Below are 68,530 nucleotides of genomic sequence, written 5' to 3' on the forward strand. Positions count from 1 at the left end.
ACACACACACACACACACTCTCTCTCTCTCTCTGCTGTCTCTTCTCTATCAGTGCATAGACATGGGTTCTATTAAATGCATTAGTTCAGGGATCAAGAGACTGGAAATTATGCAATGACATTTTCTGTTTCTAAGATCTAGCGGGACATGATATGTATTCCTGTGAAACTGCCAGGACTGAACACTGCCACCTGCAGATTGTCATCTTGTCCATTATAAGGCCTGTTGCATCCATAATAGGAAATAGCATGGGGACTCTATGTTAAAGTCCTATATCTACATTGTTTTATTAGAAATGCATCTTGAATTTTGATAAAAAGGTCATTTTTTTTGTTGTGCCATAATGTTCATGTCATTTGTGGTTGTATTATAATGCACGTGCCACTTTATGGCTATCAACTTATCATACACTGCAAATTTATCATAATGACTGTTTTTGCTAATACTACTCAAGTCTCGACAAATACTTGCACATATAGGTGACACATGGAAATTGTTGCTTGTAACAGGTTCTTTCTCGATTAGCTCCATTTGAGAGAGGTATATACGAGGATTATGTTGCAAACTTTTGGTGCACGACTTCAGTTGCCGTGAAATGGAAGAGATTGTTTACAACACAATCACTGAAACTTCTCAGTCTTGTTGCAACTGTTTCCACATGTCTTCCTTCCATGATCCAGCTTGTTTGGTCACCAACCAAACGTGGTTTTCTGCACAGTTTGCTAAACTGCTCATTCTCATTTTACCTATTCTCATTCCAAGGTATGTCTAACAGGCAGCTCATGCTTAGTCCATGACCGGTTCCTGCATTGAATCTAATCTAATCTGTAATTGACGGTTCAATATTACAGTACATGAGAAATCCATCCTGCTTCCACTTCTGCCTGCAAGCTTCTTGGTTGTGGAAGAACCTTTTGTCTTCCAGTGGTTCATACACTCTGCCTTGCTCTCCATGTTCCCTCTTTTGAAGCGTGACAATTTGGTAGTTCCATATGCTGCTATGTATGGTCTTTTTGTCCTACTCTACCATGCGCCCGGTGTCAGGAAAGATGCAGGAGTGTCCAGCTCCATTCCAGTTATTCTGAAATTGTTTGCATCTGCTTGCTCTCTTGTCATTCATATCGTCTACATAACAGTTACCCCTCCAGAAAAATATCCTTTTCTCTTTGAAGCTGTGATTATGAGCTTATGTTTCTCTCAGTTTGTATTGATTTTGATATATATAAATCTAAAACAGTGGGCACCATCTAAGATTTCAAGTGAGGCGGATACCAAAAAGAAGAGGCTCTGATTTTCTTTAGGAAGATGTATTAGACTGCAAGCACATTTTGAGCTCAGATATTCGAAACCTTTTCTGCTTGAGGCCATATACTAGTTTAGCTGTATCTGTACCATTAATGATGATTTAACAGCTTAGGCTAACATACCACACACACATCAGATCACATTGTATCGAATAGATATTGATCAGAAGCTAAAAACACTCTTTTCTTGAGTCTGTCTGATTTAGTTTTTCCTCATACACTTTGCCTATCTCATGCATTCGGCATTGTTATTTTATCTCATGCTTCTTAGTAGTTCACTTACGCCTGCTCAGCTGGCCGAGTGTGAAAGTAATTATCCTTGCTTTTGAACATGAAACGCGAGACATCATTTCCATATGGGCTTGATTAATTGTTTGTTTGGAATTTTTGTGACATGTGATAGAATCTTAAATAGAATTGGATTTTTGATATATACATTAACTTGATATAAGACACATTTTTTTCTAGGGGATGTTTTCCTAAATTAGCTATTAATATCATGGGACGCTTTCCTAAACTATCATCATTCAATTAGCCATAATATATTCTCTAAATTAGTCATTAAGTTTGACTAAATGTATGTTTCTATACTAATAACGAAAAAGGAGAATATATTAACATAATTATAGTATATGTATGCGTATTTGATTGTAGTTGAAAGGATTAATATTTGATTCCTTTGATTATTAAGGGGAAAAAATGGACGCATATATATATATATATATATATATATATTTATCGTTTCATATATTATGGACTACGAAAATCAAATTAAATTGTTATCATGAATTATTTAATTTGGTTTTGGTATTATTTTGTAAAAAGGAAACGTCCTAGTTAAATAGTCACTTTGATGGAAAGCGCATTAATGGTTTATTGTTAGGATTTGTGCTGGTAAAAAAGAAACATCCTAATTAAATAGCGATTTTGATGGTAAGAACATTAATGGTTTATTATTAGGGTATGTCTTCTCTCTGCCTATAAATACAAGTGTGGTGATCCCATCAAATCACACACATTACAGAGAATTGTCTCCCTCTCCCCAATCACTTCCGCTATGGATTGTCAAGGTAAGTTTTTGATTCATTATGTTAATGGTTAATACGTGAAATACATATTGTTCAAAGATCTTGTTTTATTTATATCCAATTATGTATTCTTGAATATATCATGATAAATAATTTTCAATAGAAAAAAGTTACATTACTTAATCGCATAAATCAGGTACTAGCACCATTCGCGGAGAGTGGTTATAAATGTTCAACTTTTAAGTCTTAACGCATATGGATTGTTGGAATGTTGGTTACTGAAATATGCACATTAGTCATTAGTACATTAATATTTTACGTAAAAATATGCATATTATATTTTTATGGGCCTAGGCAGAACAGGATTTTATGAGGTGGTTGTGCCAACTCGGCCCAAGTCATTCGCCTTTATATCTGTTTCTCCAAAAACAGAAAGAGAAAAGAAATCTACCCTTTTGGCATTTTATCTTCTCCTTCTGTGATTCAAAAATCAAAATTCGTTCGACTAATTATGAAAAGTAAGAAATACACGATTTTAACGTTCAAAACAAGCAGCCAAAATTGATAAGAAATCCCCTCCCTTTTTACTCTTAATTTTCATAATCTGTCTCCCAACTTTTTGACCAACAAAATGTGAAATATCATTACCATATGATCGAGAAAAACTAATACCCTTTCCGCAATTAATGACATATTTGGTTTTTGGGCCTTTGCATGTAGTAGTAATTTGCGTGTCCTTTCTACTTTTTCCCTTTACGACTTAGGTAAAATAAAGTATTCCGACCATATCAATTGAATACTAGATCCTCCCTTTAACTGATTTTAACTTCCACCATTATCAAAAATGTTTTTTTTTATTCAAATAATTATGGAACTTTTACACGTTTATTTGAATAAAGTGAGGAGTGGTTTAGCATGTTGGGCTTTTGGGATCGTTCTAATCAAAGATTCTGTAATCCTTAGATTGTGCACGCTGATGTTTTCTTATTTCTAGAATTCTTTGGATTTTGTCTTTTGATCCAAAATTGAAGGGGCTTCGTTTGTAAGGGCCATCAATTGCGCTTAATTATTTTCAATCTTCATTTTTCCCTTTTTTTTCTCATTATTGTCATTGTGAGATATCTATATGGATAGTGATAAAAAAAAAAAGTAGTAACTAAATTGTAATGTACTCTAGAGACTCTCAATCATTAGATCAAAAATAGAAAGATTAGATCGAAAACGCGGAGGTCATTTTTAGATACCTATTATGTCTTTTTAAGATCGTTTTAGTTCTTACGAGAATTATGGACTAAAATGATCTAAAAACAACTTAATTGATACCTAAAATGACTTCTATGTTATGTTTGTTATTTGGTTTATGTATAAAGATTCAGTTATTTTTTAACACTACCCTTTCTTTGTTATACACAATGTTAATGTGTAAACTAATTATTTTTTTTAATATACTACTAGTATTTTAATTGTTTATGAACATATAGATAAATAATCACCCCACCCTCCCACCCAAAGAGAAAAGAAAAAAAGTAATAGGACTAGATACACATTTGAGGTTATGCCGTCAAAGTCCAAGTCAAAAGATTAGAATAGAATTTGTTCGACAAGGGTCTCGTAATCAAACCACGTTTTCCTCTTATATTTCTAAAAGCGTGGTCAATTATCATTGAAGATTTGGGAGAATGATTCTAGCTTGGGTTTTGATCAACAAGGGACTTGTGCTTTTCTATAATTGGTTCTCATTACTTTAAAATATTCACATTGAATCCTTCTCATTATGTGTATACCACCTTTTGCTTTCTTTATATATTTCAACTTCAGGCTATAGAGTCCAACTAAATCTAGGAAATTTTGAGGTCACATTTCCTATTGAATTTAAGATTTGTTAGTGGATAATGGGAATTTTCAGTTTTTATTATAAAGCACAAATTTAACACTCTTCTCCATTCTTAAATTATACTAGTCTCCCTTTTTATTTTGGTCATGTCTTAGAAAATTAGTCCACTTTTATTTTTAATAAGTTTTTTTTATCTCATGGGCCACATTTTCCACTAATAAATGGAGTACTTAATTACTTTTCTTATATTTTTATCAATTTCATTTTAAAACTAATACGATCCCTAAAGTCCTTATTTTTAAAGAATGGATGGAATCTTTATTGAATTTTCTCTTTGATTTAACTATTGTGCCATATAAAAGTTATTGTCGCATCAGCATGTCTACTTGAAATACACGTATGTTGATTTAATATAAAAATTAGAGTAAAGGGATGATTTTGTCCTACACGGCGTTTATCTATTGTTTAGGTAATTACTACCACTAGGTATTCATTGTTTTCTTCTTGGAATAATTATTCTTCAAAAAAATTCATCGATCGAATATTAATGCCTACATTGCTTACCTAAAATTTCACATCGATCACTATATCGAAGTGTAATTTTGGCTGCCACATCACTATTTTGATTAACATAATTTCATTTAAGATATTTTATTTTAAAAAATGATACGACGGATATTAAACGTTAAATGGTAGGACATATTCGGATAAACACTTCAAACGATAGGACAAATTAACCATTTATCCTAAAAATTAAAGAGTATTTGTGATATGTTCTTACATGTAAAATGTCAAACATGTGTAACATTTGTGATGCTTAATTTCAGTTGTAAAGATAAGCATGCACTACTGTATATGCAATTTTGTCGTTTTTCCATTTTAGTCTGTCCGTGAATATGAGTCCCGGTTCACTTACCATAAATGTTAATAGAGTCTCATCTTCCACTAACTCATTCCACTCACATTTCATTTAAAACTAATATGTACAAGTGGGACCCCTATTCCACTAACTTTTTTCCACCAACTTTTCTTAACATTTCATAAAACCCGTGCCGCTAAAAAATGAGACTCCTAATGGTGGACGGAGGGAGTATAACATAAAGCCAAATTAGGCTAGGTTAAGTCTTAGATTAGTATTTGCACAGTTGCATCCACAATGTCTACACACTAACAAATTAACAACACAAGTAACGCAATCACATTCGTAACTAATGTAATTGGGCTACTATAGCAATTTATTAAGTAAAGATTCCATATCTTAATTAAGTCGATTACGCACTTTAGGTTATACTGTTTCTTGTGAATGATAGAGTTATAATGCAAAATTAGTTAAGCATAAGCGAAAGATAGAATAAATATTTGTAATAATGTTAGTAGACAATGAATTTTGTCTCATTAGAGAGATAAACTTATTAAAAATTGAATATTACAATGTGAATTTTGTTGTGATATACTAAAGGCACATGACAAAAACATTTTTTAAGGAAAAGTGGTACACAGCTTCATTTTGGGATTATATGTCATATTTTGTTAATTGATGTAGTATTCGTTATTTTTTGTAATTTGGTTATTTTCTACTAAATTAATTATCTAATTTTACTTTTATTCTAGTATATAAAAACTAGATCTCGCTTTTTATTAACTTATTCTATTTATATTATTTAAAACTCGAAATGTAGATCTCACATTTTATTAACTTATTCTATTTATATTTTTTAAAATCCGAATTGCTAACAAATACTATCTACTTAATATATTTGCAGACGAATGGAGTATTTTGTCCTACTAAGTATTGAGAATGGGGTCATCCTTGCCCAATTAGTTATAACCCTTTCCCTAACACTAAAGGGCACGTCTCTTCCAAGTGTTTAATTAATTATAATCCTACTATATGTTCCTTGATTACAAGATTGAATTTTAAATCACAGGCACCTGTTTCATCTATATATATTTATACAAAACTGATTTTAGATTTACAGATTAACCCTGCCTTTCTAGATTTTTATAATTAAAAAAAGATTAATTCATGTAACCATACATACAGCAATAGCGTACGTTCCTCTTATTTAATACGCCATTGGTATTAAAGTATTCCCCCATAAAACCACTTACTCTATCAATTTCATTTTATTTAGTACAACCATCCTAGCTTTAATTAATTTAATTGACTAAACAATAAGTACTACTATATCTTATTCTCTATGGAGTACTTTTTAATAACAGGAGATTATATGCAACTTGAGAAAAAAAAATTCTCTTGAACTATAAATATTTGTGGGATGTTACATTAAAAATCATATCAAATTTTGTTCATCAAATTAAATAATCCTAATCCTATATATACATATCTTGTTGAAATAGAGGGTCCGACTAATTGTGTAACGCTCCCTCCTATATTACTTGTACAGTTTTGTTCATTTTATTTCGTGTAAAGGGAAAAGTAGCATCTCCATCATATTTCCAAATCTTATGGTAATACATTTTCATCATTTCATGCAGTTGGTGAAATCAGATTATAAATATTGGAGTACTTCCCGCAGCCCTCTCTTAGTCTGTTAAATATCTCTATACATTTGCATTTTGTTTAAGAGAGAGATGGAATTGGTGGTGTGGATGGTGGTGTTGATACTAATTGTGTGCGTGATGAAAGTTATGCATTCTAGCATTATATGCTACTGGGTGAGCCCTCGCCGCATTCGGAAAATAATGGCGAAACAAGGCGTCCGTGGCCCTAAACCGCGCTTTCTCATCGGAAACATCTTGGACATGGCCTCTCTCCTCTCCAAATCCACCGCCCACGACTGCCATTCCGTCCATCATGACATCGTCCCCCGCCTCCTCCCGCATTACCTCCTCTGGTCCAAAACTTACGGTACGGTACATATTCATTCGTATGGCCTTGAAGCTCTGAACTATTGGTTGCACATTTGTTTCATTTCTATATATGTACAGTGTACATGATGTGCAGGAAAACGGTTTTATATGTACTAGTACATATTTATTACTAATACATATAACTTGAACCTCTGAACTATTGGTTGCACATTTGTTTCATACTATCGGCAGGGAAACGGTTTATATTTTGGAATGGGGTGGAGCCGCGAATGTGCCTGACGGAACCGGAGCTGATCAAAGAGCTGCTGTTGAAATACAGCAGCCTCTCCGGGAAGTCGTGGCAGCAGCAGCAGGGGTCAAAGCATTTCATCGGACGCGGCCTCTTGATGGCTAACGGCCTCGACTGGTCCCACCAGCGCCATATTGTCGCTCCTGCTTTCATCGGCGACAAGCTCAAGGTTTCATTCATTTCCTTCTTCTTCTTCTTCCTCCTCTGCATAAATAAATATATGATTGAGAATCTTTACTATTTTTTGTATAGAGCTATGCAGGATACATGGTTGACTGCACGAAGCAGATGATCGCATCATTGGAAAACGCCCACGGAAATGGGCAGAGGGAATTTGAAATCGGAGAATACATGGCTAAGCTCACCGCTGATATAATTTCGAGAACTGAATTCGGCACCAATTATGAAAAGGGAAAGCAAATATTTCATCTCTTAACTGTTCTTCAAAATCTCTGCGCCAGATCAACCCGCAACTTGTGGTTTCCCGGTAGCAGGTATCGTTATTAATAGTCTCATTTTTCTATTTTGGTCCTTGCCACAAAATTAGTCTGTTTTCATTTTTGACAGTTTTTCTCTCTTATGAAGTGAGTCACATTCTCCGCTAACAATACTTCAATCGTTTTATAAACAGATTCTTCCCAAGCAAGTACAACAGAGAGATAAAATCGGTGAAGGGTGAGGTGGAGAGGCTGCTGATGGAGATCATAGAGAGCCGGAAAGACTGCGTGGAGATGGGCCGGAGCAGCTCGTACGGTAACGATCTGCTGGGATTGCTGCTGAACGAGATGCAGACAAAGAATTCAGGCTTGAATCTGCAGGTGATCATGGACGAATGCAAGACCTTTTTCTTCGCTGGCCACGACACCACCGCGCTGCTGCTGACGTGGACGATGATGCTGCTCGCCACCAATCCGTCGTGGCAGCAGAGGATCAGAGCTCAGGTTAAGCAGGTCTGCAATGGCGCCCCGCTTTCCATCGAGCACCTCTCCAAGCTCACTGAGGTAAATCATATACTCACTCTGTTCTAGGCTAATTGAGACGTATTTCTTTTTAGGACGTCCAATACTAAAAGAGACATTTCTTTCTTTTCTTTGCAATAATTTACTACTCCTATTTTACTCTTTTAACATATTCTATTCTCTTTTAGTTTATTTTACTTTATTCTATGTCTCTTTTTCTTACTTTATTCGTCATTCTACTTTATTATAAAATGCAGTTAAAAATGGTGATCAATGAGAGTCTTCGGCTATACCCACCGGCTTCAATGCTTCCCCGAATGGCGTTCGAAGACATAAAACTAGGCGATCTAGTGATTCCGAAAGGGCTGTCGATATGGATTCCGGTGTTGGCGATCCATCACAGCCCGGAAATATGGGGAAAAGATGCCAACGAGTTCAACCCTGAGCGATTCGCCTCAAAATCGGGGGCGGGGAGGCAGCATTTTATCCCTTTCGCGGCGGGCCCTAGGAATTGTGTGGGTCAAGGATTTGCTCTAATGGAGGCCAACATCATATTAGCAATGCTAATATCAAAATTTAGCTTCACAATTTCCCCTAACTATCGCCACGCACCCATTGTTGTGCTCACCATGAAACCTAAGTATGGCGTTCAGATCCTATTGGAACCCTTGAATCACCTATGAAACTTTTTTCTCCCATTTTTTCCCCAAAATATAGAGTTTATTATATGGCTGAGGATATATGATACTAATATTTTACATAGTATGTTATTTCCTTTGTCCTGGATTAAATATCCTAACTTTACTTGTCACAGTTTTTAAGAAATTTGAAAGTGAACGAAAAATTTAGTGGAATATTATCCGTACTTTTATATATCAATTTTATACACTTTCTGTCCCATAAAAATGAAAATATCTTTCATTTGGGATGCCCATAAATGCCCATAAAATTATCTCTTGAAACTTCCTTCTCTCTAATAAGATGGACCTTATTATCCACTAAGAATGTTGATAATTACTTTTTTTTCTTTTTATCTCTTTCTTACTTTATCAATAGTGCATTAATTCTCGTGTGGTCTCAAATGTTCATAAATCATAATTTTATAGGATAGAGTGAGTAATATACTAAAAATATAATGAAATTTAGTGGAGTGGAAATGAGATACATGTAACAAAATGCGGCACTGAGAAATTGAAAACCTCTAATTTCTTTATAAACAAAAACCTCTAATTTCTATATAAACAGACACAAGCACTAAACCCCGTAATTTAAACTCCCTATATGTAAACAAATTAATGCTGACACCCGCTGCCATTAATTTGTCATAGATTGTTTGTTTAATTTTAATATACTACTATGCAAGTGTTCATGGACTGAATTTGATAAGTAAAAACAAATTTAGTGTACGAACAAAACCTGAGACAAAAAGAATTGCAGGGACTAATAAGTGCAGTTTAATTAGTTATTTGTGATTAATGAAAGAAATAAAGGAATATGCACAAAATAGGTGACCTGGTCACAATGTAATTACGTACAACCAACTTATTTAAATGAGTTAACAAAATTATCTCGCGACAAAAGGCATCTTTCATGTCATGACTCTTCATATCGGGGTTTGAGCATACATGTAAGGAAGGTGTTAATTAATTCGAGAGGAAAAAGAAAATGTGAAGCAAACTGACACAGCATTGCAATTTGTAGTTTTGTATGTTATGCTCATTGATCAGGGAAGATACGAGTCACGTCGGCGGCTGGTTTTCATCTATCTGTCATGAATATAAAAAAATCAATTGCTATTATTATTATAGTAGTACTATTTTACAAGAGTAATTTTTCTAGTAGTACTATTCGATGTCTTATGAGTCATCTCGTTGGGTGGGATTTCCATTTTTTTTTTGGTATGAATAGAGAAGGCTCAAATCACTTGTGAGAAGTAAGCAGAATAAACAACTAAATTAAATAAGAAAATGACACATTAAAGCATTTGTTCATAAAAAAGGCCAAAAGCAACGCCCGATCAAGCACAATCAAAATCAACCCCGCAACAAGACGGAATCACCAAATCAGAGCACTTACGACAATCATAAAAATAAAACCATCGACAGATGCGTAACTGAAAGATCAAGAGAAACATACTAGACCAAACCGATCGAAACCATACATCATGTATCATATGTTATAAGGCTACGCATTAATCTAATTTGAGTATATCTTCCAACATATGCTCAATAAACAAATACTAGGATGTGCTTTGATAATTAAAGGTGATTAAAATGGGAATAGACATGGTATTGAATCGTGTATGATGCTAGTCTATTTAAGAGGCATTATACCTATGTTTTCAAATACTACTGTAACAAATTGGTGATGGATGACTCATTAATTTGGGAGTTACTTTTATTCCTTTCCATCCCTCCTACAAAGTAATCACAAAATGTATATTACTACTACTATATTTCAACATAAAAAAGCTCCGATTCTTAAATTATATGGTTTTTAACTTCTTTTTACATTATTCTTGCTGTTACTTATTATTCACTTTAATTATTTATGGCGATTTTTTTAAAACGAAGTGGAAAACGAAAAGCTATTCAATTTTCTTGGGACAAAGGAAGTACTAAACACTAATTCCTCCACATGCGAGTTATAAATCCATTGCATCAAGTCTTGGTTGGATCTTAAATGATTAGAGGACCAGAACCCTAGCCTCAACTCCCAACCGTCGATATGGCACATTTGACTACTAAAAAACTGTCGATAGCAAAATTTAGGGGTATAGTTTAATTATTGTTTATGTTGGATGTATAATGGCCATTTACTTCTATTTTTTTTTTGTCCTATTGCTTTTCTTCTCAAGTGAATTTCTAAAGAGCGTTAACTTTGTGTATACATTGATTTTATACATTTCTTGTTGTTTGGTCATTCTTTTTTTTAGTAAAAATCAATTAGCATGAAAGGAGGAATATTACCTATGTTCACACCCCAAAATTGTTGTGCTACTTAAAATTTTTCTGCTGCGAAATTAGCATATCATGAACTCATCTTTGAGTTGCTTAGAGCATCCCCATCCGTGCTCTTACATAAGAGCACGGAGGTAGGCCCGGACCCACTTTTACTCCTTGTCCTTGGGCAAGAGCACAACACCCACATCCGTGCTCTTCCACAAGGACAAGCTCAAAGGTCCCACCATCCTAGTATTATTCAATTTGAATACTTCAATTATTAAAAACATTTCTACAATATAAAAATACATTAAAAAATAAAAGTTACATAACTAAAATCCTAAAAAATAAAAATACATAATTAAAATCTTAAAAAATAAAAATTATATAATTAAAATCCTACAAATTAAAAATTACATAATTTTTAATGTTGAAGTGGGAGTATTTATAGATGAAAATGTGAATTTTGGGGGGGAAAATTGAAAAATAAATTAAAAGTGTGTAGAAAATGGATATAATTTATTGGGAAGTGGGAAAATATTTGTTTTTATTTAAAAATGTTTTTTAAATTAAATTCGAATTTTTAAAAAAAGAATTAAAAAAAAAGAATTTCCAATGGCTAAGCCGTTGGCCAATCACAACCCGCCACGTCAAGCTGCTCAGCGGCACAGACGTGCTCTTAGCTAAGAGCACCGCCCTGCCGCTGGCAAGGATGGACAAGCTGCATTGGCGGACGAGTGGTGTCCCCGCTGCTGGCACGGACGGACAGGGCACCAATGTGGATGCTCTTAGTTTTCTATTTACCTTTGGTTTTTATTACTACTAAATTCATATTCAAGTCGGTCGATGCAATAATACAAATACTCTCTCCGTCATATTCAAGAACATTCAAGATGTTCACATGCTTGAATAGCACATGATTTTGAACATCTTGAATAGCACATGATTTTGAAGTAGAGTAAAAAAGGTGATTATATATTTGTGAGGAGAGATGAGAGAATAATTTATTTCCAAATATGGGAGGTGAACAATTTGAACAAGACAAACTAAAAATGAAAGATGGACTGTGGACATCTTGAGTGGGACGAATGAAGTACTACTACTTAGGTATATACTCCATCCATCCTACAAGAATATGCACAATTGATAAAATAAGATAAAGGTGCAAAGAAAAAGTAATTAAAGTATTATTAGTGGAGAATTGATGTTAGATGTGAAAAGAGTTTAAAGAATTAGAATATACAGTACATATTTTTTTGGAACGGACGAAAAAAAAAATTCATATTCTTATAGAATAGAGTGAGTGGACGGAGCGAGTATCTAGTAAATAAAACACTGATGTTTTTTTCTTTGCTTGGGCACACATTAAATCAATCAGTCATGTCATACAAAAGACATATAACTGCCGGAGATAACCTTTGGCACGCACAGCTTAGGTTTAAACCCACAGCTGAACCCTAAACCCACATCTTATAAACGAATTGGCACAAAAATATGTTTTAAAAAAGTATTTTAGGGAGGTCGGTTTCCACTATTTTTCCTCACAAGTTATATTAACCGTAGGTGCAGTTGATTCAATTCTAAAAAAAAAATACTCCTACATATATGGAGTACTATTCAATATCGGGGAGTGATCAATTGCTAACTAATTATCAATCTTAAATTAAGATTAAATCTTAGTCATTAAATTAGAAGATCTAATGGTTGAAATAATGCCACATGAATTATATTTTTAATTAAGAAAATTAATAAATAAAATTAGAGGGTATTAATGTCTATTATCTCTCGTTAAAATCATCTTAAAACTTTAAATTTACGTAACTCTTTCGATTTAAATTATTTTTTCGCAAAAAATATATCAAATTAAAGATAATTTTATAAGTATTCCAACGAGATTTCAAATGCATATGTTCCAACGACATTTGGATGATGAAATTTGATATTTTTTTGTTTTAGTTTTCGTAAATGTTGATAACCAGATTTTTATCAACAAATACATAAAAAAATCTCAATAAAATCATGTAAAAATCTAATAAAACCATGTAAAAATCTCAATAAATATGTGTTGATATTTTCTTATACTAGTGTTGATATTCTTATGTCATATTGTTGATATTTGTAATACACTATGTTGATATAAAAAAACATTCACGAAAATTATCATATGATAACATAATGACGATATTACCCTTTTGTTGATATTTTGTCTACTATTTATTGAGATTCGTAAGATTTAATCTCATCCACTTATTTTAAAATCTAAAAGTAGAGATTTAGTCTTGATTTTGAATTAGGGTGTTATAAGCATTAGAATAACCCCTTCAATGCCATAGCCCATAGACAATCCGACCTAGAATTTAATTTGATTAAACAAGTGATAAAGAAATAGCCCATAGACAATCCGACCTAGAATTTAATTTGATTAAACAAGTGATAAAGAATTAGACTTCATTTTTAATATTCTTAGGTTAGACATAGCATTCTTGCAAATTTGGGCCTAAAACGCAGACAATAGTTTAAGAGGGCCTAAAACCCAAAAACAATCCAGCGACGAGGGCTGCTAATGCTCCTCCAGCACCTACTGAATATGCTATTTAGTATCAAAACATGTTTGCTTGGGCAAATTATTTATGTATGCATAATATACATGGATAAAGTAAGGAAAAATATACTATCTGCATCCAAAAAAATTAGTCTTCACTCTTGACAGTGGATGACACGAGATTCAACGCAAAATTAATTGAAGTATGAGAGAGATAGAGAGAAAAAGTGATCAGAGTATTGCTTACCATTAAATAGAGATTAATTTTGGTGAACGAATTAATGAAAAATGCGACAAAAAAAACGTGCATGAATGAGCAAGATGAGAAAGAGAAACCCGACAAAATGTACTAGTGATATTGGTAGCTATCACATATGATTGTGGCAGCACAGTGACAAGCATGAGAAGCCACTTTAGCATACCAACAGCCATGTGTAGAGAGCACTGCCATTGGGTTTTGGCCCATAGTCAACCAAGTCTCTTATTTCCACCCACAAAAAAAATTCTTCTTTTTTTCCATTCCATTACATTTCTAACTCAATAATATCTTTATTTCCAAAAATAGATTACCCTAACTCATCTTGGCAGCCCTAGAGTTAAAGGACGAATTGGGTACCTGGTTTTTGTCGTCTGTGCTCGACCCATTTGCACTCAATAATGATACAAGACAAAGACGGAAGATATAATGCGCGAAGAAAATGCAAATTTGCTGAAATGACATGCAGAAAGATGGTGGAAGAGAGATCCTGCAAGATATATAGATAGATCTTGAAAAGATTGGTGATATACACATGTTTGGCATTGCTTACGGGCTAGGATCGATCACCATCATATTTATCCTCATGCCAAAAGGTGGCCAACTTGCACTACCACTACAAAATTATATCTGCAATAGCAAAAAATTTTCTAGCTTGCATCATGAGATTCAAGATGTTTGTTCACTTGTCACTTCATGGATCGCCAGCTACTGTACTCCGATGTGTATAAAAATATATAAATACGGTAAATGTACTTCACCGACCTCAATCAGCATACTTTCCCTTGTTCCTCAAATTCCATATATAGAAAATGAACATATAAGTGGAAATTTAATTTAACAGTTAGCTATGGAAATTTACAGGAAAAAAAGAACTTTACTCATGAGGAGCTCTAGAGATTTAACTTGTGAATAGTTTAGTTTGGATTTGTTAAAATGAACTAATTGGCATCTGTAGGTGATAGCAGAGCCTTCTGCTGCTGCTTAGATGGTTGGATCAAAGCCAATTTATGACTTGAAAACTTCGTTACACTAAATCTCAAACTTGACTAGACTTCTATAGCCAAATTTATTAAGCGGCTCCCAACTGCCTAACACAAATATGGCCGCACTCGTCATTAAGTATTCTGTTTACATTGATGATGCAGTGCTTAGGCCTAAAACAACCCATCCTTGATCATTCCTGGAGTATATATCCAAAAACATTGTCTACCAGAGTTCACATCCTATTTTCTTTTCCAAATATTGACATGTCATATATGCATCAGACCCAGTCAGTCATCTATCTAAAGAAAACATGGATGAAAAGGGGCACACAATTTTTCTTAAAAAACTCAATGATCATAAGTATATTGGTAGGCAGCTTCCTATTATATTTTCATAGCACTTCTTATGGTGAACACTAATACTAAACTAAAACTTGAACAATGAAGAATTGCACAAGAGGAAGATGACACAGAAAAATATAACCAACAATGTAAACAATGTAAGAAGCGAGTATTCTTCTTGATAACACGACTGAAGGAGGCATTGGTACAAAATATACTCATATCCTGAACCAAATCATACAGAGGACTGCATGAGTTACAGTTCTCATATTTGATTTACAAATCTCATGCAAACAACATTCTCACTACATCGTTGGCCACTCTAGGTTCACTGAGCATCAAACAGGCAAAGGCTAATAAACTAAATAGCAGAGCAGATACATTATTATCAAAAAGAACATACAAAGACAAATCCTAACATCAAATAGGCTTCATTGGGCTGAACCCACTCAAACCCAGTCCGGCCAGTTAGAATGGGTGGGTCAAATGGGCCAGGCCGAGCTAAATCACATGAAATAGGCACCAATTTAAGCATTTTTTGAAACACGAATTAATAATATATATTTGTTACTTATTTTTTTATATTATGCAGTCAAGTTAATACCCCTATTGAGATAAAAATTTGTAATTTGTGTTCAAAAAGATTTTAACTAGGGCCAAGTTAATATCTAGTACAATGATTTGTTGAAACATGATTCATCAAAACACAACACAAATTTGTTGATATGCTATAGTTAATCACGAGACAATTACAGTTGCACACATTTTGTTATATATTTTCGCATCTCTCCAATTACTTATATATTTCTTGATAATCAAATATGTAGAGAAACAGAAAATAACAATATTAGCAAAACACCAGCTGCGCTGGACAGGTCAAAAGCTGTAACTTATCGAAATTAAGTTAGAACTTGAAGTCGCAAACTCGCACATTCCATTACTAAGAGAGCTCCTGTATATACACTAGGGTACTACTCAGATGGCATCATTGCTGAAACAAGATTAGATGTATGAAATCTAAATGCTTCAAATTGAGAGAAATCATTCACTTTGATTATTCAAAAAATGAATTCTAACAATGCAACAGCCATTTCAAAAATCAGCAGTGCTCAACAGATTTTATGGTGTAGGCGTTGCTGCATACCAGGAGCATCGTCAACAGTGAGAGAAAGCCTTGCTTCTATGCCATCAAGCATCTCCCGAAAAACCTTCCTTCAAACTGCAAAAATCACAACTGTGTATGCACCAGAAAGTTACATTTTGTTCTATCAATTTGTCATTACCGTTGCAACACTCATTTCTGGAGCTTCTAAGCAGGCTCGTACAGACCTAACACATGCCCATCAGCACACTTCATCGCTGCCACCTGTTGAAAGTCAATGCATAAATTAATTTAAGGAGGAGATGCCTGACTAATGAAGTTAGCTTAAGGTGTAAACCAATATTGGAGGTTACCTTTCCATGGATTTCATGCTTGATTGGGCCATCCAGTTCGGCACCTAAGGTCATCAACTTCGTCACAGTACTATTGATGTCCGTTACTGTGAAGGATAGGAGCGACGAATAACCCTTCTGTTCAGCACGGTTGCTGCAAAAATAGAAGCATGGCATATTAACAAGCTGGCTAAAGAGAATTTTTCATCATGCCTTTCAAGCACCTGATCAACGCAAAGAAGAGGCACTGTTCATATGGATTACAAGCCAACCGCTGTAACACGAGAAGAAGCTCAAAAAGAACTTCATAGAATACAATGCTTCAACCTAAGTAGCAACCAAAAGTTGATACAGTACTCGATAGCATGATCTTCATCCATAAACCAAACCCTTTAAAACAATTATGAGATTGCTTCAAACAGTGGTTGTGCCAACCATTAAACCTATATTCAATCACATTTTCTTGCATCATAAAAAAATTACCAATACTAATTTGATAGAACTAATTCCAATTTCAAGCAACAAAACGTTTTTTTCCCTACGCCTCAAAACCCAATCTTTCAATCGCCATTCTGAAAAATACTACCCGAATTCATCGACATTAACATAATTAAGCGATCTAATAGTAGAATTAAGAAACAAAGAATAGGAAACGCACCTGGGAGAATGGAGGAGGGAGAGCTTGAGCGGGCCGGAATGGAGCTCGGCCCATCGGAGAGTGCAGACATCAATGGTGAAGCCAAGACCCTCCGAATAAAATCTCGCCGCTTTGGGAACGTCTCTGTGTAGCTGCACCAAATATCTGAAAGTGGCTGCCGCCATCACCAACTCTCTCCACCTCCGCCGACTAATTTCGATTTCAGTAAATTCGATGTTGAAATTGAAAAATCAAATTACTAATTACTACTAGTAATTACTTAAAAGTTAGTACTCGTAGTTATTCCATTTTATATTTTTATTAGCTAGTTTACATTTTCTTAGTCTATAGAAAAGCTAAGGTAAGAGTGAAAAAAATAGTAGAGAGCGTCACGTCTCTGGTCTAAGAAATGTGTCATTTACAATGAGACATTAAAAAATGAAAATGTGTCACTTTGACATGTGTATTATGGCTGAATGCCACATCAACCCAATTAAAAGAAATATTGAAAGTGGAGGCCGTTCTCTCTCCTCCAAGCCAACCTCCAATCGTTTGGTCTCTCACTCTTTTCAATTTCATTTTCCAAACATTGGTTATATATTTTTTTAAATTTATATATCTTTAAAATATCATACTTTATTAAAAAATTATAAAATTTCATAATTTTTTATCCTCTATAAATATAAACCTCCTTTACTATAGTTTGACATACAAAAAATATTATTTTTGCTCCTCCTGTGACCATTCTTCTTTGATACAATTTTATAGTACTATTTTTAAGTTCACATTGTTGCTAACTACTTATGAAAAAAAAAGGAGGATGAGAATAATATATTCATGATTCTCTAAATTTTTATCCTTCTTAAAACTTTAATTTATATTTTTTTATTTGTTTATTTTTATAAAATTTTAGTTTGTGTTTTTTTCTAAATTTTATTATGCAATAATAAATATTTTATACAATAATATTATTATTACAAAAAATAATACAGAAAATAAATATATAATGATATGGTTGGGTTGTTATTGATGAACCATAAAAAATGGTTTTGCTTGGAAGAGAAAATAATTAAGTATTGATGACGTGGCTTGTTCGATTGGATTAGATTAGGTGGTTGCTGATAAACATGATCTACGAAGATAAGTTTTTCGATTCTTTTTCTCTAGTTTCTTCTTCGTATCTGTGGATTTTCACGTCTCATCTTTAATATGCAATCTCTTTTTCTAAACTATCTAGCTTAATTAAACGACTCTGTCGTTTGTGGACCGCAGAGTAGCTTCGAACTCCAAGGATGGATAGTTGGTAGAGGTGCTACGATTGTATTGATATTCATTATATTCATGTAACTTTATCCTTTTTACGGAAAAAATAGTAGTACACTTTATTCACTTTTTTATAAGCAAATAAGGACATGACTTTAAATATTAGTATCATTTCCTTCATATTATAAGTGAAATCATAACTCCAATAACTTACCATATTTAATTTAAATATAGTACGTACTACTGTTTTTTGGGGCTGCACATAAAAGCGACTGTTCCAGGCTCACTACATTCTTTGACTCAGATTGGGCTTTCAATATTGATGACAAGAGATCAACAACTTATTATTACGCTTACTTTGGAGCAAATTGGGTATCATAGTGTGCTAAAAAAAGGTTGTATCTAAATCCAGTCGCTCATGTGGTTTCAGAAATTGTATGACTGCAATCTTTACTTCTACAACTTGGTATGAAAGTTTTTGCACCTTCTAATTTCAACTCAATATCCTTGGCCTCCAACATAGTTCTTCACTCAAGAGCCAAGCACACCGAACTTGACATTCATTTTGTTATGGCCAAGGAAATAGATTCGAGGCATTTGCCTTTTTTTGATCACATTGTCGATATTCTAACCAAACCCTTAAGTAGCCAATTATGCGAGGCTTCGCTACAAGCTAGGCATTTGTTCTTTAGCCTCCCTCGAATTGATCGAAATGAATTATAGCAGCAAGCAATATGAAGAAAAAAGGTTAGATTTTTAACAATATGAATGATGAGATTAATTTGAAAATGCTATATATATTTACTAATATATGCTCTTTACAGAAGTTGGAAACAATAAGGAAAATACATTTCTCAAGAAATTAGCTTAATTTCTCAGTTTGACTTCTTGAGGTTGTTTCAAGAGATCAAAATTATTTTGCTATGTATGGAGAATGAAGCGGCAGTCAAAAACCTTGCAATCTGGATCTATTAGCTGCTTGTTTCTTCCCCAAATTTGTGAATTGCTCACAAGATGAATCAAATGTCAGCTTTTCAACCCAGAAATCTGCATCGTGAACCACAGGATTTTGCGTTCTGCTTGGAGGCGATCCAAACGAGAATGGAAGCGATTCATTGTAGTCCTGCAACAAAACATAGATCGTCAGAATCGATGAATAACAACATGCATTGCAAATTTGCAATTGCAATACAAAGGGAAAAGGAAATTGACGAATCAAATCGCATCAATAGAAATCAACCTGCCGAAGGATTAGCCCTAGGAGATCAGCACCGTGATTCGATTCGGAATCATTACTGTTTCATTAACAATGCAATGCATCAAATCAAAACACGTGCGTGATTCAAATCAGAGAGAGAGAAGAAGGAAATTAAATATGGCAATCACCGCATGTGAAATCTGGAAATAGTGTTGAGATTGAGCGGGGCAACCCGGCGGGGCTTGGGGCAAACGACCTCACAACAATCGGCCATCTTCTCACCAGCAAAATCGCAGCAGAGGAATTATAGCAAAATTGGGATGATTTCCCAAGAAACAAGCTACCCAATTTTTGGAAATGTATAAACTGAATTGGAAGGCCGATAGTTGATGTTTTATACATCAACTAATTATCAAAAAAAATTCTTCAAACAAAAATTATCAAATTTTTATCTATATGATTCCAATAAAAATGAAATTAACCTTTTAAGTGTCAAGAAATTCTTTGACTACATAGATAAACACCGTCAAAATACGGTCGGTCTACATTGCGTCAATTTTTTTTGTTAAATTGATATTTTTATGGATCATTTATTTAATAATTTAATTTGTTTAGAACAACTGAACAATGGTACAATGCTCAAATAATATTAATCTCAAACCCTCACCAATGGTAGCGGGGAGTTGTGGTGATCTTGACGTCACGGGTGAAAACTCCACCACACCCGCTGGGAGACTTTCAGCCTTAATCTGTAAGCCCGGCCGAGTATGATTAATCTGATTCCACCGAACACCTGCGTCAAACAAAAAAAAAACGTTTTTCTTTTTGGATTGTCTCGTTAAAAATGAAATGTTTCCTAAAATAGAAACAACATCATATCTACTTTTTTCATCTCACTTAATTTATTCCCTCTTCATTAACTCATAAAACAACACTACATAAAATTTCATGTTGAAAAGCAAATATTTCATTTTTAATGGAATCAGAGTATAAATTTGATAGAGATTTTAGAAATTTGATAGAGATTTTAGAAAAGATAGAAAAAAAACTATGTTTATTTGAAGAATAATAATAGGATGGAGGATGACAAAGGTAGGAAATAATAAAATTATCATATATCCTTTGATTATTTCTTCTACGGTGTGAAAGTCTATAAACTAGTAATTTGTATATACGCAATTTATCTTCCCATAAAAAAATCAGTCAAGAACATTTTAAAATTTTTACACAATGAGTATAAAAAAGGAAAAATTCATTGAAGACGAGTATTTAACTGGCGTTGAAATGATTGTTTAAGCAACGCCCTAGGTGAGTTCCGACCAAGCAAAATCATTAAAGAAGAATATTTAATTAATATATATACACAATTTATCTTATCCTCTCTAATTGATTTGCTCTTTTCACTTAAACAATTATTCTCTCTCCTAAAAGCAAGATTATGAATTGTTAACGTTCCACTCTCACATATCCACATGGCATTGAGAGCTACAGAGATTTCTGAGCTGCATCATTTCTATGGTATTCAATTACGCGAATCCCAACTTGTCATCACCTTTGCTTTATTCCCTTTCCCTCTTCTTGGAATTTTCACTCTCTTAACATTTCTTCTGGGTCTGCTTCTCTCTATGAAATTGAAGTAAAGCCCACGATTTCTCCCACTAGGAGGAAGACTCAGAGAGCACTGCAGGCGATGGGGAAGCCGGTGAAGTTCGAGGGTATCACTGAGGAGCTCCAGAAGATTCTGGATGCTGACATGGACCAAGTGGGTCCCAGGCGTCGTGCTCGTGAGGCCTTCAAGCACATGCAGCTCTCCATTGATCATATCTTGTTTAAGGTCTTTGCTTTTTTTGAATTAATAATTGAAAGTTAAAAATTGAATCTTTTGAAATTTCGGCCGTTTGAAAATTAAATCTGTTAAGTTAAAAATTCAATATGTTTTGAATTTTGTTTGGTAGGATTTCTGATGAGAAATTACTCTGTTTAACTGCATAAATTTGATATATTGAACTGTGTGGTGGGAATGAGTTTTGATATGCAGTAATTTAGGCTCCATGTTTGTTTAAGATGTTTCAAAGTTAAAATGCCAAAAATGCAAGAAGATGCTTTTAATAGATAGGATGAAGTGAAAGTTTGTGGTAGAAATACTGAAATAAATTAAACATTAGTTACATCAGTTAGAAGGGATCAATTTGTCTTTGCCTAAAACCGGTGATGATGTCTTTGCATAGGAATGTCATAAGCTTATCAGCTCCTTCGACTGCCGGCTGCCAAAATGTCAATCTACATATGCCTTTCAAACAAATTGTCTTGTAATTTCCTTGGTTTTCGCTTGATTTACATCATTCATTGGGTCATCTTCATTCACAGTCCTGAAAGATTTCTAATTTTTTCTACTCTATGATATTGGCAATGAATTGTAATCTATTTATCCTTGCAAGTTATAAAGTGTGAGCTTTATCTTATATTCTGTCCTTTGTTTTTGCTCGTTTGCATGCATAAATCTATCTCGTAGAGTTCTCAAGGCTATTTCCCTCGTTTTCGCAGATGCCATGCGACAGGTTGAAGATGACAGAGGTAAAGTTTCTCTTTTTTTTGCTGGCTAATATGTTGTTGAAGATGTAGGGATCCCTGCAAGCTTTAAGCCACATTCTTCTATTATTCCCTACTTTAACCTCTGTTATTGTTTCACATGATGGCATTTCTACCCATGCATTATCACTCCGCTGTCTCTTCATGAGATCCCAACAATCTAACTTGTGCTAAGATTCCTGTAAAAAGAAGCTTATTCAACATAAAGGAACTAGTTTTTGGTTCACATAAATGTTGACTTTTCCTCTTTCAAAAAATTTCTTGTCTACAAGGAGTTTTCTTCCTATAGTTTCTTGATGAATTTAGTTGAATGTGCCAAGGGGATGTACAACGCAACTATCATTTGCTTAGCATTCTTGCCTTCGGTAGAATCTAGCATTGCTCCTCTCTGTCATAAGCAGCATGGACTTGCAGCGTTTGGTATTTATAGTTCATTCAAAAGCTCTTGATGTTGTTGCTGATGGTAACTTGTCCTATATCTTCTTACAGTCGTATGATGTGAATTCCAGAGGGTTGGAAATTTTCTCGAAAAGTTGGGTTCCAGATAGCAGGTCCCCAAAGGCAGTGGTCTGTTATTGTCATGGTTATGGCGATACATGCACTTTTTTCTTTGAAGGTATGTAACTCATAAGATATACTTGGATATATATTTTTTGTTGTTTTTAAGGAGGATCTTGGAACTAAACTATTACTTAATTTTTGTAGGAATTGCTAGAAAGTTAGCATCTTCTGGCTATGCCGTTTTTGCTATGGATTACCCAGGATTTGGTCTGTCAGAAGGTCTACATGGCTACATTCCGAAATTTGACCTAATCGTTGATGATGTCATTGAGCAATACTCTAAGGTGAAAGGTATGATACCCATGCACTCAGTTGCTAGATACGACGACTTCTACAATCTCTATAGTGAAAGGTGTTACATACGATGATTTCTACAATCTCAATTCGTGTTTATAACATACAATCTCTATCTTGTGGTGTGTGAGTCAATACTTTTTGCTGTAAAAGGCATTCATTTTCATGAATCAGAGGAGGCAGCGTTCGAGGCTTATGAAATTATAAGAAAATATCCCGTATAGAATTCACGTACAAATGATGATAAATTGGTTATATGAAGTATTTGTGTAGGTTTACGTCTAGAGTATTCTAGATTTGTGGAATCGTTATGGTATAATAGCTACAAGATATGCAGCCCCTGGAGTTGAGGATGTTCGACGTGAATTTGGCACTTATTGGTAATTGTTATTAGTCGTTTCTTAGATGATTTGTATGTGTCCGTGGATGCCAAAACTAGATGCTTGTGCATAGTAAGGCCTAATCTTAGTAAGTTAGGTTGGAACATTTGGTTTAACTGTGTAGTGCAATGCTTTCCTTTTGTTTTCCCTTTGCTTAGCTGTTTCGTAGCTAAAAAAGTATCCGATGCAGAGAATCCAGAGTTTCGTCTTTTGCCAAGTTTTCTGTTTGGGCAATCTATGGGGGGAGCAGTAGCCCTCAAGGTGCACCTAAAACAACCCGATGCTTGGAATGGTGCAGTTCTTGCTGCACCTATGTGCAAGGTACCTTAGTTTTCCTCTTCTACGAGTTAAGCATCCTTCGATAGTTTCCCCGTGCTTCGAGTTGATGAAATATCTATATCTAGTTAGCAGATGAAATGGTTCCCCCGTGGCCATTGGATCAAATTCTAATTGGACTCGCGAACCTATTTCCAAAGCAAAAGCTTGTCCCACAAAAGGACTTAGCCGAGTTGGCGTTCAAAGATGTGAAGAAGCGACAACAGGTTGTGATTCTGACCATGTTAATGATATTGTGACAAGTAGGTTTATCTAACTTTTGCCTTGGCTCAGACTGCCTACAACGTCGTTGCTTACAAGCATAAGCCTCGGTTAAGAACAGCCGTGGAGTTGCTGAGGACAACGCAAGAAATCGAGCAACAATTGGATAAGGTATGTCCCTCTCAATTGCTTCATTACAACCATTTATTGTTCTAGTTTGTTGTTGATATTTAGGAACAATTGTCATTTAAATCATTGACTTCTGATAAATCTCATAAGGTTTGGAATTTGAATTTAAAATCACAACTTTTCAACCCTTCGCAATTATCTCGCGGATCCTAATTTCAGTCAACTCGATGGTGATATGACAGGCGAGAAACCTTATATGGACAAAATGTTTGCTGATCGAAACGATGTCGTTAGCTGATGCCTAATGCTCAAAACAACGTCGTTTCATTAAATAAGGTTTTTTTTTCTTTCGCTGAAAGCCGCAAACTTGTTCCAACTGCAGGTGTCTCTGCCACTACTGATCCTGCACGGGAAGGACGACAAAGTGACGGATCCATCAGTGAGCAACGCATTATACGAGAGAGCCAAGAGCCAAGACAAGACGCTCAACCTGTACGACCACTCCTTCCACTCCCTGCTCGAGGGAGAGGCCGATGACATCATACTCAAAGTCTTCAACGATATTATAGATTGGCTCGACAAGCACTGCTAAGCAAGGCCTCCCTGTCTTGTGCTTCGGCTAAAACAGCATTCCGGTATTCGTTTAAGGTACTCGTAGAGTTGCAAGAAAGAATTTTTAGACTCTCAGACTGCAGAAAACCAAATGAATTTGCAAGATATTTTCATTCTTGAATGCATTTTACACACGAAAAACACGTGATTTATTGTTGCTATGTTAGGTGCATTTCCATCTCTCTATCGAGTGTTGGTATACAGATTTTTACAGGCTATTGATTGTGGTTCGATGCCAGCTTGATTTCAAACATATAATGGCATTTTGCTGTTGCACCAATCACAACTCCACAGAGTTTATTGTGTTTTTTTTTTAACTTTGAAAAGTTTGCTTTAAAAAGCCATGATTAGAGAAAGATTTCATTTTTTTTGTTTTAGCTGCGTGTAATCTTGTCAGAACGACAACATACCAGACCTGTTCCAGATTTTTTTGGTGGGTCTGAAATCTGAATCATTAATTTCTTCTTCATGTGACAAATATGCTATTCTAATGAGAGTGCTTTTAGGTTAGGTTGCATTGTATATAGGCGAACAATATCCCCTTAGAATAGTGCTGGTCATGTCACTCATGTGGGATCTAACATTTTATTTTGAAAAGTTAAGATCTTTTTGTTGTTTCGATTTTGGATCATACCAACAAAAATCTTAAATGCTTCATTCTAGTTTCAAGAGGTCAAGAACTCAATTTGGATTCAATTTAAATTGGATTTCAATTTAGCAATTTTCCCAAGGAAACTACTCATGTAACAACTCAATTATTAATCAATATGAAATTGAACAGTTAAAAATTTCAGGTGCGGCAAAACGTAATTGGTATCAACTATCAAATAATAATAATAAAAAAAAAATTATAAAATAATAATACCACGCATCAGCCCTAATTAAAAATTCACTTGAAAATACATCCATTTAATCAACAATCAATTAATGCTAATCAATAATTAAATAATGATTGCGGCGATGCATCAAGGTTTTGGCGTATTTGAATATATAAAATTGATACACTGATATACAACATGATGGGTCAATCCATTTTTCTAAATTAAGACTTCTTTTTTTGTCATAGGGATTGAGGAATTGCAAATACCCAAATCACACCCTCAAATGAAATTATCGACTATTTCATCAACAAATACATCACAAACCTATACTACTCACTGTTCTGAATAACGTTAATTAAAATTAGACAGAAAAAAGAAAAATAATCTGTGATTAATCCAATCGCAAATTACACGTGGCAGGAGCGCATAGGAGGAGGCATATGGATAAATTAGTCAGCGGAGGGACAAGGCCCTTCTCTAGTTCTATCCAATAACGTTGTCTCTTTGGATTTGGGTTTGAACTTTGAAATGCCTTAACTATTTACAGACGAGAAACTGTAAGTGGGCATCTCCAGTTCAGCATCCAGCCACATGGCGTCTTCGCCTCCCAATTACTTTTTCTCTCATTCTTCATAAATTAACACCCCATCTCTGCAAATGACCCAAGATTCCCTTCTTTCTTAAACCATTTTTCTTTCTTTCTTTTTTTTTCTATACAAGAAATGTCATTCTCTTCTTGTTTTCTCCGAGCTCCACCCTGCGTTTCTCCTCTCCGGGTATGCTTCCACTCTTGTCTAATCATGCCTCTTTTGTGTGTGTGTTTGTGTTGTCAATTTTCTTATTTGGAGTACTTTTTTTTTGTAAATGAATGAGCATGTTTTGTTGATCCCTCTGAAATTTGCTGCATGCCCAATGCTGGATTTCAATTGTCTTTGGCCTTTTCCCGATTTTTACATTTTGCATTTGACTATCTTTAAACATGATTTTGGAGCAAATATATTGCATTTGCAGTTCAAGATTTGATTAGTTGGCACTAGTAACTCATAGGGACTTGTTTATTTGTTTTGATGCAAGAATTCAACAGGGAATTTGCTTTCCATATTTAGTTGGGTTTTCTACACTATGTCCATTGATGTGAGATTCTCATAAGTTGGGTTTCTGCATCATCTTGTAGGCTGATCTTCACACAAGATCGTCCACTACTAACCAATGTAACACCCGAGCGACTAATAATTATCTTGAAAGCACGAAAATCGGGCTTCTTGGTGTGAGGCAACGGTCAAGCTCTAATTTTCTTGGAGGCTCAAGAACTATTAGTATACCAATTCCTGGAACAAGGGCTGTACACAGAAAAAGCTCAGTCGTATCTGCTTCGTGTAATGATCTTTACTTGCTTCGTCTCTTATAGCATCAATATACTCATGTTGCTCGTAAGTTTTTACATCGAATGGTGAATTTGGCAGGGCTTGCGAATTCTCAGATTGCTGCTAGTGCTTTTACATGGGGTACAGTTGCTGTGCTTCCATGTTACACCTTTATGGTTGTCGCGCCTCAAGCTAACTTTGTAAATACCCATTTTCTTAAACACACTTCTTGTTCATGTACCCTTCTCCTGTGATCAAACTTGACTGAGCTTTGGTTTGTATCTGTGGTTTTGCAGACTAAGAAAATAGTGGCAAGCAGCATACCTTATATTGCTCTTGCCACCTTGTATGCTTATCTTCTCTATCTTTCGTGGACGCCCGACACAATCCGCTACATGTTTGCAAGTAAATACTTGCTGCCGGAGGTGTGTTTTTTTTAACCATAGTATAGAGTTCTGTAGCATTTTTTCAGAGAACAGTACATTCAAAACGCTCATGGATCTATTTGTGATTCAGCTACCGGGCATTGCAAAGATGTTCTCGAGCGAGATGACACTCGCTTCTGCTTGGATTCATTTGTTAGCTGTCGATCTCTTTGCTGCAAGGTCTCTCTCTCCACTTCCTCTCCCTCTCTCTAACACAACGAAAAACACTGATCTAACAGTCGATTTATATTGAAACAGGCAGGTTTATTTTGATGGACTGCAAGACAATGTGGAAACCCGGCATTCGGTTTCTCTTTGCCTGCTGTTTTGCCCCATTGGAATTCTTACACATTTTATAACTAAAGCAGTGAGCGGGAAAACAGAGCATGGAACTCGTTAAGCAACCAACCAGTTTTCATCAATCCATTCAGTGATAGGAGTAGTCCTTATTCCATTAAATTACTACATATATCAGTGAAACAATGGCATTCTGCTCTCTGTTTACATCATTAGATAGTCAAGGTGTGTTTTATTCATATGTAAGTCCAAATCTATTCTAGTTTTATAATGATTAATAGTACAAGCCTGCCCAGCTATACCTGCTTAATAAATCATACAAGCTGCAATAACAATCCACACAAAGAGACAACCATCAATTACTCAGCAAAATCGGCAATCAATTGGTGACTTGCGCCGATATCAAATAAGTATCAAATATCAATAAGAGCATCCTCAACAACATTAACAAACTGTTTCCACTTTTATCTGTATCACCCAAAAAACTGATGGTTCAGGAGGCAAATTCTAATATTCACGATCAAGCTGGTTTACAACGCAGGCCTGGGACTGTAACCATTAGCTGTTTTCTGTAAATATTTAACTGAATATCAACTCAGAGCAGGTAGTTAAGAGTAAGAATGAGGGAAATATAGAAGCAGCTGATCTCTAGCAACAGGAGTCTATTACTTCACAAGTCTAGAACAAAAAAAAAATGAAGAACAACAATACCAAGATAGCGCAATTGGGAACTATGGAACTGTTCGATCTGGAAGATTTGCAGTGCAGCATTGGTCTTTACAGATCCTTTTCAGAAATAAAAAATAGCCTCTAAGACTGAAAAGACCAAAGATTGCAGTGGCTACATATGTACCATAATCAATATCTTGAACTACAAAACTAGCATGCTTCCTAGCATATTTGTAGTCCCATCTTACTCAATCAGCAGAAAGATCCTTGCAGTCACAAATGTTCTTTGCAAATTTTGAGCAAGATACTGCCAACTTTGAGCTAGATACTGCAAATTTTGGAGTCAGATAAAATATGTGCCACTCTTAATCACCCCGAGCCTTGCCTCAGCAGTTGTCCACATCTGGTGTGTTCCATAAGAGTTCAGAAAAGTAATATCAGATGAGCTCAACATGCGAAGAAAACACAAGAACCTCAATTCATTAATGTTCTTTGGACACCAAGGCCTAGGATGATCAGTTTATTTAAGAAAATATACAATTTTCTTCATGACACGAAGCTACCTTTCACAGTGAAGAAATCCTACTCAAACAAGTTTACTAGAACTTCACTTTGAATGTCATACTTAGCATGATATTCGCTATTGGTAGAAATTCATAAGTGCAGCTACATCTAGTGCCGATTCTCATTTTCAGAAACTGCTATAAGAAAAAGATCACTCATCGCAATCAAAATAAGAAAATTAAACATGTATAGAATAGATGCACGATATGATGTCACAAACAGTCCTTACGTTAAGTTGGAAGTGGTGACATATGAATTTGGTCCTCATAAGCTTCATCTGATATAACTGAACTTTGCAATGAATCTTTCCTCATACGATCCAAAGAAGTTGCTTCATGTATCCCTACAAATTAGAATGCTTCATTAAGAACCCATTTACAGGTGCACATGGACATGAAAAATATCCATGAGCCAATAAACACTACCACATTAACACGAAAAGGGGCAACAAGAATTTAACAAAGAGCTGAAAAATAAATGGAAGTGGACTCACTGACAGTCCACGAACAATTTACAACAAATAAACTGATTTTGGTAAACTTTTCCTTGCTAAAGCAAACAACTAAACATGCTACGTATAAGGTGAATGGTTTGAAGTTTGAAAAGTGAATACCTGACAAATGACTTATGACAGCATAATCAGAACTGACATGGAGTGCACTATTCCAACAATAAATTAGGAACTAGGCCTAGTTCTATCCATGGAAATCATAGCCCATGAAGTGTAAACATTGTAATCAAAACAATAAAGCAAAAAAAATCCCCATTCGTACCAAAGCCCAAAATGGCTGCACAAAGTAAAAAGCCAGGCAAAGAGAAATCCATTTTGTACACAATATCCATCACAATGATGCATCCACCAGCAACCAGCAAATGTCTTGGAGATGAGAACACCATATTCAATCTGCAAGTTGTCACACCCAATCAATATACCATGCATCACTATTCACTACGAATTGACTACAATATCTCATGACAAAGAAATAATGAATCACTTCAGATTTTACACTGCACCAGGGATGTAGTGCACAAGTACAACACATACTGATTGTAAGTTCATCAGCATGTTACTATTGTGATTTAGTAAGCACTGCTCTATTGAGAAGTATGCCAAGACTCGTAAAATTTCTGGTGGTACACTGGTACTGGCCCCAAGAAACTGATTACCAAAACTTTGAGCCAGATTTTATGCAGAGTAGATAATAAGGAACTAGGTTAATGTGTTACTCCCGATAAAACCAGAACACGGAAACAAATTAATAGGAATAAATCCATATGAAGCACAGAAGCCTACTTAGATTGCACACAAAGACAAGAAAGTACCTCTCTTCTGCAATACTGTCCACATAAAATATCAAAATAATTCCAAAAACGACAAAGCTTGAAAAAGCCCACATAGAAAATGGCAATTCCACATTTGTAGACCCCTGACAAGTTCACAACACAATTGAGAAACCATGTATCAGTATATATCAGGAAATGTCTACACCTTAGGGATTAACAGGGAAAAAGTTACAATATAAAGAGTGACAAGAAAAAGAAGACCAGGATATGTAATAAGCTGAAAAGACAAAAGAGTGAGACTTACAATGATCATGTCCCACATGGCAACAGGGAAGAGAAAACAGGTAGCAGAAGCAATGGTTACAGCATTCAACCGTCTTTTAAGTTGATTCTGTAATGACAAAGTGCAAACATATTTTGATGTCATGTTCAGTTCATGTTTGTTTCTTCGGATGTGTGTACGTTTGGCAGAGGTATTATAAACTGATATACAAAACGTAAACAGCCAAAGGAAGTTGATACCTTAAGTGAGACACGTCTTGCGATCACTCTCCTTAATGCTGATAAAATTCCAGCAAATATGGGAATTAGCATCTGTTTAACACCTAAAACTTCTTCAGGCTGGACGTCTGCATCTTCATTATCACTAAATGGTAGTTCTGAGTTAAGTTGACCAAAACCCAAAGTAATCATGAATGGAATGTGTTTAAAGGGGAGATATAATCACCACCTTCTTCAGTAGCATGGGATACATTAATAAATAATTAACCATAGTTCAATCTTTAAAGGATATAAAGAGGAGATTGTGAAGCTGAGGCCCATCCTTGAGACAAAAAGTAAAAAGATGCTAACATTGCAAGGAGGCCCCCGACCTGATAAAGAAATAAGAAAGACTACTTAGAATAGCATGTCAAGAGAAAACGAATTGTGACATGTTTTTTAAGAGAAAAAGGTGTGTTCATCTAAGCATCCAGGTTGATGTTAGACTATTTGAGCCTGCATGTGCAATTCACTAGACATTCGACCACACTAATGAAGTTAACTAATCAAGTTCTTTGAAACTTAAATATTGATTCACGAGGATATCTTACTACCTCACACCTTCACTTAGAGGGAAAAAATGAACAGTAATAAGCTACCGAAATCCTGATAGGTACACATAAAATCAAGACAGGATTAAGCTTTGCATCTACAAATTGAAACTGGAAAAAATTGTGATACCTATTGAAACAATACCTTTCTCCAAACACGATCTCTCCTTCCATACAAGACTGCAGATAACACTCCAAGGACAGCACCTGAATACTCCGCCAATATGATCCTGAGATAATAAGCATTTCTTTCATGGAGCAATTTGCAAGCTACGTGTACAAATTGGTTTGACCCTTGAAAACATTTTATTTCATATAAGATGACTACATGCCAGTCCTTCTCGTTTCATTCACATGTATCGTCACAGATTATGTAATTCTACTCTTCTGAGGATCAAGAATCGCACCACTTTTCAAACTATCTTACAGACAAATGCTACTGTGAAGGCCACATAAACAAAACCTAGTAACCAGGTTAACTTTGGATTCTTTTCCAGTAGCTGTGATCCACCATCCTCTATGGAATGCAAGGCCTATAAACTAGTTAAAGCAGCTGTATATAAAATCGGTTTGATGGTTCACCTGAGAGGACCACAAGATCGAAGCCCCTTTCCCCATAAGATGAAGTATAGGGCAGTTATACCACCATTTATCACAGAAGGCACTACCTAAAGGAATTAAGAATGTTAAAGACGTAAGCAAATACGTTCATATCAAATTTAAGCTTTAATAAGGAAGTAATAAAAGGTCCCAGTGGGTTTTGTGATAACCTGCGTATTGGAAAGAGGTCTGCCCTTCCATGGTTTTTGCATAAGTAAAAACAGAATGGAAGATGGAACAAGACAGCTGAATATAAACAAAACAACTGAAGCCCCTGTTTGAGACAAATAGCGGTAGACGGAGTAGATCGACCAAATTCTCATAAAGTTACCAAAGACATGGATGACCTTCAAGGGAGTTTGCCTACATTCAAAAATATCATCAAGAAAATAAGAACCATGAAATATCAACTAGACAATTTGAATTTGACGGCATCTATAAAATATTGTGACCACTCATATCTGTACACTCACTTGATAAAATCATCCGTGGAAATGGCTAAAAACAGTCCATGTAATGCATTTTGTACTTTAAATCGACGTGCTTAAATGCAAAACACAAAAACCGAACCAGCATTGTCCTGTACCGTACCTTTTCTATATTTCATGTTATAACTAATATAGACTCTATAAGTTACAATAGGACATTCCTCTTCTAGAAAAAAAGAAAATGAAAACATTCCTTCTCTGTGGGGGCTCACTTCACTATTTGATCCGCTACAATTAGTAGCTCAACACATACCACGCATTTACCTCTACAATGACTCTAAAACTGAAACTAGTCCTATTTCCCAATCAACTCTTCTGTCCTCATAGGAGCGAATTTTCAGTGCTTCATGCATAAATACTTCATTGTGAAGGAAAATAAACACATTCGCACACACAATGCGATCTGAAACTGTGAAATTTCAATCAGCTCCATAAATTGCTACTCAACAAAATTGAGAAAAAACAAGGTCGCAAACAAAATAATTTGGAATGGAATTGGGAATGCTATGCAGAATACTGACCTGAAAGTGGCCGGGCGGGAAGGGCTACGATTTTCCGGTATATGATTTGGGGACATCATTTTTCTCTATCACTTTCTACCTTTTGGTTCCCAGCGAAAATTTAACTCGTTTGATCTACAAAAATTGAGCGGGTTGGAGAGGAAATGGAGATTCAAGGGAAAAGCAGATTTTGGGTTTGCTCCCAATCAACAAGAAGACTGCTTCAGGTTGAAACCCCGACTTGAATTTCATTTCTAATTGTATTTAAGAAACTTCTTTCTTTTAATTTTATTAATATTTATAATTATAAAATTTTTTAAGTTTTCATAATAATTTCGCAGTGGTAAATATTTTGGATATATCAGTTAGAGGTGTCAAAATGGATATCCGGAATTGGACACTCGATATCCGAACCCAAAATATCGGATAATTGGATACCAATACTCGGTTTTTCGGGTTTCGGGATTGGATTCGGATATATGATTTTTGGATTATTGGATATCGGGTACCCGATATTCGATCGGGTACAACCAAATAGTCTGAATTACCCGATTTTATTAATTTTTTTAATTTAATAAATTATGTATCTATTATATTATTTCAAAAATCCCGATATTCGATTGGGTACACCCAAATAGTCCGAATTACCCATTTTTTTATTTTATTTTTTATTTAATAAATTATGTATCTATTTTATTATTTCAAAAATCAAATGTACTCGCGAAATCCTTCACTCTTAAGTCACATTTAGGGTTAATGTATGCATTGTGATGTTTATTACATATGAATGATGAATACTACTAATCTATGATTTTTTTTTTATTTCTAATAATTTGTATTAGTTTTTTTTTATCTTAAACTCGAACTACTTCAAGTTTGCACTAAATTCGAACTACAAGTTTGTATTTCTAAAATTTTGTAGTAGTTTATTTTCTTAAAAAGCTAATAATTTTTTAAAAAAAAATCCACAATCGGGATTGGATACCCGATTTTTTGGGATTGGATACCCAAATCAGATATTTGGGTACTTGAAATTATTTTCGGATCGGATATTGGGTATATTATATTTTTGGAAATTTGGGATCGGGTATCCAAAATTTTCGGATCGGGTATCCGCGGGTACCCATTTGACAGGCCTAGACAATGCTGTTTTAATTAGAGTAAATTTAAAAAATGGATCGCGGCCCATTCACAGAAGATCGCGGCCCAAATTGCAAGGGTTTTTGGTGTAATATATAATCCCTATTGCGACCTACTCACTCTCTCTTCCTTATCATCCATACTTTCAGGTACAGCCTCCGGCGCCGAAGCTTGGATTTTCCCCATCCACAGCTCCATCAAGGTACATTTTTTTATTCTAAATTGTTTGAATATAGCTGCGGTTTCAATTTCTTTGGTTGTTTATTTGAATTTTATATAATAATTGTTAAATGCACCCGTTGTGCGATTTGGATCTCGATGAACGCTTTTCAAATAGTTTTTTTGGGTTAAGATAGTATGTTGCTACTGTCGAGTGGTTTCTCTGTTGGCGAGATTCGAGCTTATTCGGATTCGTAGATGTTTACACAATTTTAGATAGGTTAAAACAATGACCACCCAAAAAATATATTTGAGATTGCAATTGTTCTGGTGTAAGTGGTAAATGTGATGTATTGATCGCGGAGGCCTACATAAGATACATTACTGACTAAGGAATGATATTCGATTTGTAGCTTATTTGAATGTTTACACATAATTCTATGGTTATTTGTTTTTTTTATCTGAATTTGCTGCTAGAATTTGTAGTACTATCTTGTTATGATCAACTTAATATGGTATTCTGCAGAAGTCAAATATGTTTACCGCACTGCAAAAAATCCACAAAGACAGGGATGCTGATCCCACTGAATTTGAGGAGTCTGTTGCTCAGGTCTCATCATATGCCTTCTATATAGAATAGAACTCAATTGTGATGCATAAGAAATTTACTGAATTTATTCTATTCTGATCTTCGTGCTTGTTTGCAGGCTTTGTTTGATTTGGAAAACACCAACCAAGACATTAAGAGTGAATTGAAAGACCTCTATATCAACTCTGCAGTGTAAGTCTATCAGTATTAATGTGTTCCAGTACTATTCGAGCTTGACAATAATTCATATTCTAATTTGTTACAGCCAAATTGATGTGGCTGGAGGTAAGAAGGCTGTTGTGATCCATGCTCCCTACCGACTGAGGAAAGCTTTCCGCAAGGTGCACCCAAAGCTTGTTAGAGAGCTTGAGAAGAAGTTCAGCGGAAAGGTACACAGATTTGTTATTTTTCGCAGGTTTTTTCTCCTTTTTATTGTTTGTCCAAGAAGAAAATAATTAACTTTTTTTACTGATGGATTGGGTTTTGGCGCTATTGTTTTACTTGCTCTTCATGTATTTAATGCATATTTATTTACACGTCCCTGTATTGAATGTATATGCAGGATGTCATTTTTGTTGCTACCAGGAGGATAGTACGCCCTCCCAAGAAGGGCTCTGCTGTCCAAAGGCCTCGATCCCGCACACTTACTTCAGTCCACGAAGCTGTGCTTGAAGATGTTGTGTACCCTGCTGAGATTGTTGGAAAACGTATCAGATACAGGCTTGATGGATCAAAGATCATGAAGGTCCTTGCTTCATTGATATGCCTCCAAATATCTCTCCTAATCTGGGATGACTAGCACATGGATATGTACTCATCTTTTTTCTTTCAAATGCAGGTGTTCTTGGATCCTAAGTCGAGGAATGATACTGAAAATAAGCTGGAAACTTTTGCTGGGGTGTACAGGAAGCTTTCTGGGAAAGATGTTGTCTTTGAATTCCCCACTGTGGAGGTCTAAAAACTTGATGTTTTTCTAGATTTAGTTTCTTGTTCTGCTTTTAATGGATTAATTAAGAGTTGTTCCAAGTTTTGACCAAGAGAAATCTGGATGGCTAGTATATGCTACTCATTTTTGTAGCAATTTTAAGCGGTACTCTTTCCTAGTTTAAATGTCACTTTGGGTTAAATTTTCTGATTCCATTCGTTTGCTGCATCGTTTGTTGGTTTTTCCTGCTCTTACTGGTTGGAGATCATTAATAGTATTTGTTAAACTTAACTTTATTCTATGCAATTGTTAGAATTTGTAGAAGTTTATCTCGAGTTTATAATAGCAATATGATTTTATATTAACTTCTAATAGTAGTCCCCATATTAGTTGTTAGGATTAATAGAGGTGTATCTGGATTACTATATTGGATTTGAGTTTCTAATCATGAGTTTGTCATATATTATGGATAAATCAGTGTTAAACAAACACTCAAAAGTTTGCATAAGTTGTTGTGACAAATAAATTCCCTATTTAGCCAAATGGGTTAATCATTATAATTTAATCACCACATTACCGGTTTGGTTTGTAAATAGGCTTGTGGTTAATATGCTTCGCAGACTTCAACCAGAAGGGGGGGTATTCAAAACCAAGCTGTTCCTTGTCATTCATAAATTGCCTTGTTATTTTTTGGTTCATATATAACTGGACTCATGAATCATGATTAAAGAAATGTAAGAAAAACTAGAATGTGCGTCCATTACAAAACCAAAATAGCACAAGTGAAATGAACACTCAATGGTGCATATTCTAATATCAATATGATAATATGCGGCGTTTATTGACGAATGGAGGAAGTATTTTACACAATAAATTGCTTCTTAGTAGTACTATCATGCAATGAACTTTCAAATGGTAATGTCTAGTAACTTTTTCATCCATCAAAAATTGTACTAACGTCTTTCTCCGTCTTTCCACCAAAATTAGTTACATACTAAAAATGGATCTTTATCCACATATTTCTATATCATACCTTACTTATTTTATATTTTTACTATTTCATGATAGACTAATTTTGCATTAAACTCTTGTTATACACCAACGAGAGTATTTTTTATAGATGGAGGGAGTATATGCACTTAGTTTACACAAGATTGTAGATCTACAATTGGGCTATTTTACTTTGCATACAGTAGATGACTCACTCTCATGAATATTAAAGTGAAAGAATACGTTGTAAAAAGGGATAACCAGATAAGTTAAAACAAGAAGGGGAATTTTTATGCCTCTATTCCATAATAGTGAAGTCATTTTTCTAATTTGGGTGTTCCGTAATAGTAAAGTTATTTTCTTTTTTAGTTAAAGGTAACACATTTTTTCATATTTAATTTTTCATCTCTTTTATTTTATTATCTATACTTTTTCCTTTCTCTTACTTAATTATTTTTTTAATTAATAAGTAGGTACATTACACTTTTTCTTAATCTTAATGTTGAATATAAATGTCTCCATTACTGTTGGAGGGAGTAATTCTGTAATTGTAAATCAGCTACTACTAAGTTCAGAGTAAGAAAGTTCGTCACTTAAGTTAGTGTTAGAAAATATGAGCTCAAATCCACCACCGCCATCATCACCAATAACAAAAAACAATAATTTGGTATCTTAATTATATTGATCATGTATTAATTGGATCGATTATGAATTTAATTAGAATTTACATCTAATTCTTTGCAACAGCAAACCGAAATCGAATAGTCTCCAACTCTTTGCCGCTGTTCATGGCTGAACATGTTCAAAGAAGAATATATAGCCCTTTTCCAACCTCCAATCTCAAGTATCCCCCCTTATACAGAATCTACAGAGAGAGATGTTTATAAAATGTCAACTTTCAGAGAAAGAGAAAAAAAGTTAGTCATGAGGTTATTTGAAAATATTTTTAGCAATTAGAACATCAAACTGACACGTGTCTAATCTTGGGTAATCTAGGTGTAATTTATGTAATCGACGTTTAATTTGAATTGTGAATTTGATATCTCGATTACCATTTTTTTCTTGCGGGACTAGAAATGGAACGATAGATACTTAAATGATGGAGTAGTATAATTACTTAAACGATGGAACACTTTCAGATACAACACTACTTTCGGATACAACGATGGGACAAAATCGACCTTTTACCCTTCAAATTTTATGGGCTATATAATCCCTGAGCTAACACTTATTTGAATCTTGACCATCCATGAAACACAGGAATGACTAGATTATCATCATTCTGTGTAACAATTTTATGCAATGTACAACGTAGACTGATCAATCACTGCATGATTGTGTGTTGAGTTCCATAAGTTATTTTTCCAGTTAAGAAAATGGATTCATATTTCCTTATTCTGCATGTGATGTGGTACAACTAGTTTTTGAACTAGTGCATTAGTTTTGCTGCAAATTCATCAGATTCCTCCAAAGCCCTGCTGTTGACTCCTGCTCTATACACAATTGACCCTGAATGAGTCTCAAGAGTGATCTCCGTGTTTGCAGGTGCAAATAGAACATCGCCTTCGCCAATCACCTCCTTACTAGAAGCCGCGTGCATGGTTCCTTCGCCAGCAACCACCAGATAAACACAAGGACCACCAACCGCTGGAATTACAATAGATACTTCCTCGGGAATATTATAGCAGTCAACCTCAAATTCTTCGAACGGAGGGCTATATTTGACGGTATAAGGATTTGCAGCAACTCCAGGGAGGATTTCTGGAAAACTCTGCATAAATAGTTGAATTAGACGCACAATAAGGAATTTGAGGTCCTGGACTAATTGTAATCATCATCACATTTACCTGTTTGTATGTCAGCATTGAACAGAGAGTTTGGACATCCCTCTTCTTTGGAGTGAGACCAGCACGGACCACATTGTCGGATGTTGCCATGCATTCTACACATTCACCTTGTATATAAGCATGTGGTTCATTTGCTGCTAGGTATAAAGCTTCACCTGGTTGCAGCTTCACATAGTTAAACAAAAAGGCTGCTAGCACACCAATGTCACCGGGGTATTGCTTTTCGAGCCGCAATACCAGCTCGTCCTTGTCAGTCAGTTTCATTTCCTATCAGAAATTACTGTGAATTTATGCAATTTTTGGAACAATAAATAGAATGATATATGTAACTCATTATTTCAAGTTTGTCTTGAGATAAGCTGTGATCATATCATTTTTATTAATAAAATAAATAGACCTAAAAATGGGCTTTTTAGACATTTAGTATGGAGGTCAGAGTAGAGAGATTCAACAGCGAGGGAGGAAACAAAATTTTTGTGGCAGCAGCCAGCAGGTTTATAAATTGTTTATTGTGCTAAGATTAGCAAATAACAGTGCTTCTCCTTGTGGAGTAGTTCGGATAAAACTTCTTTGAGCTCTTATTTCTCAGAATGTTGTCAATTTGGCTAGCTAAAGCGGATAACAACAGAGAAATGAAGTTTCTTTTTTGTTGCATCATGATAATTCTAATTGAGCTACTAAGTAGAAACTGCGATTGTGCAAACTGACAGGAAAAAGAGGGAAAGGAGAGAGTAAAGTAGACTCCATTCCAAATCACCTTAATGCTGAGAAGTCAAGCATGCATTAAACAACAATAGTGAACAATTAATAAAAGAAACTGCATACCTGGCCTTTTTTATTCAACCGACTTATCAACTTGGGAATTATTTCAGATATCACAGTCTTGCTAGCCGACATGAGATCAGTAAATAAGGATTGCAGGACTTCTTTCATTATCTTCTCCCCATCATCTTCACTAGTGTTTAGTACTTGAACCCCACATGAATTTCCAACCACTTCTGTCATCTCAGGTACAGAGCGAACGACATTCTTAAGTTCCTAAAACAAAGAGAAATACCTAAAAATAAATGCATCGAACTTTTGAGAATCTGATGTCATCCATACTTAATCTTCAGCTAGTTCAATCATCTTAACTCTGAAACTTGGTTCCTTTTAGCGCCGTTTAATACTTCACTAAAATGTCCGCAAAATGTAACAAATCACTGATTAGTCGTGTTTCAGAGTGTACAACGTCACTGATTAATCCCCATTAGGAAATTAATCTACTCCTACTCCAATAAGGCTAACATGCCTAATAGTAACTGACACAGACATTCAAAATAAATAAATTTGTTAGTTGCACACATAACTTCCTTCAATACTAGTTTTAAAGCCAAAATATAATTCTGCTATCAGCTGTCAGTGACATTATTGTTGGCTCTCTTCTATCCAGAGACCAGAGCAGCTCAAGCAAAAAAAACTGCGTCTCTTTTTCTAGTTCAAATATGCTATCATCATCTAATGCAACAAAACAAAGTGGATATGGATCATAAAAATAATCCATTTTAGCTGATGCCATGGCTGACATACAAAACGGTTGATCGATTCCAGAACGGAACACCTTCACATGAAATTTATTATCAGTATTCTCGGACTCTCAAAGCAACCAAGAAGCACATGGGGAGAATCCATCCAGATTCACCAACTACTTCAACTATTTATAGTTCATTTTAGAAATCATAATCATACACTACTTTGTGAGATAGAATTAGAGAAGACATCATCAGACCACAGGTCAGATGGAGAACAGGCCAACCACTCAAACCATTTACCTAAAGGCTTTTGAACCAATATGTTAGGAATCACAGCATAAGCACACCGAGGCCCGAAACAATAAATCACTCCAGACAAAATAGAGTGCTGTGCAAGTATCTCTGAACACATTAGAAAGATTTCCAGTTGCAAATGAAAAATAATATCTCAAATCAGATAAAACCAGAGATGAGCTAGTTAAACTACCTCAAGACCAACAAATCCACACAGCGCCTCAAACTCGGTGAGTGCCAAAGCCATCTCTGGCTTGTGATTGCCGTCCTTGTACACTTCTGGTTGCTGCTTGTGCAGAATTCGAGCCAAATCCTTGTCTGGATGAGCCTGTATCGACAGAGCCTTTTCCACTGAAAGTACCTATTTTTGCTCAAAATTCGTTTCAATTTCTCTTCAATTTTATCAAAAAGAAAGGAACGACAGAAACTGAAAAAAAAATTACCACTCCTCTAGCATAGGATTCATCATCTTTCAAATACAAATGGAAAATAGGTGCAGAAACTAGATCCATACATGCCACATCTGATTAATTACCGGAAATCGGGATAACATGGCGATTGAGTGCATAACATGTAGATTGCATTGCACATACACATGATACGCGTGTGTACAGATTATATAAAATGCAACTGATTCAATTTTGAGGTACAGCATCGATTCAATCGGAAGACGATGGCATGACGCCTAAGATCAATTTCTTCAGTAAATTCCAGAAAAAACAGCGGCAAAACCAAAGGAAATTTCGAAAAAATACCTTTAACAGGAAAGGAAGAGTAGGTCCCCACTTCTGCAACACCTTATCCCCAACAACACTCGGATTCCTCTCAATCCAGTCCTTCAAACTCACAACATCTCCCTTCTCACGATCATAGGCATCCTCCCCCTCCACGCCGCCATCCCTCACTCCCTCCGCCGCTGCGACGACGTAGGAGGGCCCGGAGTCGTGAGTTCCTATCCACAACTCAGCGTAGGGCTCGGCGCCGATCACCTCTTCCCCACTGTTCTTCGCGTACAGCCGCGCCACAGCCGATTCGTCCCCACGCTTTCCCCAGTCGTAGTTTTGAACAGAGCACTTGAGCCTGACGATTCCAGGAATTTCCGCCCCCATGGAAACGGTGTGTCAAACTGTCAAAGTCTAGAGAGAGAAATGAAGTGGAATTTGAGAGAGGAGAAATTGAGAAGAAGCGAAAAATCCATTGGAGAAATAAAAAGAGAGCGGATTTTGAAGACAACCGAATCGAGAGGGAAAGGCTAGAGAGAGAGAGAGAGGAGTTGACGGAGAAGAAAATATTGTTGGCGTTATCGTTAGATTGGAAACGGCGGGTGATGACTCGGTGAGTCGGTGGCGCACAGCGTCAGCGAGTTGACATAATTTTAGCAGTAACGGCGTTTGACGGGTTTTGGGTCCACAAACCTAGGCCACGTCAGCATTCCTGGGACCCATCTGGTTACTTGCATGCCAACCCAACTTGCTGGAGTCAATATTTTTAAATTAATTTCTAGGGTAAGCTCTTTTTCATGATTTCCTTTTTTATATGTTTGTAATATTTAGGTTATATTTATGAAAATCACGTAATACCTACCAATTTAATTTATGTATGCGAGTATAGTAGTATTTGATCTTATAGTATTTAGGTTATATTTATGAAGATTACGTGGTGCTTGTAATTCAATAATGTGAATATGTAGTACATTTGATTTGATCACTTATCATGAGTTTTATTTTTGAGTAAGTGGAACAACATCGTAAGTGCCGTGAATATATTAGAGCGATGAAAAATACGTAGCTCACTGTTTGTGAATATTAATGATATTTAATATCCCATTCTATTAGAAGATACTGCAAAATATCAAAAGAAGATATAGATGATAATTGAAGACCTAGACAAAATATCACTGAAGATATCACAGAATATATAATTGTATTGAATTGGTGTATTTAAGTAGCTTGATATTTATCGTTTTAAACACATCACAAAATCCTATATAGGGTAACTAACTAACTATTCATGCAATCAATCAAAAACCAATTCAATACATACAATAAATAATAATGAAATTAGAAGTAGTAGTACGTTTTATGGATATTTGAAAAAAATGACTGTCCGAAGAATATGATTTAGCCTTTTAATTATTACTCCTTTTTAGATCCCATAAAAACTTATTACTATTATATTATAAAGATGGAAAAAAGTTTTATGGTGAGTGAACTTCGTGAAACTATCATTTTAGATTCGTGAAAATCATTTGAGGTTCATCAACTACAAATTAATATCAATCGTATTATTTTTACTAGTTTCAAGTTTTTTCGGACGAAAAATACTCTCAACGCCTTGGAGGATATATATTTTTGTACTAAAATTATCACATACGCATATCTATTATAAATATCTTTATTATATATTTCTAACGAATTTTCTAAATTATAATTTGACCTTCACTTAATTTGTGACATGCAAAAACAGTTCCTTCTTCAATATTTTATAATTAAAAAAATTTAAAATATTTTTGAGTACTCGTAAATATTAATATCACAGTCAATAGACACTAGTGATACTTGAATATTGATATATTATTTTATTATTAACAAATATTACTCCTCCTGTTCCATAATAATGAAGTTATTTGTCATTTTTGTATATTCTATAGTAGTTGAGTCATTTTCAGTAAAAGTCTACACATTTCTTTTCACTTACTTTACTCTTTTTTTACTTTATTCTCTTTTAATCTCTCTACCTTTTTCATTCCTACTTTATTCTTCATTTACTTAATTCACTTAACACAGTATTTCTTAAGTCGCGTGACGAAAAGAAACACTTCTACTATCGCGGAACGGAAGGAGTATTAAAATGTTTTATTTAGTTTTTGAATACTATTAATAAATTGATGGAATTTCTCTTCAAGGTATTGAGGGTATTTCGTCCAAAAAAACTTGAAAATAGAAAATAATTTAATTGATATTAACTCGTAGTTGACGGACCTCAATTGACATTTTCAAAGTTTACCGGAACTAACCATTAAAAATGCTCACTTTATTATTCTAAATGTGCAAGTTGCTAAATTTGATATTCGATTATTCATTTTGTCAGTCAAAATTCAAAAGGATTAATACTCCAGAACAATAATATGGACATTGTTGTTATTATATATTTCATTTATTATGGAGTAGTACTGTACTTCATAGAATGGGACATTGATCACGTGGATGATTTTCCAACGAGTAGTTTGATAAGTTGGTGTCCCACCTTAACTTCATTCATCCATTAAATTTAGTTTTATTAATAAACAACACAAATTTTAATATATAAACTTGTTAAAGTAGAATTAAAGAAAAAATATAGATAAAATTGAAGAAAGAAAGATAAAAAAAATTAAGTAATAAATTATGAGTAAATTTTTAGTTTATTACAATGAAATTAATTTTGTATGACAGATAAAACTTAAAAGAGAAAAGATATACGGAGTAGTAATTTTGTATTCAACGAGAGAATATATTATTATACTTTAATTGCAAGAGTTAAAGTTGAAAATTGAAATAGTTCGATAGTTTGTAGAACATATATAGAAAGCGGATTGGTCTAAGGTTAGCATCAAGAAAATGATTTTATAATAATTAGGAGTGCATGTGAGGTGTGACATACTGATAATAAATTGGATTACATCAAACGTGAAGTCGTTCTCGCGAGAATACGTCGCTTTATTTTAGCGTTAAATGATGAAAAAAGTGGTTTCAGCGGTATCGGATGCTTCACCCTCTAATTTGTGCGCATTTCAGAGTCACACGCCGATTCCTTATACCCTATCCGCAAAAATCCCGTGTGTAAGACCATCTCCAAGGGTACACTAAAACCTAAAATGGGATAAGTATTTTACTTAAATAGTACTCAAAAACCTATTCTATTTTTGGTTTTTGAGAAAAAAATACCTATCTTTAGGTTTACACTAAACGAATACCTAAAAGTTTTTCAAATTTTATGAGTAAAAAAGACATAATATAGAGAATATCCTTTTAAATTTGAGTTTAGTGTAAATGGTTGGAGTAAAATCAATATTTAGTGTGAGATTAACACTAAAATGAATTTGAGTTTAGTGGAATGGTTGGAGATGCTCTAGTCCATCAATTATAAATTTATAGATGCTACTTTTATCATCCAGATTATTCTATTCGATTTATAAAAGTGAACAAGTATATACCAATATACCATGAATTTAATTTATCCATATGGATTTTATTTATTTTGTAGCTATATTTAATTTGTTGAGTATGTATTTTAATTAGAACTTGTTTCGCTATAAGTCACCCAAGGGCGTCAAAATTGAGGGTTTAAAGTTTAAACCTCCACCAAGTTAGTTTGGAGTATATTTTTATAAAATCATCAACCTATCAGTTTTTCTTATTTTCTAACATATATTTAATCTGAAGCTATGTTGGTTAGTCTATAAATGTCTACACTTATTTAACAAATAAAAAACTACACATTATTAATTAAAATTTGAATTAGCATAGAGTTGGGTCAATAATATTAGTAATACGAGGGGGTTGGGTCAATAATATTAGTAATACGAGGGGGCGTTCGGTTTACAAGATTTTATCTCGGATTAAATTTATAGTGTGTTTGGTTCATGTGATTCAATATCACAATTCAATTCTAGATGGATAATCATGAGATAATTAGTCTTAGCAAACCCCCTGTGATTAAAATAATCTCACAACTCAATTGGATCAATGGTTATGAGCCAAACTGCAATAGGCTTTAGTTTGGTGGACTCAACTATATCCGGTTTATCGATTTATTAGTCCGACTTTGATTAATACTATAGCCGTGAATTGGTGGCTAAGCTAACCCTTGTTTTGGACCAAAACTAGGAAAAATTGTGGAAAAGTGAAAGAATGATAGAAACCTACCAATTTTGAACTGTAATAGCTGGTTTTTGAATCGGCCGTATTAGTGCATAGTGGACTAATAAAGAAGTATGTTGTCTAGACCTCAATTTTATGAGTTTATTAAAAGTCAATACTATATAGGAAGTGGTAGAGTTAAGTACGTAGAGTTAGCTAGGACTAGGTTTTATAAACGTTTTCACAATTAAATTATCTCTCCTTATTACTATCATTATATAGTTATATACTACCTACTAATAATTAATCCATAGATGATAGACCACTTTTTCTTGATTACATAACTTTTATAGGGAAACTGTAGTTTGCACCAAGAGTTTTAGTTCATCAACCCATTAAATTTTTAAGTGTAAAATAATTGTAGGAAGTACATTGCAAAGTGGATATTATTAAATTGAATTAATGAGGAAAACAAGATATATATTCGTATTTTCTGGATATAATAGTATAAATTTTTGGTGACCTCAGCAAATTTTTTGTTTTGTGTTTTTAACATTCGAGCTAAGTGAAAATATATGTTTTTGGTGATATATGTTTTTTGGTGACCTCGGCAAATTTCTTTAGTATTTTTATTTTCTATCCTAAAGACATATAAATAAATTAAATCATGAAAATCTATACTTTAAAGGTAGAGCAACGAAGAATATCAGGTAGATCTTGAGGTCTCAAATTTGCATCTCAATGATCTCACAAATGTGTGTCCATTGTTTATCTTTCCTCTAATAACTTCATACTATATTCATCACTTCAAAGTATTGAAACCTTTATAGTAGTGTGATGCGGAAAAAATGTTTCAAACGTAACCGAAGAATAGCTATTGTGGAAGGCGCACATGCACGATCGATAGTGTGGTAGAGGCCGCATTGCGTATCTGCATTTAATAAACTATAATCGAATAACTAAAAATAAAAGTAATACTCCTATAATCAATTTTGATTAGTGAATTTAAATTCAAATTAATTATTCCTTTTCGAAAAATAGGAACATGGAATGATATATAATTAGATTTTTAATCTTGAGATGAAATCAATTTTTATCTTAATTATTTTAGTACCAATACAATATAAAATAATGTAAATATCACTTATATAACGTTGGCTAATTTTTTCATGAATATTAATTAGATACATTTGTAACTGCAGCTTATAAAACGAGCTAATTTGACAATGGATTTGAATTAGATACTTTTAATTCTTTATTCCTCATTTGGAAAACTTGCATGTGATGTTTGGTTGTCAAAATTTTGTCTAGAAAGGTAATCTGATTCTTTAATTTTTAAATTCTTTTGTTTGTTTTGGTTTTCAATTAAACTGGGAAAGTAATCAGAATCCCAAGAACAAGGAAAGTTAGTATTACAACTTTATAAAATTCTGAATCCTAAGTTTTCTTAGGTATTTTTTTGTCCGTTTTAGGATTCTTACATATTTAATGCTATATATTATTAATATTATTATTATTGTTGTTGGTGTTGTTATAATGTTTTTAAAAGAATTATAAATTATTAATTATACTTAATTTTAGTATAATAAATAACTAGAATTAAAATTATCATAATTACGACTGTATTATTATAATATTTATATATAATTGTTATTACCATAATTATAATAGTTTATCAATAATTAAAATATAATTGTATAATATAAATCAAATAATAATAAATACTAATTATTATTTTAGAAATTAATAATTAATTAATAAAATTATAGTGAATTTTTAAATTATAATATTTATTTAATTATAATATTCAGAATATCATCATAATAATAATAATCATATCTTATTATTATAATCAACAATAAATCTATTTATATTATTATGAATGATCCATATTTAAATTCTTCACCGTAAAAATAAATGTAATAATATAATTATTATTTATAAAAAATTTATTTTATTATTTATATATATATAAAATAATACTCCCTCCGTCCGCGAATAGGAGTCCTGTTTTTTCATTTTAGTCCATCCGCGAATAGGAGTCCCGGTTCACTTTTACCATAAATGGTAATAGGGTCCCACCTTCCACTAACTCATTCTACTCACATTTCATTTAAAACTAAGTATATACAAGTGAGGGGTCATATTCTAATACTTATAGCACCCTAATCCAAAATCAAGACCAAGTCTCCACTCTTAGATTTTAAAATAAGTGGATGAGATTAAATCTTACGAATCTCAATAAATAGTAGACAAAATATCAACAAAAGGGTAATATCGTCATTATGTTATCATATGATAATTTTCGTGAATGTTTTTTTATATCAATATAGTGTATTACAAATATCAACAATATGACTTAAGAATATCAACACTAGTACAAGAAAATATCAACACATATTTATTGAGATTTTTACATGGTTTTATTGAGATTTTTTGATGTATTTATTGATAAAAATCTGGTTATCAACATTTACGAAAATTAAAATAAAAAATATCAATTCATCATCCGAACGTCATCAGAACATATGCAATTGAAATCTCGTTGGAATCCTTATAAAATTATCTTTAATTTGATATATTTTTTGCAAAAAAATAATTTAAATCGAGAGAGTTACGTAAATTTAAAGTTTTAAGACGATTTTAATGAGAGAGAATTGACATTAATACCCTCTAATTTTATTTATTAATTTTTTTAATTAAAAATATAATCTATGTGACATTATTTCAACCACTAGATCTTCTAATCTAATGGCTAAGATTTAGTCTTAGTTTGAGATTGGTAATTACTCCCTCCGTCCCAGAAAGATTGTCCCATTTCCTTTTACACACTCGTTTTGCAAAAATAATACTTAATAAATAGTTAAAGTAGAGAGAGATTAAAGTAAAAGAGATAAAAATGTGGAGAATAGTCTTACCTACATTATTCTTTCTCGTATTTTGCTATCTTTCAACTTTACCTATTTATTATTATTTTTGCAAAACGAGTGCAAAAAATGAATTGGGACAATCTTTCTGGGACGGAGGGAGTAGTTAGCAATTGATCACTCTCCTACAAGTGAGACTCATATTCCACTAACTTTTTTCCACCCACTTTTTCTTAACATTTCTTAAAACTCGTGTCGTCCATGAATGAGACTCCTAATGGCGGACGGAGGGAGTAATAAGTATTTTTTTCGTTTGGTGTTCAACAAATATAAAATTTAAAATCTTTGATTTTATCTAAAGACATGAAAGTAAAGTTATTAAGAATTATATTCTCGGCATTCATTTTCCCAGAAATCTTTTTTTTGTCAACTTTACTTTTCCGCTAACCAAATATGGCAGCAGCACTTTCGCAGTTCTACCATGAACGTCAAGAGCATAGATAGACTTGATATTTAAAAATTAAATTGCAAAATATCATCCTCAATTAAGCTAACGAGGGCATTTCATCAATTAAGAGTATTATAATTATTAATTCAAATCAATAAAATATTGATTTTTGTGGTTATTGAGTTGCTTTAAATTTAATTTACATAGATAGACTTGATATTTAAAAATTAAATTGCAAAATATCATCCTCAATTAAGCTAACGAGGGCATTTCATCAATTAAGAGTATTATAATTATTAATTCAAATCAATAAAATATTGATTTTTGTGGTTATTGAGTTGCTTTAAATTTAATTCACATATTCTACTGTTTTAACTTAATGAATAAATTATAAGTACAAGTTTCATAGCAAATTAAATTTTTTATTTAAACAAGAAAAAATGAAAATCTGACTGGAATCGATTATCTCTAAACTAGAACTGGTGATTCATGGTTCAAAAAGAGACTATGAAGTCCATTATGGTTCGATTATAATTACAATATTTTTGGAACATGAACCGGCATTTCCATCTGAACACAAACAATACTAGGATGTTCAGTCTCAATTGATACCTCACCCTAACTAATGAAATAAATAAAATAATCCTCCCTTTATCCCATAGATTGCACATTTTAGGACATTTTAGGATTGATATGAGATTCTAGGAGATTTGATTTTGTGTGTTAATTGGAAAAAGAAATGTATACTTATATTATTGCGAGAGATGACTTTAAAAAAAAATGTATCATCTTTTATGAGAAACTAAAAAGTAAAGTATGATATCTATTATGGGACAGAGGAAGTACAACTAATCACTAACTAGTATAGTGAAGATCCTAAGACAATTGAAAGGGTAGAAAGTAATATTGTACCCACTCTGTGCACGATTAATTATCTCATTTTTTATTGGCATGTACACGATCGTGAATAGTAAAAATAAATGAGATGCAAGTAAGATAGTACTCCCTCCGTCCCAGAAAGATTGTCTCAGTTCATTTTCTGTACTCATTTTGCAAAAATAATAATAAATAGGTAAAGTTGAAAGAGAGTAAAACAAAAGAATGATTAATGTAGGTAAGACTATTCTCTACATTATTCTCTCTTTTACTTTACTTTTTCTCTACTTTAACTATTTATTATTATTTTTGTAAAACGAGTGTGAAAAAGGAAATGGGACAATCTTTCTGGGACGGAGGGAGTATTTTATAATAAATGCTAAGTAGAAGAAGTAAGTGAAATATTTAATTCATTTACCAAAAATAAAATGTAAATGAGACAACTATAAATTAATTGTGGATTTATGAAAAAAGATACATGAAACAATAAGACAATTTATAAAGTAGGAATGTGATCAAATTTAGTTGTGGATTTATGAAAAAAGATACATGAAACAATAAGACAATTTATAAAGTAGGAATGTGATCAAATGAAAATTCTAAATATTGTACAAACTTTAAATTATGATTTAGACCGTTGAAAAATGTCAATAGAGCAATAGAAAATATCAACACAGTGTCAACGGTTGACACTATATTGACATTGTGTTGAAAAGTTTGAAATTTGTATAATATATATACGAGTTTACATTTTATCACTACCCTTGTAAATTATTTGTCTAACTTATTAAAAAAAGATACTAGAGACAATTTTAAATTATTTGCTAACTGATGAAAAAGATACATGAAACAATTATTCTCAGACATAAAAAGTTGATTGTTAAAATGGATCTCATCTAATTTCACTCACCATACATCTATCCTATAATTTCACTCATCCAAGAAGATTGAAACGCATCACCAATAAAAACAGATAAATTCCCATTTCCTTCAAATGAACCTCCACAAAATTTCAACAAGTCGTTTTCTGCGTATTTTGTTTTAACTAGAAATTGAATTCCGAAATCATGTTTGGTCGACCCATAACCTTGTCATGTCACTATCAATCCCCATATCAATGTCAATAAGTATACATTTCTCCAACAAAAGACAATCAATGCACAAAAAGACACACTTCATGAAGCTTGCAAATTACACCCTAAAATACATATTAGAATGCAAAATTGCAATCAAATTAATCCTTACATAAACAGCAAGTGAGATAACTTACACACATTTAGGGCACTGAATGAGGCCATTCTCATTACACTTGCCACACTTAACACTCTTCCTCCCATCCTCCCCAACAACCCTACAACTCCCACTACACTCCACACACATCACAAACCTCACCCCTCCGCACCGCCAGCACCCGCCCCCGGCCGCCTCGGGAATCCCCTCGAGCAAAATCCCCAATTTGCCCTCCTCGTCCAGCCTCACCATCTCCTCCGCCCCGCCAATCAACCTCCCCTTCACAAACACCAACGGCACCCTCACCTCCTGGCTCCCCATCAGCACCCTCAGCTCCTCCTTAAACGCCGAGTGCATCGACACATCCCGCTCCACAACCTCCACATTCCTCGACTCGATCGTGGACCTCGCCACGTTGCACTCCTCGAACGTCTTCCTGATCCCCCTCAGCGTGGTCGTGTAGATCACCACCGCATTCTCGCCCCCGGGAGGGCATTTCTTCGCGTAAGACTCGAGCAACGCATTCGAATTTCCCGACGTGGCCTTGCTCTTGTTCTTGTTCATCAGCTCTTCTTCCTCCTCCGACACCTCTCTCTCTAGAGAGGCCACGAGATCGGGATCGAACAGCGGCTCTAGGCTTCTCCTCCTCGACGACGCAACGACACCTGAATCGAATCTCGAGCTATCGGATTTCTTGATCGAAGCCCACAGCTTCGGAGAGGGCTTCTTCACGCTGTGATTGTTGTTAGCATTGTTCTCCTTCAAAATCGGTTTGGGGCTATTTTCAATTGACCTAATTCCCTTATTCTCCTTCCCCGCGGCCGCCTTCTTCGCCTTCCTCGGAGAAGCCAGGAACTTCATAGGGCTCATTGAATCCCTAAAAAGCTTCGATTTGGGGCTTTTTTTTGATTGGACGGCGACGGCGATTTCCTCCTCCAAACCCTCCATGAGCTCCCACGCGTTGATTATCTCCGCCGGCTCTTCCCGGACCGGCGACGACGATGATTTCCTCGCCGCGCATTCTTTCTCCTCCGCAACCGGAATTTGAACCTTTGCTTTGTCTAAGGAGAGAGCGCCGTAGGTGGTTGAAGTGAGGGAGACGACGTGGTGTGCGTAGTCGGCATTTCTGAGCGATTTTCTTTCCTCCTGAATTTGTTTAGCTACCAGCTTTGACGAGACGCAGCCCATTTGATTTGGGGGAGAGTGATTTTTTCAGAATGTTGCTCTGTTTTTTATTTTTAAGACAGTAAGAAAAAACCGTTACTACACTGTCTGTTGGGCAACGGTCTGAAATTTGAAAAATAAGGTGGTAATATTTTGGGGCATGCCCTCGTATCTTTTGTTATTTTTGAAATGGACCCACAAATATTTTTATTTGTGAGTGATGGCTGGGGTCCGAGACAAATGGTAATGGTTAAAAGGAAAATACAAATTTGTAGTGGAACAAACATATTGTCCAAACTTCGATTTTTTGAATTTTAAGTGGTGTCAACAAAAGATAAAATCATACTACTACGATTTGATTATTTAACGAATATATTCATCAATAATTTGAATGTGTTTCTATATTTGTTGTAGTTTTGTTTTAACTGACAGAATTAGAATGACAACTAACGTCTAACAAGGGAGAACATTAGCCTCTTGAAACTAAGCTATGATTATAAATCCAGCATGGATACCTTATAAGTTTGATTTTTATTACAAGGCCAAGTTTCTAGCTTATTCTGGCTATTACATTAGGATCTACATGAGGCCCGGGCTACTGCCGCTCTTGAGTGTATTTCGTCTATGAAGGCTATTTTAGAGCAAATGGTTCAACCAGTGGATGGACAGAGGGGAAATTCTGTGAGCCTCTCCTTTGATGGTAAATAACTTGAGAAGGGGAGAATTCAGTATGCACGTTAAACGTTGAAATGACGTGATAGAATGATGGTTCAGTTCAATCTCTGAAAGGGAGTGAATTGACCGAGCGCAAGTGGTCCTTCCATTTGATGATTCTTATTGACATTCCCTTATTAGCTTTAACTTGTTAAAACTAAAGGAGGTTTCTCTTGATCTGCTCTGTGAAGGCTTGGATTTTTCTTCACACAATCATCTTAACCTTTTATTTCACAAGCAATGGCTCGAATATATGATGGTCGGAAACCTCTCAATGAGAGCAAATTCTGGGTTTCTATCTTCTTACAAGTTAATAAAATGTGATTAGTTTCTATCAGTTTAGGCTGTGTTTGGTTAGCAGGGTTGCTAGTGCTACTCTCAGATTAGGCTAAATAGAGCCTTAAATTCTTTGTTTACTTTTATAACGATAGTTGAATTTGTAAACACACTTATTAAAACAAATGCTGTATCCAGCTTTGGCATTGAATCATATACTATAAAATTTGAATATTACAATCTGGAAATGATTTCTAAAATTATAACCATTCGACAGAATTGGAACCAAAACAATTCAATTTTTGTTAGAATGCGAAGCTCGAGGATCAAATTTGATCCTGCAGCCAAATAAATGAATTTGATTGCTATGGAGATATATGTATGGATAATGTTGTTGCAACTCCTTAATAGGCCAACTCTTCTATTTTCAACCCTGAAGAAATGAACACTGAAATTGTCAAATAAGGACAACACAAATCCAACAAGAAACTAAGCTATTTTCTGAGTTGAAGATTTCATAAAGCTTTGCATCATTTCTCAGTGGTCATCATATGTTTTGGCGAATATATTACAGCATGGTAACGTACCTCAGGACAAGATGACAAGTCCAAGATATATCGATGCAGAGAGAAACAGTAAGGATATCATTCCCCTACAAGAAGGGGGTTTCATCAATCATTAGTAAATTCTTTTAAAAGAGAAAAACATTGAGCTTCATAAGCGTAAGAGATTTTAAGGCCTAATAAGTTGAAATTTTACATGTATACGTACGTACCAGATTACTCCCCAACCAACTCCCGTGCAGCAGGGGCAAAGCTCTGCGAATTTCTCAGCGTCACTTGAGTGAACCCTTCGAGATATCAAATCATCGTATATATCTGCATCATAAAACACGGTTATTTTATGTCCCACCAAGTGATGAGTTTAATTTACTGATAGCGACAAGTTGAGTTTCTACCGTAGATGGAAAACAGGCTATTCATAACACCTGCCATCAGAGAAGAATGTGTGAGAAACACGAGAAAATCTATTGAAAGCCGGTTGAAGAGACAGCAAATATAATGGGTAAGCCTATACCAATGAAGAGAATAATGTAGTGAAGGATACGAACTTTGGTTGTTTCTTGAAGAACCCAGACGACAGCAAGAAAAACAATAAATCCTGGTAAATTAAACCACATTATTCAAGAAATTAATATCTTGAATTTGTAGAAATTACAACATCTCAAGAACAAGAATGTTTCACTGGCTTACCGATACAAAGCCCTCGTAGAGTCCACTGTGCAACGTTTGAATGAGTCAGTCAATCATCATAATATCATAATAGATGTAGTATAATTCAGGGACGATTTCCTAAGAAACTTACATTTTGTGCAATGAAGAGCACAATAAAGAGGGAAAGAATAAGACAACCAGCAGCGATTCTTGAGGAGAGGAGATTTGTCGAAGCAAGTATGAGAGCCATACCCCAAAACGATGATCCAAGGTCTGTAATAGGAAGCCATATAAATGATTAGATGGCATGTAGCATATGCATCAAAATTAACCAAAAACAGAAACATAATATAGAAAAAGAAGTGCTACATCCAGCCGGTAAGATCAACCAATATACACCACCACGTGTTTGAGTCATGCCACCTTCGTTAGCATGAACTTGAATGCCCTCGACCTATAAAGAATGGGATATCAGATGCCTCGGACTCAACAAAGAGGAATGCACTTTAGGGCGGTAGGAACACACACGAAGCAGAAATATTAGTAACATATTTGCGAAGTCTATTGAACTTCCTAAGTCAATATAACCAAAAGCCCTTAAACAAAATACTGCGATTAAGAAAGATTCTACCTCGCCACAAGTAAGTTTGCACGCAATCGCGTGGCTTGCTTCATGAAGAAACACAGTGATGAGCTTAAAAGGTGTCAGCAAAAATGTCCTCCAGAACTGCCATCATCACCACAGGAAGATCAAACTGGAAAGTTATTTCACCAAAAATGGCTTCTCAAAGTGCGAAAAATCGAGAAAGATCCGAATTCCCCAATTCACTAGCTATACATATAGCATAAAATTACAAAACACACACAAAAATTCCCACCATGAAATGCTTGAAGCTTAGAAACCCAGCATTCATTCAAGCAAAGATCTCTAAATGTGACCTAACTTCAACAAAAGCTTCAACCTTTACAGCGTAATCGACACCGGATCAAGCCAAATACAGGTAAGAGAGAGCCAGTTGTGAATCCTACTTAATTCCTTTCACTTTTTTTTTTTCAATACAACCACAATAACAAAGCTCAATACACGACAAAGCTTCAAATCAAGAAAGATTTCACAATGAATTTAATAGTTTTTGCAATCAAGCTAAATGCCTATGTTCGTTAGCTAATTAATAATTAAAGCTCTCCAATTTCAATAATACCCAAATCTAAACCAACAACAACAATGGAGTTTAATAAAACCAGAGAAATAAATATACACGAAGACTTACAGCAAGAATAACAACGGTGAAAATGCCAATGGTAGCTAGAAATCGGACTTGTTCATGTTGACAGCAATTCGTCAGCTCCCAGTTAGGCTTCATGTTTTCAGATTAGAGGGAAAAAATAAAAAAGGGCCCTCGAATATACACAGACAGAGGATCAAGAATCCAATTGCAGAAGAATAGAAGATAGAGTGAGGAAATTTTCAAAAAAATAAAATTGAAAATAAGGGAGTCTTGATATTTGAGAAATTTTGAAATCTTCGAACTGAAATCGTTATTTTGGGGAGTATTTAATTCAATTTCTGTCTGGACGAATCAAGCGTGGACGTTTGTTGTTGTCGGTTGACTATTGACTCATTATTTAGAAGGAAAAAAAACCTTAAACTCAATTATATGAACACTTTATCGGAGATTAAATGATTCGTTTTGTCATTTTCAAATGTTTATAATTAAATGCTTCATTTATTAGTGTCCGCGTATAATAAGTGTAACTAAATCATTTCTCTCATATTTACAAAATTATTTATGTAAACTGAATTTCACATTCTATAAATTATTTATTTTTATTTACAGAGTTTTTTAATCCATGTTCTCAAATGAATCATTTAGTCACGAGCGGATGAAGTTTGTCTAGTTACTTCGAAAGTGTATTTCATTTATAATCTTGGTATAGTTCTAAAATTTTTGGAAATATAATTAGTCGTTTATAGTCGATTTTGGCCTAAATTTCAGAAAATTACGGGAAAATGTGGAATATTGGAGAAAATCAATAACAAAAATAGGTAAAATTTGCTAAATATCCGATTGTTCCAACCTTTTGAAAATCAGAACTGTCGATTCTTAAACTGTGGTGAGATTATCACTATATATATATGTTAGGGTACACAACATTCATTTTTTAAAAAAAACATTTATTTGTGAATGGAAAGAGTATTATTTTGGCATTATATTTGAATTTTTATTTTTTTTTTATCTTAATTCCTGGCCTTTATCAGGGTTGTGCGGAAAGTTGAAAGTTGTAACCCAGTGTAATTTGATTATTTGAGTACTACTACTACTATTCATTAGCCAACTTACAGTAAGCATTTGGAATAACTATTAATAATTTGGGATCTTAATATATTTATTCAAATAGGAGTAATATAGGAACATATAGTTTATACTCCCTAAATATGCACTCTTTCCTTTTTAATCAATTTCATAAGAATATGCACTTTTTAATTTTGGAAAGTTTTTTTTCTCTATTAAAGTGAGACTCATTCTCCCCTAACAATACTTTAATTACTTTTTCTCTCTATCTCTCTCTCACTTTACTAATTTTATATTAAAATCCGTGTCGAACCCAAAGTACTTTTTTTTTAGGGAAAAAGGGAGTAACATGGCAAAGAAAACAAATGACACCAAGTTAGAGGTATGAAGCTATTTTCTCTCTAAAAAATTTCAAGCTTTATATGCAAAAAGGGTATTGGGCTTTAAGTAATACCCAAATTTTGTTCCACTACAACCACTGGGCTGAGCCCAGTGATAAAAAACTTGTTGAGCAGATTTGAGAAGTAGCAGTACAAGAATTTTTTGTTTCTCTTTTTTGAACTGAATTAGGAGTAGTAAAACATTGAATATATTTATAATATTCACTTGCACACATAGGTATGCAATATAAAATGTTCAGCATGTTGGTGTTTTCCAATTATCACTTATCAACCAATTTTTTGTTGAATGTTATCATAATATGATAATAAATTTATTCACAATTTCGGAAAAGCTATTACAATAACTCGTATAATAAGATTACATAATGGGATTTAAATATTCTCTTTGGTTTTACATGCGCATATTAATAAACAAGTTGCCGACAAGAAATAATACAAAACAAATGTGGGCCTCAAAATTTTAAGAAAAAGTCTTTTTTACTGTACTAGCTTTTTATCCATTAAATTATCTACAACTTTTATCGATTCTTTTTAGATTATCTATTTATTTATTTGGAAATCTTGATACTTTTTAGCTTTTGCTCTTCCCTAATTAATATTTATTCGTGGAATTTTCTTAGCGTGGGGGTGGAGAGATTAAGGTATAAGATAACAAACGGTTTGTCTATTTCAGTCACATTAATTAATATTTTGAAAACTTGAAAATGGTAATTGGTTCATTTGGAAAAACGAATTAAATTCATATATCATTTTAGAGTAAAAGTCAAAATTAGTCCGGAACATATGACCATTTTATCTTTTTGGTCCTAAACATTATCTTTTTGATTTTTTGGTCCTGAACATATGAGAATTTGATCATTTTGGTCCTCTGTTAATTTTTCCGTTAAAAACTAACAGTTAACGAATTTAAATTCGATTTTGACCAAATTTAAGTTTTAATTTTGTTTTTTAAATTCTTAATTAAAAACTCTAACTATTATTAATAACATTCTTTTAATTTTAATTAAAAATTATGATTAAAACTCTAAAATATCTTTTATTCTCAACACAGAAATTGCTTGAGATGAACTCATGTTGTGGTGTGGGGATAACCCTATAAACTCCTTCCTTTCTCACCAAAAATGGATTTTGGGGTGCTGAGCCACAAGCAAAATGCAGGCTCTCTGCCTTCAGATGAAAACGCCGATGGATCTGTGAACCAAACATCTCAGGCGTGCTGGAAATCGCACAAATTACTCAAATCTTCTCAGCCTGATTTCTCCCCCAAGATGGCCTCTGACTCTTTCAGGAGATCCAATCTCTGGCCTCCGCTGCCCGACGACGTCCAGAAGATGCTCTCCTTCTTGTCTTCGGCGCCGCCGCCTGATGCTGCCGCCTCCGCCAGGAGCATCGCCTTCTCGATTTGCCAGGATCAGGCCAATGCTGGGAATGGAGGTATGCCCATTTTTGTTTTTTCTTAAGAAGATGCTAAATTTGTTAACTTTATTAATGGGGTTTAGTTGAGTATTTTGATTTGAGTGTTTTATTCGTTTTCACTGTTTAATCTGAGATTTGGGTTTTAGGGTATAATTTTGGCATTACACCCTAAATCGTGTTTTGTGTTTTACAACAATTTTCTCATAATTTCTAATTATAATTAAAAGAATATTTTTAATACAGTAATAGTTAGGGTTTTTAATTAAGGATTTAAAAAACAGAATTAAAACTTAAATTTGGTCAAAATCGAATTTAAATCCGTTGACCGTTAGTTTTTAACGGAAAAGTTAACAGAGGACCAAAATGATCAAATTCTTATATGTTCAGGACCAAAAAATCCAAAAGATAATGTTTATGACCAAAAAGGTAAAATGACCATATGTCAGGACCAATTTTGACCATTACTCATCATTTTATAACAAAAAATATCATGCCGGCAAAGATCAACTCTTAATCGTTAGTTTTTCTTCTCCTTTTAAAATCAATAATAACTTAATACTGCTTCCATTGCATAATAGTAGAGTCATTTTGTCATTTTGGAGAATACGTTTTTATAGTAGTGAAGTCATTTTCTTTTTTTAGTAAATTCAATACATTTCTTCCCACTTGCTTTTCCTCTCTCTTAATTTCTTTTCTCTACTTTTTCCTCTCTCATACTTTATTATCTTTTTATTTAATATATTACACACTTTTTTCTTAATTTACATGGCAGAAAGAAATGTCTCTATTATTATGGAATGAATGAAGTACTATCCTCCACTGGGGTGCGTTATATTGCTAGCTAGTTTAAGTTACTAACTCGGCTAACTCATCAACACAATGTATTAGAAATGTCAATACGAATGTTGACATTTTAATGTCACCGTATTGACATTTCTAATACACTATGTTAATGAGTAAGCAGAATTAGTAACTTAAAAAGTCAGCAATTGATCCCACACCATACTCCACTCGTGTAATTTATATTTGGTACTAGTATTTCGTAAATTAGTTTAGAATTTAACAAATTATAACTAGTAAGTAAATTTGTCACAAATTATTAAAACTAGTGTAACTTATCAGTTAAAAACCCGTCAAATCAATTGAACAACTACCAACAAGCAAACAAATTTACTCGTGTATTTATTGAACTATTAGTCAATAACCAAGGAAGTCTGTAAAACTTTGTTTTGTAAACATATGCTGTTGGTCACGTGGGCCACTACTAGTAGTGGGCATAGGGACATAGAAAAAGTAGGTTTGGGCCACCTACTTAATGGGTCAACCAAAATAAGTGTTGTCTTAACCCTGAATCTGAACCCATTTAAGAAACTTTTATTGTCTCCATCGACCAAGGTAATTTCTTTTATAAAAACCATATTTGTGATATAAACACTCTACCATCACCATATAAGATATTAGTACTACAATAATTTCGAAGTGTGAGGACTTGGAAGATGGGCTTCTGACAGCCAGTGGGTTAAGGCCTCTCCCTTAACGGGATATTGTGTACCCTGATTTAACCCCTTCACATGATGTCGGGCCGGAGTGAGGGGGCCGCCAAGACGACGGAATCGCCTTTTACTGCAATAATACTACAATAATTACAAAGACGGAACCACTAGATGCATCATTTTACAAGGTGCTGGATGAACTAAACTTATGAGATTGAACTCAATATCTCTCGTTAAGGAAAGTCTTGCGGTGCCTCAACATTGTCACTTAGCATAGATCATGGCAAATACGTATCCTATTTTCGAAAAAATGAGTATGGAATTATATCAATGTGTACACATATGTAAGTCCAAATGCACAAATTAATACTGTTATAAATGTAGTACTAGTACTATATATAATGGGACCAGGGGTGAACATATAAACAACAAATTAAGTTAGATTACTAAATAAAGCGCACAAAAGATTAAATAAACATAAATTGGAATAGAGGATCAAAGCATGTGGATAATTGAATGCCAATGTCCTGCAAAAAAAATAATGCGACCATTATGAAGTGAGAGCATTTAATAATTAGTTTTGAAGATGTGAAATATGTAGAGCGTGGGAGTGGGCTATGTATGTACCACATACTATAATTAGTTATTTATGTTCTTGTTGGAAGAAGCACATGTGTGTCTTCATTATGTCCCAATTTCTGCTATAAACACAAAGCATCCGTCCTCTTTACTCCCTACCCTAACACAACCACCATCATATACAACCTTCATATTCACTCCTTCATAGATCATACTCATCACAGTTGGAAGCTATAATTGCAATGCCATCCACAGTTATTATTTTTCAAAAATATTATCAGATGATATATTATCATGAAAGGACTTTACAATTTTTTAACACTTTTTAGATATAAAAGCTATGATTATATATTTGTTTTTTTCATAAGAAAGAACCGCCACTTTCGACAACATTTAGTTCATTTGTTTCTGTTGTACTCCTCAAAAGAAGTCACCAAAATATGTGGCAAATAATTGCTCTGTCAAGTCTTCAAACACATACTTGAAAGGAAATGAATGAATCAAAGTAACAGACTGACAATTATCTCTTCTCATGAAAAATACATAAATAACCCTTCTAACCTAGAGGATATTTTGGTCCAAAAAATGTAAAAGTTTTTTCAACGATATTATATCAATATCTAGAGAAATCGGATGATATATAGAGAACGCAAATGATGTTATCCAGAGACTGGAAAATGTAGTTCCTCTTTTTTTAAATATTTTATCTTAGAAACTTATATTTATTTTAAAATTTTAATTTGCATTTTTCTAACCGAAAAAATCACCTTTATTAGCTTATGGTCCTCCTCAACTTAAAAAACAATATAGAAATTAAAAGCATAACACAATAATGTACTGTAGTTATTTCATTAGCCGACATATCCTACAATCACGCTAGGCAGTTAGTTAGTTCTGCGTGTCTTCAAGATTTAAATTGTATTGTAAACTATTTCCTCCATTTCTTCGTAGTTGAGTTATTTTTTCATTTCGGGAATCCTCATAGTTGAATCATTTCCATATATAGTAACTTTATTCTCTTTTTTACTTTGCTCTCTCTTACTTTATTCTTTCTATTTTATTTATTTTCTACTTTTTTCCCTCTCTTACTTTTTTTATCTATTTATTTAACACACTTAATATTCCTTTCTTAAAAGTTTCGCCTCAACTATATGGGAACGAATGAAGTAATTTACTTTATTTTTGATATACCTCTCTTCCGACTCTTATTACTTTGATACTCCCTCCGTTTTTTAAAAATAACAACTCTTTCAATTTTAGTCCGTTCTTTAAAAATAACAATTTTCAAATTTTCTATTTTAGGAAATCTTAACACCCCTATACATCAATTTATTTACCACTTATACCACTACAATTAACAACTTAAAATAGACCCCATGATCAACTAACATTAATTTCATTACTTTTTTCTCTTCCTCTCTTTTACTTTACCAATTTTTCTCCCTCTCTCTCTTACTTTACCAAATTATGTATTAAAATTCGTGTGTTTCAAACCTCCTTATTTTTAAAAAGCGGAGGAAGTAATATAAAGACCAAATTACCTAAAAAAATCATAAAATTGGTCAAATTTTGTTTAATTCTTTTAACATTCGAAATCAGCCAATTATATATTACTATAACTTTGATAGTTTTCTTACTTAATTATCACTATTTGATTGATATATGAAAATTATTATCCGGACAAAATATTCGGTGACGTAATTGATGTCGTTTAATATCATTTGGCATCATGTCTTTAATTTTCACACATGTACATGTTATATCGATAAATTAAAAAACGTAGTACAATGAAAGTTTTTGCCATGAGACAATGGAGAAAAATATCAAAGTTATGGTATATTTGATTATTTTTTAAGACTATGAAATTGACCAAAATTTGACCAATATAAATTTTTTTGGCAATTTACCTTAATATAAAATACACAAAACATTTTTTCATTTTAATAAAAGACAAATTGAATATTTATATGCTCAAACAATGCACAAGTAAGGTTATTTTCAGATAATACATATTCACACGCTTGCAACACATCTGCGTAAAGATAAAAAAGTAAAAACAATTGAATTCGGATTTCGAAAATTCATTAACGAGAACGGCAAATGATAAGGAAGGTGCGGGAACACAATCGGGCATGGAATGGGGCCATTGGGATGACTGTGGAGTGACAATATAAAGATGATAGAAGTGAAGATGTGAGAGGTTGAAAAGACGAGGAGAGGGTTGGGGTGGCATCGATTTTATAGCATCGTCGATTATTCAAAACTTTTATTACTCCATCCAATCTACAAAATTGATATTTTTTGGGATGTCAAGATTAAATACACAATTGATAAAGTGTAAGAATGAAACGAAAAAGGCCAAAGGAAGTAGTACAAATGTCCAAACATATTCCCTAGTTTTTTCTACAATATATAGTTTATTTTCCCAATTTGTAAATTCTTACCTATTTAGATATTTAATGGAATGTAGTTTTATACTCCATAATACTAATTATTACTCCTTATGTTCTACAGTAATAATTGGCTCATTTAATAAAAATAGATGTAGACTATTTTATGAAATATATCAAAATAAAAAGAATGTTTATTTTTATATAGTATGCATGATAGAAGGAGTATTATTTTTATTAAATGAATCGGCTAGCCGACCATTGTGGATGCTCTAATGGAGACAAAACTTTTCTGCACGGAGATTAAGAAAAATTGTGTTAGGTGAGTTAAATAAAGAAATAATAAAGTGGAAGTTGAGAGATGAAGAGAGAGAAAAAGTCAGAGAGAGTAAAGTAGAAGTGGAAAAATGTGTTGTAAAATTCTTACATATTTAGATATTTAATGGAGTATAGTTTTATATAATACTAATTATTACTCATTCCGTTCTACTGTAATTGGATCATTTTTATTTATTAATGGAGTAATAAATAGAAAGTGGAGAGAGTAATGTAACGAGACTCGTTTAATAAAAGTAGATGTAGACTATTTTATGGAATATACCAAAATAAAAAGAATGTTTATTTTTATACAGTATGATAGAAGGAGTATTATTTTTAATAAATGAATCATGCATCAACATTACACTACTTCCTCCGTCCACAAAGATTGTCCCATTTTTCCATTTCATTCCGTCCCATAAAGTTTGTCCCATTCACTTTTTACTATTTTTAGTAGTGGACCTCATATTCCACTAATTATTTCCTCCTCATATTTTATTATAAAATTAATATATAAAAGTAGGAGTCACATTTCACTAACTTTTTCAACTCACTTTTCATTACATTTCTTAAAACCCGTGTCCGGTCAAAGTGAGACAATCTTTGTGGGACGGAGGAAGTATAAAATTAGAAATACACCTAAATAGGTGGATGTAGATTATTAATTTTTCTATTCTTTTCTTTTTAAACTGGATGTACTAATATTTTTAAAACTACTACCTCCGTCCCCCAAAATTTGCTACACTTTGACCCGACACGGGTTTTAAGAAATGTAATGGAAAGTAAGTTGAAAAAGTTGATGGGATGTGGGTCCTACTTTTAAAGTATTAGTTTTATAATAAAATGTTAGTAGGAATGAGTTAGTGGAATATGTGGTCCACTACCAAAAATGGTAAAAATGAAGTGTATCAAATTTTCAGGGACAGACCAAAATGGTAATATGTATCAAATTTTCAGGGACAGATTTTCAGGGACAGATGTAGTAACATTTAATTACGTGCGGAGTGATTATAAAAGCTGGATGTAATTATTTTTGTTGTATTGAATGAGGCATTTTTTATGATTTACTCCACCTATTTAAAAACCTTCCATAGTAACATTCCATGCATGAGTACTCCCATTTTTACAATTACTTCCATTTCAATTCTCTACAACTCACCTTTAAATCCTTCTCCTCCCAATTCCCATCATCATCATCATCCAAACAAGCCTACCAACTGTTCGATGTTTTGACCTCTGCAACGACTAACAATGGCGGTCGAAATCTTCTTCCCCGACAGCCCCAGTGCCGAGCTGATCAGCCCTCGAATCTCATTCTCCCACGATCTCCGAAACGACGCTGTTCCAATCGAGCACTACGTCCCTTCGTCTTCCTCCTCCAGCATCGACTTCGACTTCTGCGTTTTCCGCGACGAATCGTCCTCCGCCGACGAGCTCTTCTCCGACGGCAAAATCCTCCCGATCGAAATCAAAAAGCGATCGCCACCGTCGATTCTCAGATCGGCGGCACCTCCACTTCCCCCGCCGCCGCGGATGAATCCGACGATTTCCGGTTCGGAGAAGCAGAATCCGAGGCCGGCGACGTCGTTTTGGCGGTTCAAGCGGAGCGCGAGCTTGAACTGCGGCAGCGGCTACGCGAGGACGCTGTGCCCGCTGCCGCTTCTGTCGCGCAGCAACTCGACCGGGTCCACGGCTAGCGTGAAGCGGAGTAATCAGAAGCAGAATTTTCAGAAATGCGCGTTGCCAAACAGCGCCTTGAAGGAGTTTCCGTCAAGTAACTACCGTAAACCGCCGGCGAAGAAGGTCGGCTACTATTCGTACAATGGCGCCGTTAAAGTTAACCCCGTTTTGAACGTTCCGTCTGCGAATCTGTTTGGGTTGGGCTCTATATTTTCCGGTGGAAGGGATAAGGGCAAGAAGAAGGGATTCTTTTTAATTTAGATTTTAATAATTTTTCCATGCTTAGCACAAAAAAAAGCTATTAAAAAAATAAAATGTTTAATGAGGAAAATAAGATTTGCATATTTACAGGTGAAATTTGTCATAGAAATTGGCTGTTTTTTTTTAATCTTCTTTTTCCTTCACATTATTGTCATTTTGTTTGTCATAGAGTTAAAACTAGGAGTTTATACACAGTTGGGTTCGGGCTATTGGATCTTAACGTATTTATTTCATGTTCGGATCTTAAGATTGAAATCCACAACATGATTTGGGATGGACAATCACGTAATAAAGAATTATAGTCATCTCCTTTAACAAAGTTAATCTGAGATTAATTACTTTTTTTATTAAATTAGGAGTATTTGAGCAAATTATTAAATACATATAATGTGTACACAATTATGTTTTTCATTCCAATCAAACAATTTATTTTTCAGCGTGATTGAATCTTTACTTTGTACTATCTTGCTATCATTTAGAACAATACAATGACACCTTAGTGTAGTTGCAATGCCCTAATTAAATTCACAGTTGCGGCCAATCGAATTTAGTGGGTTTTTGCTTGATACTTGGAGATGTATTTGCATTCTTTGACAACCTATTTAGATAAACTTCATTCTTGTATACTACTAGGTTTTTGATTTGATATAGTATTTGTTAAACCACAACGGTATTAAGGGCATCCGCAACGCGGCTCGATGCTGTTTCGGTCTCGTCTCGACGAGACGAGACATCTCGTCGCGCGACGTGTCCGGAAGAGGCCGGCCTTGAGCTGGCGAGACGACGCGCGCGGCCACATGGCGCGCGCTAAGCGATGGCGTGACGCCCACTTGCCGCCCGCGAGTGGGCGTCGGAATTATGACGTCATAAATTTTTTTTTAAAAATCGAAAATTCAAAAAAAAAATTGTAAATTTTAATTTTTAATTATGTATTTTTTAATTTTTTAGTCCTTTAAATTGTAATTTTAATTTAATTTAATTATATTATTTTTTAATTATGTATTTTTTTAATTACGTATTTTTAATTATGTATTTTATAATTTTTTAGGCCTTTAAATTGTGATTTTATTTTATTTAATGAAGTATGTTTTTATTAATTGAATTTGTTGGAAATAAAAATAAAAAATGAAATTGAATGAATAGTTAAGATATGGGTAAGAGATGGTTAAGAGATGGAGGGATACAGGTGTTGTCTCTTAGTTAAGAGATGAGCTGAAAAGTACAGTGGGGCGCATGAATAGTTAAGAGATGAGACGATTATGAGACGGATAAGAGACGGCGTTGCGGATGGCCTAATCAATTATCTAGAATATAGGTCCCACAAATATTATTAGTGTGGAATTAAATCTTATACAACAACATCATTTGATTGATAATGGTGATGGACTAGAAAGAGCAATTAAAAATGTCTTTGAGTGAGTTTACCAGTTTTGGTTGTCAGTTGTCATACACCAACCTATTTATGGCAAGCTTAATCAAAATTATTGAAGCTTAATAATGACCATCACCATGGATGGACTCTAGATCACAAACATTTAAAAGCTCTCACCTGCCAGCTAATTTTATGTATTCATATTTTCATTACCTCTCTTTGAAGTCTATATGCCGTTAAATTACATATATAGTAGTATATCATAATATCAAGCATGTAAGAAAATGTATGTATGTAACATAATTGATCATCATGGCAAATGCATATATACGACTCATTGCCAAAATTCTAGATTTATTTAGTAAGAGTAAAATGGTAGTAAGATACTCTCAAATTTTAAAATAGATAGGAAGTTTGTAGTATGATCTAGGGAAAGAATTGTACATGCTAATCGCATTTATGTCACTACATGGTTTTATATATAGGGGATACACGTAGTAATAAAATGCAAACTCTATAGTACAAACTCCAAACTATGATCTGAATCGTTAGAAAATATCAACTGATAACAAAATAATAGCAACAAAAAATGTCAACACAGTTTCAACACAATGTCAACATAGCATCAACCGTTGACACTGTGTTGACATTTTTTATTGCTATTATTTTATTATTTGTTGACATTTTCTAACGGTCAGATCATAGTTTGAAGTTTGTACAATATTTAGAGGTTGCATTTGATTACATCTCTAGGTGATACATATAACTTTGCGGAACTTTTATTTGGTTGGACAGAAAATAACGAAAGTTAAATTGTTATAGAAATCTAATACTATTAATGGGTATTAATGTAAAAATGACTAATATGAGTGTTCTTTTTTTCATAACCTATAGCCTATAGTTACAAGTGAGGCCATTAAAATAAAAATCAGCAACAATTACATTATTGTATATGAAATGCGATGAAATGATATAGTAACATTGTTGAAGGAGAACTCGAGCTGGTGTAGCTTTGTATATTTTCTGTTTTGGTTTATTATTTGTTTTTTTTTCAATTATTTTTTTGTTATTAAATTGAGCATCTGTGTACTGTTCTGCACGCTGTTCGCATTCATCTCATTTGTAGTTGGCCCATGTATGTTTGTTTTTGGGCTCTGCATATTAGTGGACCGTTCCATATAAACTCTCACTTTTTTCTCTTACAGAAGCCCGCCCTTGGAAAATAATCATCATCTAATTATTAGAAATTTAGAACCCTCGATTTAAATTTGTAAAAGTCAACCTGACATGGTCGGGTTCTTATTGGATCCCAACCTATTAACTTTGTGTGTGTTCGTGTAATTATCGAAAATTGTCAAGCCTACCATTTGTTAGTAAGTTAGGAGTACTATATAATTTAGTTTGACACAACACGATAACGACCTATGCATAATGTTAAATGAATAAAATTTGACAGTACACTATAAAATACTCCATATGTCCCTTAATAGATGACACACTTGGATTATGACACGAGATTTTAAGAGATAATCCCTCCGTTCCACTATAGTTGAGTCGTTTTTCCCTTTTGGAAAATTCCTTCATAGTTTAGACATTTCCTTATACAATAAATAACTCACTTTTCCTTTCCTACTACATTTTCTCTCTTACTTTGATCTCTCTACTTTATTCAATTTTCTATTTATTCTTTTTGCTTTTTCATCTCTTGCTTCTCTCTCCCACTAAACATTAAACATCTTTTTCTCAATCTCCGTGCCAAATGGCAGAACGGAGGGAGGAAAATAGTATAGTTATATTAATGTAAGAGATAACTTTTTTCAAAAAATAAAATGTGACATTTTTTGTGGGACAAATTAAAAAGTAAAGTGTGACATCTATTATGGGACGAATGGAGTATGACATTACACAATTAAAACTTGTCATAACATAATTAAAAATTTATCACAATCAAAATTTAGATAATAAAATTAAAGTTTAATACTCCCTGATAAAATAATAATTTTATTTTTTATCGGATAACCCAACTCGACCCAACCCGAAGTCATCAAATTCTTATTGGGTCAGCCTGGTAAGGACCTAAAACCAATAAGGTCATCCGCATCCCTATCTCTTATTCATCCCTTAACCATCTCATCCCTTAACTATTCATGGGCCCCACTGTGCTTTTCAGATCATCTCTTAACTAAG

At 34.0% G+C, this 68,530-nt stretch overlaps 12 protein-coding genes across 19 annotated transcripts in view; 6 read left to right on the forward strand and 6 right to left on the reverse strand.

The window, feature by feature from the left end:
* Positions 1–1,498, forward strand: part of LOC125212126 (probable dolichyl pyrophosphate Man9GlcNAc2 alpha-1,3-glucosyltransferase) — a 4,239-nt gene extending 2,741 nt beyond the window's left edge. The window contains exons 5-6 of the mRNA XM_048112200.1: positions 510–762; positions 852–1,498. Of these exons, the coding sequence (XP_047968157.1) occupies positions 510–762; positions 852–1,291 (693 nt within the window). The 3' untranslated portion in view covers positions 1,292–1,498. The remainder of the gene's footprint in view (positions 1–509; positions 763–851) is intronic.
* A 5,045-nt stretch (positions 1,499–6,543) lies between these two features.
* LOC125218647 (cytokinin hydroxylase-like) lies at positions 6,544–9,019 on the forward strand. Its single transcript, XM_048120367.1, has 5 exons — positions 6,544–7,038; positions 7,233–7,459; positions 7,543–7,784; positions 7,922–8,291; positions 8,507–9,019. Exons 1-5 carry the CDS (start codon positions 6,762–6,764, stop codon positions 8,930–8,932), a joined length of 1,542 nt encoding a protein of 513 aa, XP_047976324.1. The 5' UTR covers positions 6,544–6,761; the 3' UTR covers positions 8,933–9,019.
* A 5,179-nt stretch (positions 9,020–14,198) lies between these two features.
* On the reverse strand, positions 14,199–17,649 carry LOC125212483. Of its 6 annotated transcripts, none has more exons than XR_007174681.1 (5): positions 17,410–17,647; positions 16,773–16,905; positions 16,462–16,683; positions 14,560–14,619; positions 14,199–14,479 (listed from the first exon to the last, which is right to left on the reverse strand). XR_007174681.1 is itself a non-coding variant. In XM_048112689.1 (4 exons), the coding sequence occupies exons 1-3, from the start codon at positions 17,571–17,573 to the stop codon at positions 16,627–16,629; spliced, it is 354 nt and encodes a 117-aa protein (XP_047968646.1). In that variant the 5' UTR covers positions 17,574–17,649; the 3' UTR covers positions 16,325–16,536; positions 16,601–16,626. The 6 variants fall into 6 exon arrangements, 2 of the variants coding, with proteins under 2 accessions (XP_047968646.1, XP_047968645.1); XR_007174683.1 differs by having other exon boundaries at positions 14,199–14,442; positions 14,543–14,619; XR_007174682.1 differs by lacking the exon at positions 14,560–14,619.
* A 1,779-nt stretch (positions 17,650–19,428) lies between these two features.
* LOC125224424 lies at positions 19,429–20,300 on the reverse strand. Its single transcript, XM_048127859.1, has 3 exons — positions 20,038–20,300; positions 19,892–19,946; positions 19,429–19,774 (listed from the first exon to the last, which is right to left on the reverse strand). The coding sequence occupies exons 1-3, from the start codon at positions 20,121–20,123 to the stop codon at positions 19,598–19,600; spliced, it is 318 nt and encodes a 105-aa protein (XP_047983816.1). The 5' UTR covers positions 20,124–20,300; the 3' UTR covers positions 19,429–19,597.
* A 945-nt stretch (positions 20,301–21,245) lies between these two features.
* On the forward strand, positions 21,246–25,135 carry LOC125202719 (caffeoylshikimate esterase-like). Of its 2 annotated transcripts, none has more exons than XM_048101168.1 (9): positions 21,246–21,367; positions 21,487–21,683; positions 22,394–22,423; positions 22,928–23,054; positions 23,144–23,290; positions 23,864–23,994; positions 24,078–24,215; positions 24,283–24,381; positions 24,722–25,135. In XM_048101168.1, exons 1-9 carry the CDS (start codon positions 21,322–21,324, stop codon positions 24,929–24,931), a joined length of 1,125 nt encoding a protein of 374 aa, XP_047957125.1. In that variant the 5' UTR covers positions 21,246–21,321; the 3' UTR covers positions 24,932–25,135. The 2 variants fall into 2 exon arrangements, with proteins under 2 accessions (XP_047957125.1, XP_047957130.1); XM_048101173.1 differs by having other exon boundaries at positions 21,268–21,367; positions 21,492–21,683.
* A 1,122-nt stretch (positions 25,136–26,257) lies between these two features.
* LOC125201665 (protein ABA DEFICIENT 4, chloroplastic-like) lies at positions 26,258–28,157 on the forward strand. Its single transcript, XM_048099872.1, has 6 exons — positions 26,258–26,548; positions 26,947–27,148; positions 27,236–27,336; positions 27,433–27,561; positions 27,653–27,741; positions 27,820–28,157. Exons 1-6 carry the CDS (start codon positions 26,495–26,497, stop codon positions 27,959–27,961), a joined length of 717 nt encoding a protein of 238 aa, XP_047955829.1. The 5' UTR covers positions 26,258–26,494; the 3' UTR covers positions 27,962–28,157.
* A 348-nt stretch (positions 28,158–28,505) lies between these two features.
* Positions 28,506–33,295, reverse strand: LOC125201664 (zinc transporter 5). 2 transcript variants are annotated; one of them, XR_007172955.1, is made up of 12 exons: positions 33,076–33,295; positions 32,237–32,429; positions 32,049–32,134; positions 31,612–31,696; positions 31,169–31,247; positions 30,898–31,028; positions 30,680–30,766; positions 30,415–30,518; positions 29,865–29,995; positions 29,321–29,434; positions 28,776–28,930; positions 28,506–28,644 (listed from the first exon to the last, which is right to left on the reverse strand). XR_007172955.1 is itself a non-coding variant. In XM_048099871.1 (11 exons), the coding sequence occupies exons 1-10, from the start codon at positions 33,132–33,134 to the stop codon at positions 29,322–29,324; spliced, it is 1,068 nt and encodes a 355-aa protein (XP_047955828.1). In that variant the 5' UTR covers positions 33,135–33,295; the 3' UTR covers positions 28,506–28,930; position 29,321. The 2 variants fall into 2 exon arrangements, 1 of the variants encoding a protein (XP_047955828.1); XM_048099871.1 differs by having other exon boundaries at positions 28,506–28,930.
* A 970-nt stretch (positions 33,296–34,265) lies between these two features.
* On the forward strand, positions 34,266–36,082 carry LOC125205752 (40S ribosomal protein S7-like). The gene is made up of 6 exons (XM_048104859.1): positions 34,266–34,396; positions 34,880–34,963; positions 35,061–35,134; positions 35,208–35,331; positions 35,505–35,687; positions 35,781–36,082. The coding sequence occupies exons 2-6, from the start codon at positions 34,889–34,891 to the stop codon at positions 35,898–35,900; spliced, it is 576 nt and encodes a 191-aa protein (XP_047960816.1). The 5' UTR covers positions 34,266–34,396; positions 34,880–34,888; the 3' UTR covers positions 35,901–36,082.
* A 1,864-nt stretch (positions 36,083–37,946) lies between these two features.
* LOC125201650 (mannose-6-phosphate isomerase 1-like) lies at positions 37,947–41,778 on the reverse strand. Its single transcript, XM_048099850.1, has 5 exons — positions 41,265–41,778; positions 40,703–40,870; positions 39,530–39,742; positions 38,705–38,971; positions 37,947–38,628 (listed from the first exon to the last, which is right to left on the reverse strand). The coding sequence occupies exons 1-5, from the start codon at positions 41,616–41,618 to the stop codon at positions 38,287–38,289; spliced, it is 1,344 nt and encodes a 447-aa protein (XP_047955807.1). The 5' UTR covers positions 41,619–41,778; the 3' UTR covers positions 37,947–38,286.
* Positions 41,779–50,616: 8,838 nt separating this feature from the next.
* Positions 50,617–52,018, reverse strand: LOC125216089 (uncharacterized protein At3g28850). The gene has a single exon (XM_048117714.1). It carries the CDS (start codon positions 51,957–51,959, stop codon positions 50,808–50,810), a length of 1,152 nt encoding a protein of 383 aa, XP_047973671.1. The 5' UTR covers positions 51,960–52,018; the 3' UTR covers positions 50,617–50,807.
* Positions 52,019–53,116: 1,098 nt separating this feature from the next.
* On the reverse strand, positions 53,117–55,664 carry LOC125202005. The gene is made up of 10 exons (XM_048100313.1): positions 55,411–55,664; positions 54,771–54,866; positions 54,509–54,593; positions 54,291–54,412; positions 54,179–54,203; positions 54,003–54,086; positions 53,884–53,913; positions 53,701–53,803; positions 53,513–53,577; positions 53,117–53,358 (listed from the first exon to the last, which is right to left on the reverse strand). Exons 1-9 carry the CDS (start codon positions 55,501–55,503, stop codon positions 53,514–53,516), a joined length of 702 nt encoding a protein of 233 aa, XP_047956270.1. The 5' UTR covers positions 55,504–55,664; the 3' UTR covers positions 53,117–53,358; position 53,513.
* An 8,499-nt stretch (positions 55,665–64,163) lies between these two features.
* Positions 64,164–65,067, forward strand: LOC125221860. The gene has a single exon (XM_048081578.1). It carries the CDS (start codon positions 64,282–64,284, stop codon positions 64,969–64,971), a length of 690 nt encoding a protein of 229 aa, XP_047937535.1. The 5' UTR covers positions 64,164–64,281; the 3' UTR covers positions 64,972–65,067.
* The last annotated feature ends 3,463 nt before the right edge of the window (positions 65,068–68,530 follow it).

Source organism: Salvia hispanica, chromosome 1 (genome assembly GCF_023119035.1).
Source record: "Salvia hispanica cultivar TCC Black 2014 chromosome 1, UniMelb_Shisp_WGS_1.0, whole genome shotgun sequence".
NCBI lineage: Eukaryota > Viridiplantae > Streptophyta > Magnoliopsida > Lamiales > Lamiaceae > Salvia > Salvia hispanica.

What these genes read in the sequence shown, in the direction of transcription:
- LOC125205752 (XM_048104859.1), top strand. Translation starts at nt 34,889, where the DNA reads ATGTTTACCGCACTGCAAAAAATCCACAAAGACAGGGATGCTGATCCC. An exon ending in CTCTATATCAACTCTGCAGT is followed by an intron (nt 35,135 to 35,207) that starts GTAAGTCTATCA and finishes AATTTGTTACAG; the next exon opens with CCAAATTGATGTGGCTGGAG. An exon ending in ATGGATCAAAGATCATGAAG is followed by an intron (nt 35,688 to 35,780) that starts GTCCTTGCTTCA and finishes TTTCAAATGCAG; the next exon opens with GTGTTCTTGGATCCTAAGTC.
- LOC125216089 (XM_048117714.1), bottom strand. Translation starts at nt 51,959, where the DNA reads ATGGGCTGCGTCTCGTCAAAGCTGGTAGCTAAACAAATTCAGGAGGAA.
- LOC125201664 (XM_048099871.1), bottom strand. Translation starts at nt 33,134, where the DNA reads ATGATGTCCCCAAATCATATACCGGAAAATCGTAGCCCTTCCCGCCCG. An exon ending in CCATGTGGGACATGATCATT is followed by an intron (nt 30,519 to 30,679) that starts GTAAGTCTCACT and finishes TGAACTTGTCAG; the next exon opens with GGGTCTACAAATGTGGAATT. An exon ending in GACAGTATTGCAGAAGAGAG is followed by an intron (nt 29,996 to 30,414) that starts GTACTTTCTTGT and finishes GACAACTTGCAG; the next exon opens with ATTGAATATGGTGTTCTCAT.
- LOC125202005 (XM_048100313.1), bottom strand. Translation starts at nt 55,503, where the DNA reads ATGAAGCCTAACTGGGAGCTGACGAATTGCTGTCAACATGAACAAGTC. An exon ending in TAGCCTGTTTTCCATCTACG is followed by an intron (nt 53,804 to 53,883) that starts GTAGAAACTCAA and finishes TTTATGATGCAG; the next exon opens with ATATATACGATGATTTGATA. An exon ending in GTTGGTTGGGGAGTAATCTG is followed by an intron (nt 53,578 to 53,700) that starts GTACGTACGTAT and finishes CCCTTCTTGTAG; the next exon opens with GGGAATGATATCCTTACTGT.
- LOC125201650 (XM_048099850.1), bottom strand. Translation starts at nt 41,618, where the DNA reads ATGGGGGCGGAAATTCCTGGAATCGTCAGGCTCAAGTGCTCTGTTCAA. An exon ending in CTCTTCCTTTCCTGTTAAAG is followed by an intron (nt 40,871 to 41,264) that starts GTATTTTTTCGA and finishes GAGCAAAAATAG; the next exon opens with GTACTTTCAGTGGAAAAGGC. An exon ending in CAATGCTGACATACAAACAG is followed by an intron (nt 38,629 to 38,704) that starts GTAAATGTGATG and finishes CTATTTATGCAG; the next exon opens with AGTTTTCCAGAAATCCTCCC.
- LOC125218647 (XM_048120367.1), top strand. Translation starts at nt 6,762, where the DNA reads ATGGAATTGGTGGTGTGGATGGTGGTGTTGATACTAATTGTGTGCGTG. An exon ending in TCATCGGCGACAAGCTCAAG is followed by an intron (nt 7,460 to 7,542) that starts GTTTCATTCATT and finishes TTTTTTGTATAG; the next exon opens with AGCTATGCAGGATACATGGT. An exon ending in ACCTCTCCAAGCTCACTGAG is followed by an intron (nt 8,292 to 8,506) that starts GTAAATCATATA and finishes TATAAAATGCAG; the next exon opens with TTAAAAATGGTGATCAATGA.
- LOC125212483 (XM_048112689.1), bottom strand. Translation starts at nt 17,573, where the DNA reads ATGGCGGCAGCCACTTTCAGATATTTGGTGCAGCTACACAGAGACGTT. An exon ending in TCCCTCCTCCATTCTCCCAG is followed by an intron (nt 16,906 to 17,409) that starts GTGCGTTTCCTA and finishes CTATTTTTGCAG; the next exon opens with CAACCGTGCTGAACAGAAGG. An exon ending in AGCATGAAATCCATGGAAAG is followed by an intron (nt 16,684 to 16,772) that starts GTAACCTCCAAT and finishes GACTTTCAACAG; the next exon opens with GTGGCAGCGATGAAGTGTGC.
- LOC125201665 (XM_048099872.1), top strand. Translation starts at nt 26,495, where the DNA reads ATGTCATTCTCTTCTTGTTTTCTCCGAGCTCCACCCTGCGTTTCTCCT. An exon ending in CCTGCGTTTCTCCTCTCCGG is followed by an intron (nt 26,549 to 26,946) that starts GTATGCTTCCAC and finishes ATCATCTTGTAG; the next exon opens with GCTGATCTTCACACAAGATC. An exon ending in GTAAATACTTGCTGCCGGAG is followed by an intron (nt 27,562 to 27,652) that starts GTGTGTTTTTTT and finishes TTTGTGATTCAG; the next exon opens with CTACCGGGCATTGCAAAGAT.
- LOC125221860 (XM_048081578.1), top strand. Translation starts at nt 64,282, where the DNA reads ATGGCGGTCGAAATCTTCTTCCCCGACAGCCCCAGTGCCGAGCTGATC.
- LOC125224424 (XM_048127859.1), bottom strand. Translation starts at nt 20,123, where the DNA reads ATGGCCGATTGTTGTGAGGTCGTTTGCCCCAAGCCCCGCCGGGTTGCC. An exon ending in ATTTCCAGATTTCACATGCG is followed by an intron (nt 19,947 to 20,037) that starts GTGATTGCCATA and finishes TTAATGAAACAG; the next exon opens with TAATGATTCCGAATCGAATC. An exon ending in TAGGGCTAATCCTTCGGCAG is followed by an intron (nt 19,775 to 19,891) that starts GTTGATTTCTAT and finishes GTTTTGTTGCAG; the next exon opens with GACTACAATGAATCGCTTCC.
- LOC125202719 (XM_048101168.1), top strand. Translation starts at nt 21,322, where the DNA reads ATGGCATTGAGAGCTACAGAGATTTCTGAGCTGCATCATTTCTATG. An exon ending in TGAGCTGCATCATTTCTATG is followed by an intron (nt 21,368 to 21,486) that starts GTATTCAATTAC and finishes ATGAAATTGAAG; the next exon opens with TAAAGCCCACGATTTCTCCC. An exon ending in TTGCTGCACCTATGTGCAAG is followed by an intron (nt 23,995 to 24,077) that starts GTACCTTAGTTT and finishes ATCTATATCTAG; the next exon opens with TTAGCAGATGAAATGGTTCC.